Below are 70,069 nucleotides of genomic sequence, written 5' to 3'. Positions count from 1 at the left end.
ATGGCAGCAGGAGAGGCTCAGCCTTCCTGTGCCCAGCTGTGCATGATCCTGCCATGGATCAGATGGGCTGGGTGGAGGGAAAGCTAAAGAGAGCACGGAGATAATCCTGTCAGACAGAGCAGTTCCTGCTTAGCCACTGGTGTGAGGAAGTGTTTTGGATTTCAGAGCAAAGTCACCTTTGCTTTGTCTCATGCAGAGACCCTCAGCTGGATCAGGGGTGTAAATTTTGGGTGTCAATAGACACTCCTCAAACACCTTCTTAGAAAAACCAGACCCAGGAGAGCTCCCAGAAGTGCTGTCAGAGCCCAGCTGTGTCTCCTATCCTGAATGTGAGATTCAGAAAAGTGAATGTCAGCTCCAGTGTTTCCCCTGCAAGGTGTCAGGTGTGGGATTTGTTTCCTTTCTGGGACTTCCCAGGAGCTGCCACAGACACTGAGGCTTCCTGAGGTGCCCTGTTTGCACTGGGACACTCTGGGCTCTTGGCACCTGATCTTCTGAAGCTGTCCTCTAATTAAATTCAAGATCCAATTATTTAGAAGGTCTGTGCCTGCCAAAGGTTTGATATCAATGTGACTTGGGAGCCTGCAATTCAGCACTTCAGCACAGCCAAAGGCCCAGGAGTTCCTGCCCAAGAGTCCTGTGGCTGCAGGCAAGTGGCTGCCTCTAAAAATGTGTCTGCAGCTGACATCCCTGAGCTCACTCATCTTCCTCTCATGGAAGGTGGAACCGGGTGTCTCTCCCCAAATCCCATCTAATGTCCCCACCACCAGACTGTTCTCACCTCCAGCTCAGCAGCAATGCTGCTTTTTAGCAGTCAGATTTGCTGTTTGCAAGCATGGAGCCAGAAGGAAGCTGGATAGTGCAGTTAATTTAAATGGACTAGTTCACTTAGAAAATCCTCTGCTAATTCCTGATGTTTTCCAAGCTGCTAAAAAATTTAAGAAGACAATAATGTATGTCACTGTAGACAAGTAAAATAGCACAATTACTTGTGCTTTAATTTTTTTTAACCTCCTTTGTCTTGCAAACTTGCTAGAAGTTTGAAAACTAGGATGTTAAAGAGAATAATTAAGAATAATAAGAGGTAGGGTTTGTACCAGAATGGTTTTAGAGTGGGATAACCCAAATATCTGCATGTAGGAACATGCAGACCATTTAATTTTTGCTTGTCTAGGAGCAGCCTGAGCCTTCACCTCCAGGTACAGCACTGTGGCAGTACCTGTCTTTTGTACAAGCCAGCTCCAGCTGGGATGTGGAGGCAAAAGGAAAATATTGTTTCATCTGGCTTGTCCAGTAAATCTGTCTCCTCAATGTGACTGGAAATCTGATGATGCACTTCAATTATTCAGCTAATTGGAAGATGAGTTAATTTTTGTGTCAAGCTGTGCAAATAAGTCAATGGGTTTAAAATCCTCCCAGCCCAATACAAGTCTTTTTGACATGCCTCCGAAAGCCTTTCCTTTTTATGCTTTCCTCTACACTGAAAGAGAGGTTAATATTATTTAGTTTTTCCATAAAGAAAAAAACAATATCAAGTGTTTTGAAAGCTGTGACCTGGAGGCTTTCATTGTGCTGTGCAGTCAAGGGCAAGACTTGTATTCAGAAATTGCAGAGAGACAGACAACAACATGGATCAACATTATTAAAGTTATTCAGCTGAAAGAGAAAAAAACAAAACTACACCAATACCCCAGACATCAAATATTTACTGGTAAGTGCAGTGAAACAGGTATAAAGAGGTGGCTGTGTTCAGAGTTTTAAAGACCAAATTACCTTCCCAGCAAAAGGGCTGCTGAGTGAGGTTTCCATCCCACCAGCAGCTGTGGCTTTTCTGTGAAATAATGGGGCAGTTTTGCCTTGTTGACCTCAGGAGGATTGTAGGGAGCAAGAGGAGAAGCAGGAGTTGGTCAGGGCACACTGGCACAGAAGGAGAGCATCCCCCATCAGCAGCAGCTCCAGACTGTCTCTGGGACAGGAAAGATGAATTTTAGTTTGTTTTCTTTTTTTCCTGCAAATAATGCCCCAGGCTGCTCTGACTCTGTTGAAACACGTTCAGTCCCACACGAGAGCTCTGACAATAACTCGTGCCAGAAGGGTGAGTGGGTGCTCAGGCTGAGCAGGGGAGATGGAGGCAGTGCAGTCCCTGTGCTGAGGAGCTGGGTGCTGCCAAGTCTCCCTTTCCCAGCTCAAAGGGCAGCCCAAAGTGGGAGCAGCGCAGATGGGCTGAGCTGCAGAAGGTAACAGAGCACTTCCCCAAATTTCCCCTCCAGTGCCTGAGCTTCTGAGGCTAATGAAGCTTTAAGGGATAATGTGAATTGCTGCATAAATTGATATCCTTTGCTAATTGCATCAGCATTTTGCTTTGATGAAATTCTAGTATAAGGTGCCAAGAAACTAATAACATAGAACAGCAATAGCTATTTTACAAAAAACAAAAGTCGATGATTGACTGATTGATTGACTGATTGATTGATTGAACATCTGATGATTCACGGAGCTGTGAGTCAGGTCACCAGGAAAGGTTTTTAAAAGTTCAGTGGAAAAGTATTTCAACATGGTAAAGGATAATCTCTTAAAAAAAAATAAAAAAAAAAAAATCAACCCCTAAACATTGCCAGAACATGATTCAGGCTGCTCAGAGGAAGGTCACCTTGTTCTGCTTGCTGAGATGAGACTTATCACCACCCACAAGTTGCTTCAATCCTCTCTTGCTTTTCCCCTCTTTGACTGCCAGCCAGTCATCCTGGCCCAGCTGCAGGAAATCAGGTGCCAGGGACACTGCTGAAGGTCTTCAGGGCCAAATGGCTCTCAGGCCAGGGCTGCTGTGAGTGCCTCACCATCACTGTCATGGCCAAGTTGGATGGAGGCACGCTGACTCCAGCTCGGGTCTGACAGAAGGAAAAGCCCTGGTATTGCACACTGCTGCCTCTGCCTCAGATGGTTGATAGCAAACAAATTGTTATTACCTGGCAGTGGGTTGGAAAGAGAAACTCATTCACTCCAGCTTTTTAAGGACATTAAAAAGCTCATTGAAGTGGGGCCGTTCCCTGAGAGCCAGGGGCTGTGTCCTGCATGACTGTGACCTCATTGCTGCTCCTGGCCAGCCTGTTTATCCTGATTTTGGACACTTCTCCCTTGACCTTCTGGCAACCTCCTCTTACTGCTGTGGTGTTGACAAATGCATTTCATGTCTTCAACTCCAGGGAGGCTCCTCCCCATCTCCACTGTGTGAAGCAGAGGTGTTTGCAGGGGCAGCAGGGTCACAACAGTGACACCAAAGCCAAGAGCTGAGTTTGATGTCCTGCTGGAGGCAAGGATTCCATGCCCTTATTCTCTTGGGTGTAATTTGTGATGGAAACTGTTTATGATGGCTGTGAGGAAGTGTCTGGCTGGATGTCCACTGGTGTGGGAGGTGGGTGCTCAGCCAGCAGAGCAGGAGCAAACCCAAACATCCTGACAGATCCTGGGAACACATAACTCCTGTAAACCATGCACAAAAGCACTGCTGCCTCCTGAAAAGATACACAGTTTGAATGAGAAGACAGTAGAGATGAGCCCAAAGGTGCAGGGCCATGGGATGGTGTTCTGGGGATGTGCACACACCCACCTCCTTGTTATGAGTAAAATCACATCTCAGTGGTCGACAAAAATCACCCAAGTTGCATAAAAGCATTGCTAATTTTGAAAGGAAGGAAGAACTGAAGAATTCTATTGAAACCGCCTGGGTTTCCTCACTTTTCAGCTCCTGGCTCCTCTGCTTCACCTGCATGACTTTTATTCCCATGTATTCCTTTTTTCACTGACACCAATCATGTCACTGGAAAGTCTTATTGAATAATATAGAAATGACTACAGGAAAATACATTGCTAAAGAGATTTCTGCAAGCAAATAATTTCAAGCCAATCTGATTTATTTCTGAGATGGAGCTACATATCTGTGTTTATCCTCACAGGACTTTAGAAGTTGTGCTTGTGACATTCCTTTAAACCAGTGGAGGAAACACAGGCTAACAAAAATTTACAACAAAGTGGATATATTAAAATAGGAAGGATAAGAAGGAACTCTCATGATCTGAGCTCTGCATCCCTTAAATCTATCCAGGGAAAACTTATGCATGTTTTGCCCAGGTGCTCAGGCTGATTGTACTGGAAGAAGTCAGTCCTCACTTGCATAAAGGATAAGATGATTAAACTAAGGATAAAATTATTAAGTGTATTTGAAGTTTCTGTGGTCATGGGCAGCAGCTAAATCACACCAACAATTGCTATTAAGTCCTGCCAACGTGAAGAATTTGCTCTTGTTTAATCTGATTCCACTTTTCACAATAATTTAGCTAAATGAATGCAAGCCACAGTGTACTGAGAGAGTGGCTTATTTTAATTACTTTTAAACCAGTTCCAGGTCAAATGCAATAACTGAGAAGCCACTAAAACTGATATACGTGTGTCTGTATAGGGATTTCCCTGTTTAATTAAATGGGGTTTAAGTCTTGCTTTTATATAAAATTATGCAACTTCCATGTGCAAAGGTTTGGATCAGTTAAGCAAACTTAAAAAATTAACTCTAAAACTTAAAAATTAATAAAATAATCAGAGATGCCAGCAGGAAAAACACATGAGAGAGATCCAGGACATGATTTTCATTATTCTGCTGGTTTAGCCATTGGATTTCCCTGTCCCTGTTGGCCCTGCAAGCTGCATGAGGTAGGTGTGAAGCAGCTGAAATCTGGTCTTCAGCTTTTCCTTTCCTCCAAATTCCTGGAACATAATGAATTTCTCTTGCTCTTTAGCAGTGTGATGAAAGCAGTGGCACTGCAGGCGTTGGATTTGGTCCAGCTGGGGGATGAGGCTGAGGTGAGTGTGGAGCACTGATGGATCATTTGACAATTCAGGATGGGGTCTTTGTGCCACAAGGGTGCAATTCCCAAATGAGTGGATCCCAGACCTTGCTCCCCCACAACCAATTATACAGCTCTTATCAATTTTATGCTTTTTTGGGTATTTTTAGACCAGCCCAAAAGAACTGAGTACGTATGGAAAATAATTGCTAACAGCACCGTTCATAACTCTTCCTCTGCTCCCAGTTTATGCCTCCACACTTGATGTTACCCATTATGCAGAGATCAATGTGTCAAAATGAGGTAGATTTACAGTGAAGATAATTCTGCTTCTGAGTTTGAAAAAAAAAAAAGTGTGATATTTTCGCTGAGTTAATCAAAGGAATTCAAAGGGGGTTTAAATCTTTCAATTTTCCATGGCTCATGGAGGAGATGAAAAGGGTTTGACCTCTAGTAAACCAGCTGAATTCATGTGGTGGCTCTGTAGATAAATAAAATGTCCTCCCAGACAGAATATTGATTACCTGGGTGCCATTTGCTGAATCCCAAATAGGACCATCAAACGCAATGGCAAGGAAGTATCATAAAATACATCAGGGCATCCAAAGTGTTGGGCTTAATGCAAAAAGACAAGTTAAATAAATGTTATTAAACTGTCAGGGCTGAGGAGGGGCAAGATGCATTGTTCCAGTGCATTATTCATGGCAGTGGCAGCCACCACTCACACTGGCACTTGCTTTGGGGACTGGCACTGGGTAAAGGGACTGAGGTTGTCATGGCAAATTTGGCCTCCGAATGCTCTCATCATGCCCCTGGCACTGAGACACCAGGTGAGTTACCAGAGAAAGAATTACCCATCTGTGCCATTTGCAACTGCATTTTTTTAAAGTGCTGGTTGTGGGTCAGAGCTCACAGACTGCTGAGGTGACTCCTGGGGCTTCTGGGGACACTGGAAGTGTCACTGCTTGGGACAGTGGCCACTCTCCACAATGGGGCATCAACACACAGGGAGGATCCATCACCTCTTTAGACATTAGGAATGAAAGAGCTGGGTTTTATTCACCTCTTAAGAGACCATAGCCCTGGATGGATATACTCTCCTGATTTAAACAAACAAACCCCAAACACCCAAAACCAAAACAAGACCAGAAACAAACAAACAAAAACCCTACAAAAAACCCAAAAAAACCCCAAAACAAACAAACAAAAACCCCCCAAAAACAAAAAAAACCAAAAAACCACCAAACAAACAAACAAAAAAAAAAACCAACCCAAAATCCAAAAAATCCAAACAAACCCACAAAACAAAAACCAACCAACCAAACAAAAAAATCTGAGGAGTTTGAGTAGTGTCTGATTTCTGAGCAGAGACCTTGTGGCTCTGATCCTGTGAGGGATTATCACAAGTGGGCAGAGGGTACAGAATCACCTGTCAGGGGGATCTCTTCCATGCTGAGCAGGTTGGTGTGGGAAGCAAGAGAAGAGGATTATGGAAAATGTGGCATGAAAGATACATTTCTCTTTGCTTTCCTTATGGAAGTGAGCCCTGGTCCTTCTGGGAATTGCATAGGTTTTATTATCAGAAAAAATGGAACCAGTAGCAGGGTACAAAGACAATTACAGATATTCTTGCATGAAAGAAATTAAATAAGTAACTTTTGCTCTTTTATATTAGTGCAAGAAGTCACCACAGAATGCATATCCTGTTTCACCTTCTTTCTACAGAAAATACAAAAACTGCAATTAATTCCAAGTGTAGCAGTTCTGGTGGAAGAAGTGGTCATAAGCCAAGCCTCAGACTAACAATCTGGTTAGTAATATTTCTAAATTGAGATAATTTTGGACATGTCATCTTTGGCCAAAGTTCCAAGCCTGGCGTATTTTCTTTTGTATTAAATATTTCATGTGTCATGAGGCAAAAATGAAAATAAACCTGGACTTATTTCATAAAGCTGTCTTCAGATAGAGCTGTAAAGATTATTTGTTTGGCTTTTCTTGCATGACAGTGGACTTCAGATTGAAAGAATATGTGCTGTAGGAGGCCAGAGTGATCCTTTCAGCAGATTGTCTCCAGTAATTCTTGTAGCAGGGAATAAACCTGTGGATCTGAGCAGAGAAATGGGGTGGATCTGGGTCTGATGGGGCCATGGACACTTTCACCCTGACATGGAAATTTTGAAGGGAATGAATTCAGAAAGAGAGCTCTATTCGCAGCAATTTATGCCTTGAGGTCAGTGCCTCAGCTCCTTCTGAAGAGCTTTAGTGTTGCTGGGTTTTGGTGTAAGTGAGGGGATGGACTTGCACAAACATCTTGGACCAAGGAAGCAGAACAACAGGACAAGGATGAGCTGGACTGAGAATCTACCAGCCAAAGAGGAACCTGCAGGAGCTATGGCTTTGCTAGTATTTGGCCATAGGAGGAGGATTATGAAAATATCTGTGGTAAAAAAACCCAGCAGTTGAAGACCAGGGTTTTTGAGAAAAAAAAACCAAAAAAACCAAACAAACAAAAAAAAAACCCCAAAAACCTAAAATAATTCTGATAAATTCAGTATCTAAATATCTTAGAAGTCAGACTGTAAGTTTTATGTCTGATGGGCAGACACCTGAACTAGCACCAGCTCCTTGGTGTCAGTGAGTGGGAGAATCACCAAAAGCAAAGAGGGATTTTTATGCTTTGGGATGGGCTGTGCTGCTGCCGTGGGAGACTTCAGGAGGGACCTGGCAGGGTTTGCACACACCCCTTGCTCTGTGCATCCTGTGTTTGAGCACATATCTGGGGAGGTTTCCTGCATTTTAACTGGCACAGGATTGGAATCTGGGACACGGGAATAGGCTCCAGTGCTCACTGAGCTGGTGCTGGATTGCCAAAATCCCACCTCTGCCTGGGGCTGACTTGATGTGATTTTGTGCCTGTGAGGTGAGAGATAAAGTGGATTTTCCTGGGGTTACAAGCACAATATCTAATCTCTATCCCTTGGATTATGACTGGTGTGATTTCAGGTTAATAATTAACACTGCAGGTTAATGGAAATAAATGTGTCAGCTGCACTGATTGCTGGGGCCCTTTGTTTTCTTATGGCTGCACACATTTTGGAAATGGAGGAATTCCCAGAAGTGGCTTTGCTGATGTGTTTGTACGTGGAGCCATTTTGTCCATCTCATCCCCAAATCTTCCCCTGTTCACTTTAATGCCCAGGTGGTGCTGCTCTCCCTTAGCTGCTTCTTTCCAGGCAGGAATACCAAACAGGGAGGATGTAATTTTACAGATTAAAAGGCTGGATAATTAAACAGAGTTTATATAAGTACATTAAGGTTTAACCTGATGCCTGGTTGGAGAAGCTCGGTTTTTAAGATATCAAACTATCCTCCTGCCATAAAAAGGCAAAAGTCATGTTCATCCCAGAGATGGGAGACACAAAAGCAGGATTCTGGGTCACTCTCCCCCTTCTCTGAACTTGGTGTTCATTGTAACAGGGGGATAATTTTTTATTATTAATGATTTCTTATTTTCCTCTTTTTTTCTTATGGTGCTGGCTGGGCACAGACTACCAAGGAAGTAAAATCCTGGTGACATCTAGTGGCTGCTGGGGCTTCTCTGAGGCATTAGAGGTGAGAGTGCCTCTGCTCTGGGCATTTCAGCAGGCTGTGCACAGAACAGAACAAGGAAATTAACTTTTCAACACCAACAGACTCCCACAAGCTGAATTTAGAGACCTGCCCATCTTGCTCAAGGACAATATTGTTGGGATTGCTTTGATTTGTGCAGCAGTCTAAGCAGTCCTGTCCCACCTTCCTGGTCATACCCAGCACCTGTGATGCTTTGGAGACACCAGAAGTGGGTGATGTCACCAAAGTGGCCTTTTGTACCATAAATCCAGCTTTCCTTTAGAACAGTCCCCGATGTCCCACTGCCTGGCTGTGTGCTCCCATGTATCACAGGAAGGTTGCTTTGCAGATGCCTGGTGAGAGAAATTTGGGCAAATCACAGGAATATTTTGAAAAGCCAATTTGCAAGGAACACAACGTGGCACTATGTGTTAATTAGCAAATCCAAAAGGAAACACTGAGTGAAGCTGGAAGGTTTTGGGTGGGTGGGAGAACACAGGCTGCTTCCACGCCAAGTAAAGCTGCTACTTAGACAAGGAATATTGATGTGATTTGAGCTTGGACACGTAGTTTGGGCAGCCTGCAAGAACAGGCTCCTGCCAGAGTGCATCAGCAGTGGTGGGTAAGTGTGGCTGAGGAGAGGTTTGAAAGAAACCACTGCAGAAGGGAAGCAACACCTGTGTGCTGGAGGGCTGTGGCAGCTGCTTCCCCCAGGGCAGCCTCGGGGAAGGGTTACCCTCATCAAGGCTGAGCACAGATGCCAGCTTGGTCTTTTCCCATTGCTCTCTGCCTGGAATGGGGAAACAGGCTTTGATTTCCTGATGAATGAGTGAAATTGTATTTGGGTTGTGCTCGAGCAAATCAGCAGTAATTTCAGAGTGCCTGAGCCAGGGACAAGGCTGGCACGTGTGGCAGAGCTGTGTTTCTGCTGGTGTGCTCTCTCAGGCAGCCACAGCCTGGCATGAGCTGGGCACCCCTCACCCAGCCAGGACTCCTCAGATCCAGGCACAGAACCAGCACACACACAGAGACCCAGTTTCAATGAAATAAAAAATACCAGAGGTGCATGGCCAGGCAGTTCATCCCTTCCCAAGCACCATGTGCCCCTCAGTCCCACACCTCCCCTGGTCATCCAGCTGGCCTGGCTGGGGGTGCTGGGGGCAGCTGGGAAGAAGCCTGCACGTGTCCTGCACTCATGGCTTGCTGGGGAAGTTTGAAAGAGAGAAATTATAAGGGAAACTGAGGCTGATGATGGTGCAGTTGATAGGTTTCAGCATGGCCAGTCAACACAGCACGTGTCCAGCTAGGAATGGGGGTGGCCCATCATGGATAATTCATCAGGAAATGAGAGCTGCAATTATGATGTGTTTGCACAGCAATATGCCTGTAATTACTGGATATATTTACACCCATTACAGCTCAGTACAGAGAGAAATGAACCCCTTCCCCTTTTGTGCTGCAGTGCTTCCAACCACAGCACGAATCCTCAGAGTAGTCAGGGCTCAGACCATCAGCACCCTTCCAGGAGGAAAAAGCAAGCAGTCTTAACAGGAACACAGGTTAAAAATGATGATTGGGTACCATTCAGGTAAGCTACGTGGGAATACAGGAACTTGTCTCCTCCTCTGCTGCTCCCCAGGTGAGAGCTGCACCCAGTGCAGGTGAGCCTGGGCTGCACAGGGCGCTTCAGTAAGTCAGGTCTGTTAGTAGATCTCTTACTTCACTCAAGGCCACGTGCATAAAGTGCCAGTCAGAGTGAACTATGGAGGCAAGGTCTGACCATGAATGAACATTTAGAGACTGAGGATTCACTTCTGTTTATAAACACCTAATGCTATTTTTGCATTCAAGTCCAATTCTCAAAATGGAGTTGAGAGCAAGGCTCCCTGGAAGTCCTAACCTCGGGGCTTGTCTGCAGGAGGAACTCTACCTGCATTTCTCCTGTAGTCAAAACATAAGTGAATTAAGATAAATCCAATTATGGCCATGTTTTCTCTGATGGAGCACATCCACACAGGCTCACCATCTGCTTTAACTAATCTCTGCTATGAATTCATAGCCCTGTGTTGTTCAAGTTAGTCTTCTGGGGTATTTTTGGGTAAACAAAGATTAAATCTGTTCAAAAATATGATTTACAGCAATGTTTATGTAAGGGTGTTCTACATAACTTCAGTCTTGTTTTGAACTGTTTTCCATGCAATATTAATCTGTTTTCCAACTGATGAAATGAAATGTGTGCTAACTCTTAATATGCAATCCCTCACTTTGGACTGAGAGTGGTTTGTGCTGGCTTTTGTTGAAAGGGTTCCTGATTGAATAGAATTATGTTGAAGTAAGTCAGTGACCTGGAGAGACATTCTATGTTTAGGGAGCTGCCTGTATTTAAATGGGGCTTCAAGTTGTCACACCTGTAATTGAACTGTTTCAATGCATTTTATGTATGCACAATCAGGTTCCAGGTAATCTGGGGTCCTTCAACATGAGTAAGAAAGTGCATGTAATTCCTTAAGAGGAGCCTGCTGTATACATGAAAGATGTTATTTTCATTACTTACTTGCTTTAGACATTTGTTTTCTCTCTCCTTCCTTACATCTTTTACCATTTACCTCCAGGAAAGACCTTCCAGTGCTGCTCCTGGCAGAGGGACCACATGAGAGCTGGCATGATTTCATGTGCCCACCTCAGATATCAACCCTCAGGACCCTGAGTGTGACAAGAGTTGTGTGCAAAGCCCAGATGCTGCATCCAACATCCCCCAAACCCACTCCTCCTGCCCCAGAAAAACCACCAGTGACTCTATACCCACTTTTTCCCAGGGCTAATGAGTCTCCAATTAACAATTTCTTCTGTCAGTTGGGCACTAATCTAACAGAGATGTGATTGTAATGTAAATAACAAGGCTTCAAGTAATATTGGTGAGGTCTGTTTATGGGTACTGTAATTTCATTCAAGGACTCTTGCATAAAGTGCCAGTCAGAGTGAATTAAGCAGCAAAATTGTAATGTTTGCCTAAATTCAGTGGCAAAACTTTTAATAGTCTCTTTACCTTTGAATATGTCTGTTGCTGCTACTCATCAAAATGTGGTTGTGTGCTGTTGGGTGAAGGAGAGTTTGTAAAGAGGGGACTGTGTCACTTCCAACTAAATAACACAATCCAAAGGAAATTTAGGACTCTTTAGGCTGTGGCTGACACAGATGACAAAAGGGGTTTGACAAATCTCCTCTGGTGGCTCCAGAGAAAAATAAAATGCTGGTCCAGAAGCATTATTGCTCGTTTAGGCTTTCTTTAATGAGTCCTGAATGGCTCACCAGGACCGAGGGGGTGTTGGTACCAGGTGTATCAGAGCAGCCAAGGTGCTGGGGTTACTGGAGGTGGGCAGGCCACGGAATTTGGGTGAAAGTAGGAAGCCAGAAGGTGCCTTTATTTGTGGCATTTCCCCCTGCCCAGGCAGCCCACCCTGGCAGCACCTAGGAGCCTTTAAAATCCTGTTGTCACCCTGGCAGCAGGTGACAAAGCCAATGTGGATGAGTTCAAAGGGCAGGAAGTGTTTCAGAAATCTCAGCTGGTTTGTACCCAGCACACATCCCCCCTGCAGCTCTCACACCATCCTGACTCCCTGTAACTTCACAGAAAATTCATTTTCCTGGCTCTGAAGCTCTCCTGGAGGTGTCCAGGCCCTGCCCCTCTGTCCCCTGCACTGCAGGGACATGGACACCCCCTGGCCCTTGGTCCTTTCTCCCTGCTCACCAAAAGATGCCAGCAAAGAGCTTTGGTTCCTCGGGCTCAGCTGCCAGTGCTGCACACCCGGGAGCTGATTTTCCTTGAAAGGTCTGATTTTGGCATATTCCCCAGTGGGACTGGAGTGCAGAGTGAAGCTTCATTCTGCTGATCTGGATAATGTCATCAGATGGGGAAAAATGATTTTTAAGCAGGCATTTTCACTAATTTTAATGGTGGATTTTTTTCCAATTAAAAAAAAAAAAAGACTAAAATCCCATGTGTGCCCGTGCAGGAGTGTGGTCTATAATATTTAAATTGCCACATCCCAAGGGCTGAGTACAATAGAGAAATCAACAATTCAGGAAATAGGGAGTGTGGATTTGCATTGGCCTTGAAGAAATGTATTCTGTAGCATCTTTTAAGACAAGGGAAAGAGGCAAGATGCTTCTATAGAGTTTTCTGAGTTCTAAAAGCTGTGGTTTTAACTGAAGTTACAGTAGGAATGGGATGATAGGATGGAAAGAAAGGAAATGGGAGTGCTTAGATGATGGTGAGAGAACCTGGGCTCTGAGTTTGAGAGAGAAGTGAGGTGATTATTAACAAAAAACAACAAAATTTTAAGGGCATTTTGTCATTAATGCTACAGGGAATCTGCAGAAGAGCCTTACAAATGTCCCAGCCCCAGTGACCCACACACAGCCAGAGCTCTGCAGGGATTCAATAACTCACACAAAATTAACAGGACTTTCAGGTGTTGAGCAGAAAGTGTGAGTGCAGCCATGCATGACACGTGCACACACACATGTGTGAGTGCTTGGCCCCAAAGTTGCCTGGTTTTGTGTTATTCACACACCAGAGCCAACAAAAAACTCAAAAAACTGCCCCAAAAGCTCAGCCAAAGCTGGCTGTCCCCTCCCAGCCCAGGAAACCCTCTGTCAGGTGGCAGCTGGGTAATTTTCTGATCACTAAAAAATTCTCCAGAAGGATTTTAAAGCAAGCTCTCTAGAGCCCAGGGATCACAAAAGTTCACTAGGGCTGGACTGAAGACAGAATAAAATCACAGTGACATCTAGTGATCACTAATGTTTCACAAAGGTGTTACCAGTGGAAACAATAAACATTCATTAAAAAAATCAGCATTTTAAGCACTTAGCACAAAAAATCAGAAGGCAGGGAAAGAGGTGGGCTAGGAGTGAGGGTAGATGATGTGAATTAAAGTGCTGCAGGGCTGACAGAGAGCACAGTGCTGCAGCTGTGGAAGGGCTGGGGGATGATTTCTGCAGGGATCTTTCCTGGCTCTGCATTTCTCCCTGTTTCAGCAGAGTTTGCTGATGGTACTAAATTGCAGCACATTCATATAAAAGAAACTTGACGTTTTTGGAGACTGGGAATAGAACTAATAAAATGATGTGCAGCTTTGAAAGTGTGAGCTAGTCCCCAGGGAGGGGAAAGCAAAATGAACCCTGTTCCGTGGCTGGAATTTGTGGTGTGGCAGCAGCTCTGCCTCAGTGCCAGACAGACACAGGGAAAAGGCAAATAAAGAGGGAATGCCAGCTGGGCAGCAGAGCTACAGTTCAGGTTTGCCTCTTGAACCAAAGAGGGATTTGGGTTTGTGCCTGGCAGCAGAAGGAGCTGACTGGTTTTGTGGTGTTGATTGAGTGTTCTCCTCTCCGGGTTACTGACTGACTGATGGCTGTTCAAACAAAAAGGGTTTTTCTTTTGGTTGTATCAGCCAGGCAGTCTGGCCACAGTCATGCCCACTTGGCCAGGCTGGATTCCAATTCTGCTGTCCTGCTGGGGCTGAACCCCATGAATGGTGCATTAATGGGCAAAGGATTAAGAGGAACTCTTTCTCCAAGGAGGATGGGGCAGGACATTGCCTGTTTATGTCTGCATTGTGCAGAGTGATGAAATCCCAGCAGGTAGGTTAGCTGGAGTTGCAGTGGGCATGGAGAACTGATGCAGTGGGTGAATTGATTTTGCAGCTTTAACCCAGGAATCTTTGTGGCCACATAAATATGCAGGCAAATTTTCATATGATGAAACATTCAGGAGCTGCTTTGACAAAAGTTGAGAAGGAAGCTCTCAGCCAATTTCCAAGCCCTTCCCTTGAGTCCCCAGCAGCCAGGCAGGTTTAGTCTCTCAATTATTAGCTGAAAGCAGAATATACATTCTCACTGTCTGATTCTGGATGCCTCTGGAGTATATCCCTCAGATAGATGCATAAGGGGAGAGACAGATTCAGGCACATCAGGTGCTGTGGCTGCCTCTGACTGTTGTGAGCAATAGCCACAGAATGGGAGTTTATTAAAAATGGTAGCACAAATTAACTACTGGGCTTCTATGATTAGGTATGAGATTTTCTAGGAGGAAGAAATGTGTCATGGGACTTCAGGTGCTGAATTTCAGTAAAGATTTTGATACAATTCTGTCTGGAAAGTCATTAGCTATGCTGACATAGACAGGAATTGGAGGAATAATTGTGTAAGGACCTGGCAAAAGACAGACGATTTGGTGAGGTGGCTTAGTGCTTTCATGGGGATGAAGGGGAAGGGTTTCCCTTGCTGAAGGATTTACAGACCTGCTCACCCCATCTTCCCTGCAGAGCTGGGGAGCACATGGTGCCACTGATGGAAGCTGGAAAATGAGGAAAAAGGACATTGCAGCTGCTTTGCTGGCCCTGCTGGCTGCTGCATCTTGGAAATTTCCCAAAGGGTTTGCACAGCTCGGATATTTCAGCAGAAAGCTATCCTGGGCTGGAGGCTCTTTATTCCACCACCACCCCGGGTTCAGGGTCTCAGCCTCCAGCCCCAGAGACAAAAATGGATTTGTCAACATCATCTTTGAGTGTGTTTGTGTGGCCCAGGGGTGGCAGGGGCTGCACTGCAACACAAGGTGCAGCGCCTGGCGCTGGGCAGGTCCCAGCACAACTGCTGAGAAAGCAATTAAAAACAGCATTAGTGTGAATTGACAAATCTAGTACTTGGTTTGGTCTCAGGGGGACGTGGCTGAACCACAGGCTTTTCTCCATGACAGCTCTATTTATTTTAAATAGAGGAGCAGAAGAGATGTGCCTCCAGATGCTTAAAAAGCAGGTGGTTACTTTTCAAGGACTATTTGACCAGAATTTCACAGCACAGCTCCTTTTAAATAAGGGTTTGGAAGGCAGATGACAATCTTCCATCATGACAGAATCCTCAGCATCTGCCTGTGAGGAGACTCTGCCCTGGGTGTAGCATCAATTAGCAATGGTGTGATGAGGAAAGGAAATGCAAGGAAATTAGCTGGCTTTTACCTTATGGGATGAAAATGCCCAGGGATGATGTCAAATTAATCAGGTTCATCATCTCACAGCAAAGGCCATTTAGCGGTTTTTATGATCAAGGATCAAATTGCTTCTTGCTAGAAAAAAAAAATTAATATTATTATGGGTAATGTGTGGGTCATCACAGCAGGTGTGGAGATTATTTTTGGGGAAGGGGATGATTCTTGGCATAGCTGGATTCCTGGATGCTGGATTTCTGACTAGATTCAGCAACCTGAATATTTTTTTTCCAAGATTCACTCAGCTCCCAGGGCAGAAGTGGATGTGGTTTTAGATCCCAGCAGCTATGAAAATTTACATGGAATTTCTTTCCCCACTCTGCACTCCAGAATATGACTCCCTGCACTGACCACATCTGAAATCTGCTTCCCAGCTTTCAGCCCCTCCCACTTGGAAGTCACACCAGTGTGTCCCCCCGAGCACATTGCAGGGCAGAAAGCCAACAAAATCCCACTAAAGGTAAGTCTGGGAGAGCATTTTTAATCCAGAACATCTCTCCTTTCTTTTCCCTACTTGTACACCAGATTCGGCAGTGGAGTGATGGGAATACTTTGTCATCACAAACATATATTATTTCTGTGATGTGTGTTAGTACATTGTAATGAAAATGTGTTTTCCAAAGGCACAGTTGCTTTTTTCCCCTTTGCTGTCACTATAACACTCTTCACTGAGATAAAAGGTTTCCTTCCCAACTACCTCAAAAAACAAAAAAATAAAGTCTGAGTAATGGGAATGACAGAACTCGTGTAATTGTTCCTGCTTTGCATGCTTCCAGGCTGATTGCCTGAACTATGACTGATCCAGATTCCCACTGAAGCCCAGGAGGGCACTAAAACAGCAGTTTGGTTTTAGAGGACCTTTTTTGAGGAGCAGACCCAAAGCCAGGTGAGTGGAAGCATTGTCACATGGCTGTGGTGGAATGAGGACAATTTAACCCTGCTGAGGATGGGCTTGGTAGTTTCATGGCTTATAAATGGTGACTGCTGCTGCATTTGGGCATATTTATGCACAAAATTAAGGTTTTTTTTCTTTAGAGGTTAAAAAAATTATGTATATCTATCTATACATCTATAGCTATATCTATATCTAGCTATCTATATCATCTATATATATAACTATATCTATATAATCTATATCTATATATACCAATATCTATACAATCTATATAATCTATATCTATCAATATCTTTATCTATCTATATGTTTCTATATATATCTATACATATCTATCTCACCAAAGGAATTTCAGAGGCTGAGCAAACTCTTATCTCCCCCTTGTTTTCATACACATGTAACTCTCCTTTGGTCATTTCACCTTTTCATTATTGGAGAATAATTTCCTCTTAAAAAATACTGAAACAGTATTTTTTCACATGGTGTGCACAGGTTGGAATACCCAGCCATTCCTGGGCCTGGCAGTGACAGACACTGGTGACTTGCAAACTCTCTTTGTCAGGCAGCTTGTACCAAAATGTTTGCAATGATGTGTGCCCAGGTAACAGCTATTTCATGTATTTGCTTAGCAGGAATTTTTGCAGATGATCAGCTAATTCACTGGAACATGATGTCTTATGCTGACTTTTGGACTAGACCAAAACACAACATTTATATTTTCATATGAGGCCTTTCTGTCCCTGCACAGGAGAATGCATGGCCCTGCAATCACCAGCAGCCACCACTCATGAGTGATGGACAATAATGGTGACTCTGCTTTCCAATCTCCAGGACTTTCTCCTCAGCACGTTCAGAATTTGACAACACTGCTGGCATCTCTGGGAGAGGTGGCCCATGAGATGGACACAGGAGCAGCATGTTAGGGGTGTGATTATTGCTTGTGAAATGGAAGAAAATTCTCCATCTTCCTAACTGGCAGATGTATGGGCACATTTTCCATCAAAGCAGTTATTAAAATGTTCTGTTTTCCCTTCAAAACCCGTGAGATAAAGTCGTTCATGTAGAAAAGCCAGTTGTTCCCCTTATAATGGAATTTAACTGAATTATGACCATTTACATGTAAGAGATTCATGCTGAAACCCTCAGAACTGGAAGGATCTGCAGACCAACGTGGTCTCTTCAGTCTTCATTAACACCCTCAGAGTTGGCTTATGTGAAAAAAACTCATCTTGGCAGGATAAAATAAGCAGAGGAGATAACTTTTGACACCCACCAGCCCACAGAAAGATGCATCAGATAGAGGAAACACTAAAAGGTTTGGTCTCTTCTTCACAGAGAAAAATCCAAGAAATATCCAGCACAGCTTCTCCCTTCTGTACTCCCATAGGCAAAAGTTTCTGCTGGAGCTGCAGGCTCATCCTTTGGCCAGTGGGATGGACAACACCCACATGGGGGATGTTGATGATACAAACCCAGAAAGACACGTAGCCACAGCTTTGATAGCTGGAACTACATAAGGAAGACAATGAATGTGCAGCATGAGGGAGTTCTGCCATTATAAATATGTTTATAGGTGTGAATATTATTACCAGCCTTGGATTAGGGCAGCCTGCATCTATGAAATTCCCTTTGGAAATGAAAGGCAAGAGCCAGACACTTGGCTCACGATGTGCAATGTTTCATTTCCTAGGAACTCAGAGCTCAGTAGGATCTGACCTTGTGTAGTTTAAAACGTTAGACTAATTCCATTTAGAAACACCACAATTGTTTTATTATTTTAAGAGTCTGTCTTTATATATTCATAGTTTGTATATTAAGCATCCTTGTAATAATAGAATAAATATAACATGCAATATAATATGTATATAATTGATATATAATATAATATAATATAATATAATATAATATAATATAATATAATATAATATAATATAATATAATATAATTAATATAATACTTTCATTTCTTATATAGTGTGCCAGAGAGCTGAATATAGAAGGGAGCAGACACTTGACTTTTACCTCAAATAGGGCACCCAATGCTTTTATTTCCCCCAGCAAATGTTGCAGCATTGAATGCTCCATTAAAGCAGGGAGGGAGGCATATTTGGTGAGGCCTTTCAAGAGAGTTTGGATGAGAGAAGGATTTCAGTATTAAATTTAATGCTGTCAGCAGTTTAATTTATATAAAAGTGAGTGCAATTAAATTGAGGATCTTCTGGAAAAACCTCAGCCAGCTCCAGCTTCTGCCAGGGTTGGGAAATGGTGTTTCAGTGTCCAGGTGCACAGCAGTGTCCTTTCCAAGGACATTCCTGTGGTCCTGTTCCCCATCCCAGCTGGGCTCTGCCCTTTGTGGCTCTCTGGGGCAGGCGAGGGCACATTGTGGCCATTGCCCACAGCTGTGATTGCAGTTTATTGCCCCACCTGGAATTAGCCCTGCTGCTCTGGCATGGCACTGAGCAGACTCTCAAGAGCAGCCCTGCCTTACCTGCAGCACTCCCTGACTGAGCTTTGCCCTGTGCTGGCCTTGGGCCCACGTGGGGAGGGTGGGAGCTCGTGGTTTCAATGGCTTGGCTGTAAAATGTGCCTGAAGAAAAAGGAGAGTGGTTCTGGAGCTGCAGGCTTATCCTTTGGCCGGTGGGATGGACAACACCCAGCTGCACATGGTGGATGTGGAGGATACAAATGGGAAAATGGGTTTTGCTCCTTGTGGGTCAGAAAACACCTGTATTTAAAAAGGGACCTCAAATTTCCCTGGAACTGACCCTGAGCCAGTTCCCATAAGGGAACGTGGTGAGGGTTCGGTTCTGGCAGCCTTTCTGGTCCCAAAAACTCTGGACCAGGAGCATGGATGGCTCCCCTCACATGCTGTACAGGGACGGGTCCATGGAATTTCAGGCTGGTTTCCATCAGGACTGGGATCTGCCTGCTTGACTCCTGGCTTCTCCCTGTCAAAATGAGGGTCTGTGGAGAGAGAAGATCAGCAAGATCCATTTAGGAATATGAACTTTCTCTTTGGTCTGATTGGGATCTGCCCAGATGAGCCTGATGAGGGCAGGTTCTCCTTTCCCTTCAGCATCTTGTGCCTTGGGCATGGGTTCTCTCTTGTGGGGTCACAGACAGGCCACTGATGGGATGATAAAGAGCCACATTTGGATATGGGAGTGGAGCTGTGTAATGGGTTATCACAGACATCTTAGTTTCATCTGATTTATTAGCTTTGCTAATTATCCCCATAAATCAGGGTTTGAATGGAACTTGGCATTGACACTAAGTGTGAAGGACTGGCACTACTGTTGGGGAGCTAACAGGGAAGATCCAGCTGCAGATGTCAGGGAATGAATGAGACTTGACAAAATGCAATCACAATTGGGAGATAGAAAACTATATGACATGCTCTGAGAGGATGGAGCTCCCTATATGTTAATACTTTGTAGTCATCACCATGCCAAAGAGCATCTTCAACATGAGCAACAACTGCAGGTGATTCCTGTGGGCAAAGAGCAAAGGTGACACACACACACTGCTGGCTCAGTGCTTTTGTACGTTCTGTGAAATTTTCTGGAATAAAAACCATCTGGAAATCACACAGAGCAAAGGAAGCAAAGGCAGCAGTGAAGTTCCTGTGCTGCAGACTGGAGTAAGCCGGTTGCAGGTGCAGGTTACTGTGCTGAAATCCTGATGTTCTTCAGAAACAGTGCAAAATCCTTTTTGGTCTGAATGCATGCAAGCTTTCCTGCCCCACATTTCCAAACAAACAGTAATCTGATGACTGGGAGTAAAAAACATTACCTGAGCATCTCCAGCAAGCTACTGAAAAAAAACCATTTTGGTGACAGCCTGAGCAGGCCCCTGCAGACAGAATCAAACAACTGAAAATGTGAAGCAGCCTGTGCTCTAACAACAGCCAGGTTCACACGGCTGCTGGCTTTGCTGGCTCACTCCAGCTCACATGCTCCACCCTTCTGGGTTTGCCTTTTTTTTTTTTTTTCAGCCTTTGCAATCTGACAGAGGCGGGTGAAAGCAAGTTGAGGGAAAGGACATTCCCCTGAAGAGCAGCTGGAGAGCAGTCCTCCAGCCCTGCCTGCCTGCCTGTGCTAAGCAGAGGACAGCCACGAACCTTGCAGGCTTTAGCCTAGAACCACCCCAAGGCCCGGAGGCACACTGGCACTAGAACTGATTTTCCAGGTAAGCCTTTCTCTTAACCCCCGGATCATGGTAGCTGAGTGCTCTCTAAGCAGGAAGTGAAACCTGTCTGGGGACAAAACACAGCAGAAATGGTGTAAGGGCAGAGCAGGGAGCTCAGCTGCTCGGTGGTGTAGATATGCTGCTTTATTTACTCAGTTGTGAGCCTCAAGCTACTCGGGCATTTGTGCCATCTGCCTCATGTCAGCAACCCCCATGAAAGCAGCCCTGTAAACAGCCTCAAGAGATGGACAGACAGACAAACCCACACCAACATTTTCCCTGTGAGTAAAAAGTTACTGCACATGTGCTGCTTGCTGTGGTGGAGGGAAAGGAAGGGAGAAAAGGGGAAAAACTGTTTTAACTGGGATGCTGGTTTAAAATTCACACAACAAGATCTAAGCTTGTGCCAAGTTTTCAGAAATGAATGGAACTGTAGTTCTGGGAAAGTCCTGGGAACAGCCAAAAGCTGAACAAAGAGGACCTCCTAACTCTGATGCTCTTAACCCCTTCGTGGATCACTCAGGTCTGCTCTGATGTTGAGACACAGTGGTGGCCATGATCAACAATCAGAGTTCTGTAAAGCCTCTGTCCTAAAGGTTATGTGGGTACCCTAACCATGGCAACCCCTGCTTCTGCCAGGATATTACACCAAATGGGAATTTTTCATTGTCTTTGTTTTGTTTATGTACTGAAAGTACCTTTCCAAAATTCCCATACAATTTTGGGTTTACGATTTTTCATCAGATTGGGAATATAATCCTGTTGAACAGTTGGATATTTGTCTTTTAATTTTACTTTGGGAGTTGCATACAGAAACTTGAGAGCATTTTTGGACCCCTTGGGTCAATAATGGGAACAACATTGCTCCATATTTACAGATGTCTGAAATTTAGCAGTGCCTGGGGAGAAATAACAAAAGGACTTGGCTCCATCAAAATCCCACTCCTTCCATCAAGAGCTGGGAGGGCTCGAGCTGCTTTCCACCCCTCTGTTTGTGAAATAGCCTTGCACTGAGCCCTCTGCCATCCCAGAGGAGGTCAATGTCTGCTCCCACACCCTCGGGCAGCCACCCACCCGTGGGAAGACCATGAACAGAAAGATGAACTGCATCAGAAAAAATGGTCACATAAAATGTGAGGCCTCTGAACCTTGTGATTTATGCCCAAGCCTTGCTTTCCAAATCCTGTTGCTGGAGAAGGGCTGTGATTAGCAGGACTGGGGAGCTAAGTTGTGCTCTGGGGAGGCAGCTCACAGCAGATGAGCAAAAATCATCCCACAGCCTTTTTTTGCCCTAAAAAACCCTTCTGCCCTCCAGGTCACATCTTTTACCACGGGCACAGAGAGTAGGAGCAGGTGAGACCAGCTGATGCCTGGCTGCCTAAATAATGGATGAAACACCAAGGCAGGACAGATTTGCTTCAGATTTGGTTGCAGAAGAGACTCTGGATCCCACTGCAAGATGGGAGGGTTTGTTTTCTGCTTCTGCTTTGCTGAAACCACGAGCAAAGCAGTTCAGATCTGGAGAGTCTCAGTTCCTATAATTTCTAGCAAGGAAATATCGGGCAGGAACTCTGCTGAAATATGCTTAGCACAGCTGGAGCCCCTCGTCACAGCTGTAAAAGAGGCAAATAAAAATAACATTTGTGCTCATCAGCAGTGTCCCATTGGCTTCTCTCAGCACTATTACTCAGCTGCCTTTGAGACAGATATTATCAAATCCTGCTCTTCTTCTGAGCACCCCATTAAAAGGGATGGGCAAGAGCATTCCACCACTTCTGACACAGCCTATTATTTTTTCCCACCCTTCTCTCAGAGGCAGCATGGACATCAAGGAGTATTTTGCCAGAATTTCTTACCAGGGCTCCCACAACAAGCCAGACCTGGCTACCATGACAGATATATTCCAGCACCACATCCGAGCTGTTCCTTTTGAAAACCTCAGCATCCACTGTGGAGAAAGAATTGAGCTGGACCTGGAAGCGATCTACAACAAGATAGTGAAGAAGAAACGTGGGGGCTGGTGCATGGAAAACAACAACATACTGTCATGGGTCCTGAAAACTCTTGGCTACAACGTCACCCTGCTGGGAGCAAAAGTTTATGTCCCAGAGTTTGATGCCTACCCAGAAGAAATTGATCATCTGCTGCTACGAGTGGACCTTGATGGCAAATCCTACATTGTGGATGGGGGATTTGGGATGGCCTACCAGCTGTGGCAGCCAATGGAGCTGATTTCAGGGACAGATCAGCCTCAGACTCCCGGGGTCTTTCGTTTTCAGGATGAGAATGGGACCTGGTATCTGGAGAAAGTGAAAAGGAAGCAGTGTGTTCTGAACCCAAGCACCTCGACTTCCCCAAATGTGGAAAATGAAGTTTGCCGTCGGATTTATCTCTTTACTCTTCAGCCACGAGACATTGAGGAGTTCAGGGGCTGCAATTCCCTCCTGCAGACAGCACCTGACTCTCTCTTTGTGACAAAGTCCATCTGCAGCCTGCAGACTGCTGATGGCATCCGGGCACTGGTGGGATGGAAACTCACAGAGATAAAATACAATTATAGGGACAATATGGATCTTGTGGAAATCAGAATCCTTGCAGATGAAGAAATAGAGAAAACATTAAAGGAGAAATTCAATATAACACTAGACAAGAAATTTGTACCTGTCAATACGAGCAGGTTATCTCTGTTCTAACTCAGTGCCTGGATTACAATTCAATTCAGTGGCATTACAGGCAATTCTTCCCTCTCTTTCTGACAAGCATCCAAAGGTTAATCTTTCTCCTTCCAACTACACCAGTGTAAGGCAGAACATACTAGCAAGAATCTGGAAAACAAATGGATTTTCACAACTATTCCTGCATTTCTTTTAGGCTGGGTACAATTAATGTCTGCCAAGCTCAATCAAATCGTTACCCTTCTGTTTGTGCTTAGCAGGAAGCAGACTCAGCCCATTCCCTACTCCTTTCATCTCTTAAAAGCTTTTCTGAACACACCCAGTGGAGTTGGGCAGAATGATGGAGCTGTATGTCTTGGTCTTTAGTACCTGGTGCAGGTAATAAGAGGCAGATATCCAGGCCTTTTCCCACCTTGGGAAAATGATACCTGCCTCTTAAATGAATACTATATTCTTTTGGGAGTGTAATAGCCAAGACCACAAAGACATCCTGTGCTGAGTTCCTCCTGTCGAGCCATAAGCCTGTTCTCCTTGCTCTCACATCCCCAACACCCTCTCACATGGCACTCAGGCCATCCCACACCTGTGCAAAGTCACCGTGTGACCACTTGATGACAGGTTAGTTATGACTCAGAACTGAGGATAAGAAATGTTATTGACAATTCTGTGTTGTTTCAGACTTTGCACAGCTCCTGTTGTCTCAGTGACATAACCAAAGAGCAGCATTTCTTTGAACTGAAAGCATCTCCTGAGCATTTTATTTGCTCCCACTCCACAGCAGACTGTTCCTCTCCTCAGACTCTACTCTGGGTGCTCTTGCACGTTAATTATTACAGCAGAACCCAAACACATGCACAGAATTCTTTTTGTGAAACATATCTGTTCTACTGAGGATGTGTTTGCAGCGATACTAATTATATTGATACAAGGAGAAATTATGAATGTTAATCATGTACCTAAGGGCTAAGATTTCTAGTAGGAGAAACGACTCAAATGTGACCCCTTTGCCCTTTGAGAAGATGCTTGATGTTCCTTTATGTACAAATCTTGGAAGCATTAAAACTATGCACTTATAATTAAACAAATTAATGGCTTACAATTAAATAAAATAATCAAGCACTGTGAACTGGAATTATTTAGATATCCCCCCCCCCCCCCCCAAAATACAGCATGTATTCCCAAAGAAAAAAAAAATCATTAATTACTGAAGTTGTCCTGGTTATTTGTAAGTGCTAAAATTTTCCAGCTAAGGCTTCTAAAAAGACAGTAACTCACGAAACTTGTTATGCAGCAAGTATAGCTTTCTAGAACTAGGAGTTCAGGTTTAATAAAAGCTGCTATTCTGCATCTTCAAAACCTATTTCTTAGAGACACTGCAAGCTCCTGAAGCCCCTGTCTTCCAGAGTCATATTCACTTACATGTGCTGGCTGCAGGAGTGCAAGAGTTCCTTATAGCTCATGAGGCTCTCCCATGCTATGAGAAAAGGAAATGTGGTTGTAAAAGAAGGAGAGGTTTCTTATGGTGTGGACCAGCAGCTTACAACACAAACGATCAGAAGAAATTGTCCCAGGATGTGGCTTGTTCATGACCTGTGTTTTTCTGTGCCTCCAAATTAGTGGGAGAGCTGGAGGAGCTAAACTCAGTGGGACAGCAGGGACAAAGCATTGGGATGGGGAGGAAGTCCAGGCAGGTCTTGTGAAGCTGTGGAGCTGGAGAAGATCCACAGAGAGCCAAGAATCTCCATCCTTTGTGGGAACAAACATAGGAAAGACCTCAAAAGGGCTGTGCCCACTCCTCTCTCCCTGTGTCAGGGTGTTTCCTGCACTTTGTGCTGGGCCATAGGCTCAGGAGAACGAGCCTACAGCTATAAAATCACCTTTAAATTCTGAAATAGGGACTTCTGTCCATTGCCCCCGAGATGCAGCGTGGGGAGGGCAGGAACAGGGAAAGGCTCTTTTCTTTCTGCTGACTCCTCTGGAGCATGTGCCTGGAGCTGCTCCTGCAGGGCACAGCTCAGAGCTCCCCTGCTCACCACAGAGGCACAGTGCACTGCTGAGCAACACCACGGAACTTGCTCTTGGAAGGACAAAAAATAAAAAAGAAATTTCTCTTTTCAGATTGCATTAGTTTGTTTCTTTCCTTATCACTAACTTTGGAGGCAAATACTTAAAGGCACAGCACGTTCAGGGAGCTCAGAGTTCTCTGGGGGCAGCATCCTCCCTTTCAAAGCACAGGGCTTCTCTCTGAACCCAGGGGAATTTAGACAACTGTGTGACTTGGCAAATCTGACCTTGTTGCTTGGCGGGGCTGGTGTCAGCCACGAGGAATAGCTCAGGGTGCTGAGTTCAACAGCTGCCATCCCCACCAATAAATCAGTGACTTCCTGTCCTGGATCACTCTCTGTCTATCAGAAGTCACTTCCCACAGGGATCCAGGCCACATCAGTGTCAACAATGTAAAATCTGCATCATTTTTGCACAAGTTCTTTGCTGCTTTAGCACAGGAGCACCCACCAAGATGCCCCAGACACTGAAGCCCCGGGGTGACCTGCAGGGTTGAGGATGGGTTTGTAGGTTAAAACCACTTACAGGAATTGCTGATGATTCCCATGCTTTGCACTTCTGGAGTGTTCAGCTGCCATTCAGTGATGTGGAAGGTTAAAATCTCCTCAATATTGTAAGCAGTTTGGGGACTGGATCATTTCCAGGTTCTCTGTGCAGCACCTAACACAACAAATTGCTTGACAGGGCTTTCCACACATATGCCAATACAAATAAAGCAATAAAACCATTAGAACATAAACAACTATGAAAGAAGAAACTCTCTGTCCTCTTCGGCTGCTCTGCTGGAGGATAAGGCTGTCCCTGGCAGGCACTAAAGGCTGCCTGGACCTTTAAGAGCTGCAGTTGCCAGTGCAGCTCTTCCTGGGACCTTTGGAACAGCCCAGGGCAGAAAGCCTGAGCTGACAGCCTGCGAGGTGAGCTCTGCACTCCTGATCTTTAACTTCATCCTGCAGCTTTGGGAAAGCCCACCCCTGTGGGTCTGCACACCCTGTGCACAGCACTGCAGGTGTATTACCAAGGAACAAACTACAGGGAAAATGGTTTTTGTTCCTTGTGAGTCAGAAAACACCCGTGTTTAAAAAGGGACTCCAAATTTCCCTGGAACTGACCCTGAGCCAGTTCCCATAAGGGAACGTGGTGAGGGTTCAGTTCTGGCACCCTATATAACAATAAATATTGTTATTTATCCCAGTAACTCTGGACCAGGAGCATGCATGGCTCTCCTCACATGTTATACAGAGACGGGTCCATGGAATTTCAGGCTCGTTTCCATCAGGACTGGGATCTGCCTGCTTGACTCCTGGCTTCTCCCTGTCAAAATGAGGGTCTGTGGGGAAAGATCAGCAAGATCCATTTAGGAATATGAACTTTCTCTTTGGACTGATTGGGATCTGCCCAGATGAGCCTGATGAGGGCAGGTTCTCCTTTCCCTTCAGCATCTTGTGCCTTGGGCATGGGTTGTCTCTTGTGGGGTCACAGACAGGCCACTGATGGGATGATAAAGAGCCACATTTGGATATGGGAGTGGAGCTGTGTAATGGGTTATCACAGACATCTTAGTTTCATCTGATTTATTAGCTCTGCTAATTATCCCAATAAATCAGGGTTTGAATGGAACTTGGCATTGACACTAAGTGTGAAGGACTGGCACTACTGTTGGGGAGCTAACAGGGAAGATCCAGCTGCAGATGTCAGGGAATGAATGAGACTTGACAAAATGCAATCACAATTGGGAGATAGAAAAGCAATATGACATGCTCTGATTGGATGGAGCTCCCTATATGTTAATACTTTGTAGTCATCACTGTGCCAAGAGCATCTTCCGCATGAGCAACAACTGCAGGTGATTCCTGTGGGCAAAGAGCAAAGGTGACACACACACTGCTGGCTCAGTGCTTTTGTACATTCTATGAAATTTGTTGCAATAAAAACCATCTGGAAATCACACAAAGAAAAGGAAGCAAAGGCAGCAGTGAAGTTCCTGTGCTGCAGACTGGGGTAAGCAGGTTGCAGGTGCAGGTTACCATGCTGAAATCTTGGTGTTCTTCAGAAACAGTGCAGAATCCTTACTGGACTGAATGCATGCAGGCTTTCCTTCCCCACATTTCCAAAGAAACAGTTATCTAATGTTAAAAACTACAACACCTGAGAAAAAAACACCTGAGAAAAAAACACCATCACCTGAGAAAAAAATTACATCACCTGAGCACTTCCAGCAAGCTACTGAAACGAAAATATTTTGGTGACAGCCTGAGCAGGCTCCTGAAGAGAGCATCAAACAAGTGAAAATGTGAAGCAGCCTGTGCTCTACCAAGAGTCAGGTTTACCCTTGTGAAAAACAGGATTCACTCCCCTGTAAAAATTTACAAGTTTAATAGTTTAACAATAGTAGACAAAGACCACATAGCAAAGGTTATTATGTGTGCGTGCATCTTGTCACTCAGCCAAGAGCACACATGACATTGGGGAAACACCCTTTATATTCCATTTCTATTGCACTGGCCTGTTACACATTCATAAACAATTATGCAAAGTAAACTTTTCCCTGAACTCGTTCACCTTTTCCAAGAACTGTTTAGCATAGCTCCTCCTTGGTTCCGCCTTTTCAGAGCATGCGCATTCCTTGGCCGTGGTTTTAGTCCCTTCCTATTATTACTCCAGTTTTTGGGCTTTGGCGCACACTGCCTTCAGACTGTGAGTGCTGATAGTTGGCATGTCTGTAGCAGAGTCCTCATCCTGTGTTCATTGGGTATTATCCCATCCAAGCAGGCATTTTAACACAAGCATACTTACATCAGCTGTTTCACTACTCTAAGCTTAATGAACATCAGAAATAAAAACTATATCTTTGTAGCAAAGTTACTTTAACACCGCAAAAATAAAATCCATTTAATATTTGTGAAAAGCCAATATTATAATAAGTGTCTATAGCACACACGGCTGCTGGCTTTGCTGGCTCACGAAAGCTCTCAGGCACCACCCTTCCGGGTCCCTTCTCTGTTTAGGTTTTTTTTTTTTTTCAGCCTTTGCAATCTGACAGAGGCGGGTGAAAGCAAGTTGAGGGAAGGGACATTCCCCGGAAGAGCAGCTGGAGAGCAGTCCTCCTGCTCTGTCTGTGCTAAGTATAGGACAGCCAGCTATGCCACTTGCTTTAGCCTAGAACCACCCCAAGGCCCAGAGGCACACTGGCACTAGAACTGATTTTCCAGGTAAGCCTTTCTCTTAACCCCTGGATCTTGGTAGCTGAGTGCTCTCTAAGCAGGAAGTGAAACCTGTCTGGGGACAAAACAGCAGAAATGGTGTAAGGGCAGAGCAGGGAGCTCAGCTGCTCGGTGGTGTAGATATGCTGCTTTATTTACTCAGTTGTGAGCCTCAAGCTACTCGGGCATTTGTGCCATCTGCCTCATGTCAGCAACCCCCATGAAAGCAGCCCTGTAAACAGCCTCAAGAGATGGACAGACAGACAAACCCACACCAACATTTTCCCTGTGAGTAAAAAGTTACTGCACATGTGCTGCTTGCTGTGGTGGAGGGAAAGGAAGGGAGAAAAGGGGAAAAACTGTTTTAACTGGGATGCTGGTTTAAAATTCACACAACAAGATCTAAGCTTGTGCCAAGTTTTCAGAAATGAATGGAACTGTAGTTCTGGGAAAATCCTGGGAACAGCCAAAAGCTGAACAAAGAGAACCTCCTAACTCTGATGCTCTTAACCCCTTCGTGGAGCACTCAGGTCTGCTCTGATGCTGAGACACAGTGGTGGCCATGATCAACAGTCAGAGTTCTGTAAAGCCTCTGTCCTAAAGGTTATGTGGGTACCCTAACCATGGCAACCCCTGCTTCTGCCAGAATATTACACCAAATGGGAATTTTTCATTGTCTTTGTTTTGTTTATGTACTGAAAGTACCTTTCCAAAATTCCCATACAATTTTGGGTTTACCATTTTTCATCAGATTGGGAATATAATCCTGTTGAACAGTTGGATATTTGTCTTTTAATTTTACTTTGGGAGTTGCATACAGAAACTTGAGAGTATTTTTGGACCCCTTGGGTCAATAATGGGAACAACATTGCTCCATATTTACAGATGTCTGAAATTTAGCAGTGTTTGGCTCTGGATCGCACTGCAAGAGTGGGAGGGTTTGTTTTCTGGTGCTCTTTTGTTGAAACCATGAGCAAAGCAGTTCAGATCTGGAGAGTCTCAGCTCCTATAATTTCTAGCAAGGAAACATTGCTGCAACTGCATTTGCTCTTTCCTACAGAGACTTGTAGCTTTGCTGGGCAGGTACTCTGCTGAAATATGCTTAGCACAGCTGGAGCCTCTTGTCACAGCTGTAAAAGAGGCAAATAAAAATAACATTTTGCTCATCAGCAGTGTCCCATTGGCTTCTCTCAGCACTATTACTCAGCTGCCTTTGAGACAGATATTATCAAATCCTGCTCCTCTTCTGAGCACCCCATTAAAAGGGATGGGCAAGAGCATTCCACCACTTCTGACACAGCCTATTATTTTTTCCCACCCTTCTCTCAGAGGCAGCATGGACATCAAGGAGTATTTTGCCAGAATTTCTTACCAGGGCTCCCACAACAAGCCAGACCTGGCTACCATGACAGATATATTCCAGCACCACATCCGAGCTGTCCCTTATGAAAACCTCAGCATCCACTGTGGAGAAAGAATTGAGCTGGACCTGGAAGCGATCTACAACAAGATAGTGAAGAAGAAACGTGGGGGCTGGTGCATGGAAAACAACTATCTCCTGTCATGGGTCCTGAAAACTCTTGGCTTTGACATCACCCTTCTGGGAGCAAAAGTTTATGTCCCAGAGCGTGACGCCTACCCAGAAGAAATCAATCATCTGCTGATACGAGTGGATCTTGATGGCAAATCCTATATTATGGATGGGGGATTTGGGATGGCCTACCAGATGTGGCAGCCAATGGAGCTGATTTCAGGGACAGATCAGCCTCAGATACCTGGGGTGTTTCGTTTTCAGGAGGAGAATGGGACCTGGTACTTCGAGAAGGTGAGAAGGAAGCAGTGGGTTCTGAACCCAAGCACCTCAACTTCCCCAAATGTGGAAAATGAAGTTTGCCGTCGGGTTTATCTCTTTACCCTTCAGCCACGAGACATTGAGGAGTTCAGGGGCTGCAATTCCCTCCTGCAGACAGCACCTAATTCAAAGTTTGTGTTGAAATCCATGTGCAGCCTGCAGACTGCTGATGGCATCCGGGAACTGGTGGGGTGGAAACTCACAGAGATAAAATACAATTATAGGGACAATATGGATCTTGTGGAAATCAGAATCCTTGCAGATGAGGAATTAGAGAAAACACTGAAGGAGAAATTCACTATTATATTAGACAAGAAATTTGTACCTGTTGATAAAAGGTTGTTCTAACTCAGTGCCTGGATTACAATTCAATTCAGTGGCATTACAGGCAATTCTTCCCTCTCTTTCTGACAAGTATCCAAAGGTTAATCTTTCTCCTTCCAACTACACCAGTGTAAGGCAGAACATACTAGCAAGAATCTGGAGAACAAATGGATTTTCACAACTATTCCTGCATTTCTTTTAGGCTGGGTACAATTAATGTCTGCCAAGCTCAATCAAATCGTTACCCTTCTGTTTGTGCTTAGCAGGAAGCAGACTCAGCCCATTCCCTACTCCTTTCATCTCTTAAAAGCTTTTCTGAACACAGCCAGTGTAGCTGGGCAGAATGATGGAGCTGTATGTCTTGGTCTTTAGTACCTGGTGCAGGTAATAAGTTGCAGATATCCAGGCCTTTTCCCACCTTGGGAAAATGATACCTGCCTCTGAAATGAATACTATATTATTTTGGGAGTGTAATAGCCAAAACCACAAAGACATCCTGTGCTGAGTTCCTCCTGTCGAGCCATAAGCCTGTTCTCTTTGCTCTCACATGCCCAACACCCTCTCACATGGCACTCAGGCCATCCCACACCTGTGCAAAGTCACCGTGTGACCACATGACAACAGGTTGTTTATGACTCAGAACTGAGGATAAGAAATGTTTTTGACAATTCTGTACTGTTTCATACTTTGCACAGCTCCTGTTGTCTCAGTGACATAACCAAAGAGCAGCATTTCTTTGAACTGAAAGCATCTCTTGAGCATTTTGTTTGCTCCCACTCCACAGCAGACTGTTCCTCTCCTCAGACTCTACTCTGGGTGCTCTTGCACGTTAATTATTACAGCAGAACCCAAACACATGTACAGAATTCTTTTGGTGAAACATATCTGTTCTACTGAGGATGTGTTTGCAGTGATACTAATTATATTGATACAAGGAGAAATGATGAATGTTAATCATGTACCTAAGGGCTAAGATTTCTAGTAGGAGAAATTACTCAAATGTGACCCCTTTGCCCTTTGAGAAGATGCTTGATGTTCCTTTATGTACAAATCTTGGAAGCATTAAAACTATGCACTTATAATTAAACAAATTAATGAATTGCAATTAAATAAAATAATCAAGCACTGTGAACTGGAATTATTTAGATATTCCACCCCCCCCCCCCCAAAATACAGCATGTATTCCCAAAGAAAAAAAAATCATTAATTACTGAAGTTGTCCTGGTTATTTGTAAGTGCTAAAATTTTCCAGCTAAGGCTTCTAAAAAGACAGTAACTCACGAAACTTGTTATGCAGCAAGTACAGCTTTATAGAACTAGGAGTTCAGGTTTAATAAAAGCTGCTATTCTGCATCTGCATCTTCAAAACCTATTTCTTAGAGACACAGCAAGCTCTTGAAGCCCCTGTCTTCCAGAGTCATATTCACTTACATGTGCTGGCTGCAGGAGTGCAAGAGTTCCTTATAGCTCATGAGGCTCTCCCATGCTATGAGAAAAGGAAATGTGGTTGTAAAAGAAGGAGAGATTTCTTATGGTTTGGACCAGCAGCTTGCAACACAAACGATCAGAAGAAATTGTCCCAGGATGTGTCTTGTTCATGACCTGTGTTTTTCTGTGCCTCCAAATTAGTGGGAGAGCTGGAGGAGCTGAACTCAGTGGGACAGCAGGGACAAAGCATTGGGATGGGGAGGAAGTCCAGGCAGGTCTTGTGAAGCTGTGGAGCAGGAGAAGATCCACAGAGAGCCAAGAATCTCCATCCTTTGTGGGAACAAACATAGGAAAGACCTCAAATGGGCTGTGCCCACTCCTCTCTCCCTGTGTCAGGGTGTTTCCTGCACCTTGTGCTCCTTGGGGAACAAGTCCAGAGGTATAAAATCACCTTTAAATACTGAAATAGGGAATTCTGTCCAGAGATGCAGCGTGGGGAGGGCAGGAACAGGGAAAGGCTCTTTTCTTTCTGCTGACTCCTCTGGAGCATATGCCTGGAGCTGCTCCTGCAGGGCACAGCTCAGAGCTCCCCTGCTCACCACAGAGGCACAGTGCACTGCTGAGCAACACCATGGAACTTGCTGTTGGAAGGACAAAAAATAAAAAAGAAATGTCTCTTTTCAGATTGCATGAGTTTGTTTCTTTCCTTATCACTAACTTTGGAGGCAAATACTTAAAGGCACAGCACGTTCAGGGAGCTCAGAGTTCTCTGGGGGCAGCATCCTCCCTTTCAAAGCACAGGGCTTCTCTCTGAACCCAGGGGAATTTAGACAACTGTGTGACTTGGCAAATCTGACCTTGTTGCTTGGCAGGGCTGGTGTCAGCCACGAGGAATAGCTCAGGGTGCTGAGTTCAACAGCTGCCATCCCCACCAATAAATCAGTGACTTCCTGTCCTGGATCACTCTCTGTCTATCAGAAGTCACTTCCCACAGGGATCCAGGCCACATCAGTGTCAACAGTGTAAAATCTGCATCATTTTTGCACAAGTTCTTTGCTGCTTTAGCACAGGAGCACCCACCAAGATGCCCCAGACACTGAAGCCCCGGGGTGACCTGCAGGGTTGAGGATGGGTTTGTAGGTTAAAACCACTTACAGGAATTGCTGATGATTCCCATGCTTTGCACTTCTGGAGTGTTCAGCTGCCATTCAGTGATGTGGAAAGTTAAAATCTCCTCAATATTGTAAGCAGTTTGGGGACTGGATCATTTCCAGGTTCTCTGTGCAGCACCTAACACAACAAATTGCTTGACAGGGCTTTCCACACATATGCCAATACAAATAAAGCAATAAAACCATTAGAACATAAACAACTATGAAAGAAGAAACTCTCTGTCCTCTTTGGCTGCTCTGCTGGAGGATAAGGCTGTCCCTGGCAGGCACTAAAGGCTGCCTGGACCTTTAAGAGCTGCAGTTGCCAGTGCAGCTCTTCCTGGGACCTTTGGAACAGCCCAGGGCGGAAAGCCTGAGCTGACAGCCTGCGAGGTGAGCTCTGCACTCCTGATCTTTAACTTCATCCTGCAGCTTTGGGAAAGCCCACCCCTGTGGGTCTGCACACCCTGTGCACAGCACTGCAGGTGTGTTAGCAAAGCACAAACTACAGGAACCCCAGGGCTGATGGTGAGTGAACATTGCAAGGGCATTTTCCAAGTGCAACATCGAGTGTGAGAGTTAGACTAACCCTTTATTTTGAGCCTGAATATATGAAAAATGCAGCTATTGTCTCACATTGTAACTTGGAATCAAACAAACAGTGTAGGCATGTGCAAGAGGATCCAGCCTTGGAAGTCCCTCCTGATTCTCTGCAGAGAACTGATCCTAATATTCAGCCTAATTACAAAAGGACCCAGTGATCCCAAGGGACATGTGCAGACAGGCAGAACTAACATCTGAATCTCACTACCCTCAAGGATGCAGGAATGCTGAGCAAAGCTCAGCTGCTGCAGGGACAGAAGCAAACAGGGCTGAGATCTGGACTGAGGCTCGGGATATTTGGCAACTCAGTTTGGAATGCAAATTGTCCCCTGGGAGAGGGCTTGCTCACTGCTGCAGCCTCATGGCTCACACAGCGGGAATGGCTGTGCCAAGGAAAAATCTGCCTCCAGGAAAGTGAGGGAGTAAACACTGATTTATGTGGATGCTCCCTAATGTCAATGATGTTGTAGTGCAGCTTTATTGTACTTAAACCTCTTTAAGTATTCATTGAGATCAGAGCATGTGTTGTCAGCCACCGCAAGGCTGCCTCTGAAGCTGACTTTAAATTGATGAGGCCAGAGAAGGGGCAGCTGGGGAAACTGTGGCATGGGCAGGGAATTTCCCAAAAGGCTTTCCCAATATATTTTCCCAAAGCCTCACTGGCAGCACTCCAAGGGGAGGATGAAGGGAGCTGGTTTTATCCTGTGCTTTCCCCATTCCCAGGGGACACCCAGACCCAGGAGATGGGTTACAGGGGGGCATCAGGCCTTCTGTTGCTGCCCCAGGGCAGGGACTGACCTGGTTTTGCTTGAAGGCAAATTCCAAGCGTGTCAAACCCACCAGGCTGATGCACTTCTCTGGGCTCCTGCTGGTCACAGAGGTTCAGCTCCACACCCTCATGGGGTAAAGATGTTTCTATCTTCCTATGTAAAATAGCTGAAAGTGGGAGTAGAAAGAAAAATGAGGCAGAGGAACATAGGATGGGCCTGCCAGTGAACATGTGTTCTGTGTGTTGGGAGGGAAATGGCTTTCTACAAGTGTTACCAAGGAGATCCTGCCAGAGATGAGGCCCTTGTCCTAAAAAAGGGATGGAAAAAAAATCATAAAATGCAGTATCAAAGAGACATTACTGTTTTTTCATGTAGACTCTTTGGTTCCTTTTGAAGTGATAATGTTTATTTCTTATTCTCTTACTGGGATGATCTTCTATTCTATCAAATTTTCCTGTGGGTTTGCATTATCTGGTCTGAATGTTGGTACTAGTGCAAATCAGGAACAATACAACCAAGTCATGTGAGCTGTGCTGCTGTCATCAAGATTGGGGTTAAAGTCTAGAGATTAGGCCATTGGATGTGCTCATCTGCTCAGGTATGGGCACTTCCACCCATGAACTTGAGGTAGGATTTTCACAAGCTTGTGGCACGGACATGGGGTCAAACTGCTGGACCAAAGCTGAGAATATTCAGTGGAAGGAAGTTTGTCCCATCTCATCCACATCAAAGGATTTTTGGAAAATCCTCCCAGGAAACATTCAACCAATTAAAGGAAGCAAAAAATCCTCAGACTTTCTGGAAATTAACAGATTGTGAATTGTTCTGAACAACAAATATCCTTGCATGGAAAAAAGCCAAATTAAATCTAAACTAAGGGCAAAAGAAATCCTTGCAGAGAGATGAGTCACTGAATTAGAAGTCTTACAGGGAACCTTTTGTATCTTGGCCACACAACCAGTGCCAATGACAGTGTCTTTCTGCTAATGAAAGAGGATCAGAGATACAGACAGAAAACCACAAAATATTTCCAATAATTTGATCTGAAACTAAAGCCTTCAGTTTGTAAAATATGGTCAAAGAAACAAAAAGAATATGACTTGCTTTTAATGTACTTTTAGATCAATTCCTTTGATCCTTAGGTTAGAAAAATTGAAGTCCCTTTCTTTCACAGTCAAAGCCCTGTCTAAACTCCTCAGGGAAATTTAAGAGATTAAGAAAACAATGATCTACTTCACATGGAAACCTATTTGAAATGGTGACACACTGAGATGTTAATCCCAGTTAACTGAATCCATGAATGCAAAACCTTCCAGTTAAATTACCTGTGGGATAAAGAAAGAATTGCTTACCTGGTACAGTAAAAGAAACAGCAAGATCTTGCTGTGACTTTTATACTGGTATGGTGTGGCAGCTTTTCTGCAAACATGTTGTTTCTCGATTTTTGAAAACTTTTGTTATGTGGGATCCTCCTGTTATGGCATGTGCTGTGTCTTCCCATGGGAAAAACATCCTCCTGGTTTGAAGGCAGCCCCTCAGAGAGGGAAAGCTATATTGCTACCTGCTCCTGTCCCTGTCTCTTTTTAAAGAAATACTTAAAATTCTTTTAAATCCTCAATAGAACAGCCCAGAGTACATTTGCAGGTTGGTTAACCTCTGCTACAGAAACAGGAGTGAACCCCTTGTCAGCTGCACAGCAGTAACTGGCTACTTTTCTGCTCACACAGGCAAAATGAACATTCAGGAGTATTTTGGAAGAATATCTTACAACAAGCCCCATAAGGAGGCAGACTTGCAAACCCTGACAGCCATCTTCCAGCATCACATCCAGACCATTCCTTTTGAGAACCTCAGCATGCACTGCGGGGAGCCCATCGAACTGGATCTGCAGGCTACTTACAATAAGATTGTGAGAAAGAAGCGTGGTGGATGGTGCCTGGAAACCAACCACCTCCTCTTCTGGGCCATGCAAGAATTAGGCTATGACGTCTGTATTCTTGGTGCAAACAGCTATGAACCAGCAGAGAAGGGATACACTGCTCAGCTAAACCATATCCTGCTGAAGGTGGTGATCAAGGGGGAGTCCTACATTGTAGATGCTGGGTTTGGTGGTGCCTACCAGATGTGGCAGCCGCTGATGCTGATTTCTGGGAAGGACCAACCCCAGGCTCCCGGCATTTTCCGCCTCACGGAAGACAACGGCACCTGGTACTTAGAGAAAGTCAAAAGGAAGCATTATATTCCTGAGCACAGCAAGAATGACTTCCCTCATACTCCAGAACTGGGGAATATCCGAAAAATACATAAATTTACTCTCGAGCCACGGCATATAGATGACTTCCAGGAGCTAAATGCATACCTCCAAGTGTCTCCAGATAACATCCTTCAGAAGAAGTCAATGTGCACTCTCCAGACCACCAAGGGGGTCCTTGCCTTGGTTGGATGGACCCTCACTGACATGAAGTACAACTACAAGGAGGACATGGACCTGGTGAACATCACAACCCTTACAGATGAAGAGCTTGAGAAGACACTGAAAGATAAATTCAGTATAGTACTGGAGAACAAACTTGTACCAGTAAATGTTCGTGGCTTGCCACCTAATTTAGTGGATAAGATCTAACTGTAACACTGTGCTAGATGGATCTTTAAATAGCCAAGAGAAAAAATCTAAAATTAACATTAATTACAATAATCTAGTTTTTAACTTGAGCTAGTCACAAAGCTTGGTAAATTCCAGTACACTGCTAATTAACTGCAGATATCAATTGCATATTTTTATTAAACCTCTCCTTCTTTAGAAACCAAGACATCTTACTAGCTCAGTTTTGCTCATATGGAAGTTGGTTTTTAACTCCTTAACTTTTTGTTCACCTTCTCAAGAACTGATTTTATTGCAGATATATTTTGAGGCAAGTGAGACCAAAATTATGCAGAAGGAGAGGTTGTGTTACCATTTTACACAAAAGACATCTAACCTTTTTTGGCATTATATCCAAGCTTCTCAGTGACTTTTACAAATTATTCACTTCCCTTAACAGTCCTAAAGTTGAGCTGAATTAGGCTTTTAAATACTGTAGAAAAAAAGAAAGGTTAAGACTTTCTCAAACAAGCCACCATTAGGTGCTGATTAGCTTATGAAAAAATTGAAAGATGTAAGTCCTGTTCCCTTTTCAGAAATTGACTTAAAGTGAGATATTTATCCAAGGGTACCTAAACATCCCCAAAATCTCTCTAATTTTGAGTACCCACTTTTTCTGAGTCTGATTTATCTGTGTCTCTGAATTCAAAATAAAACTGGTAGAAGATGAGATGACTCAACAGTTCTTAAATATCAGGCTTTTTGTATCAAAACTGGAAAAAAAGTTAGATCAATCTTTGCAAAGTACAATCTAAACTTTCGGGACCACGCCTTCACGTGATGTCAAGAGGAGATGATGGTATTATAGATAAAATCTTCACATTTATTACAAACAGTATTCTGCACAAAAGCTACCTTAAAAAGTGTGGATGCAAAAGAAAGCCCTGGGAAGTGAGGACATGCTACCAGTGTGGTTTCACAGCAAGATATCCGTAACACAGAAGCCTTTTCCCTGATGATACCTGTGGTACTGTACAGGACGTGCCATGAAAAAGTGACAGAAGAACATCAGCCAAGGAAAAGACTTTGATTCTTGTTTTAGTCAACTTTGATTCTTGTTTTAGTCAACCACCCAGACCTACATGGCACCTGATGTGCCTAAAACTCAGGTGCTTGCCCAGGTGCAGTCTAATGAGCTCTTTGCCTTTCCCAGAGGCCTCCTCTGATATTCCACCTCCATCCAGTGAAGGGGAGACAGGCTTGATGGGGGAGAATTAAATAAAGACAGCACTGCAACACTGTGAGGATGCAGGAGGCCAGGTTTTAGAGCAGAAATGCATTACTTCATGCAAATAAATATTTGCCATGGCATTCGTTAGATGTGGCAGCTCCACAATAACTCCTGCTACAGCTGAGGAGTTGAACGGCTTGAAACAGTTCCTGTGTGGGCAAAGAAGGGTCATTTTGCATCCATGGAGCTCAGCCTGCAACACCTTGGCACCTCAGTGCACCCATCATGGCACAGATGAACATCCTCCACTGCAAAATTCTGCTTTGCAAAATAACAATATTGAATTACAAAAAGTTACAACGCCATTTGCAACTGCCTACTGTAATTATTTTACATAGAAAACGAGTTCATTCTGGTCTTGACTAGGGGAAGGCATAAACATCTACTAATAGGAAGAAACAAAGTTTAATTTGCTCACGGATCAGCGAAGTCCAAAAATGTGAATTCTTTTTCGGTGGACTCTGCCCTTTCTTGGAATTTAAGATTCAGGAGCGAGGACCAGCAGAGCTTAGAAAGACAACCCTCACAATCTGTATCCACTCCTGGCTTCACTGACTGCTGCCCCTGTAATAAACCCCCCAGAAACTGAATACCTCAATAAATAAAAAGGGATCTCATAAGAGGTAAGTTTATTTTCTTAAAAAAACCCTCCAAAGAAAGATCCAAAACCCCTGGTTTCTTGATGATGGTAAAGGTCATGGACAATAACGTAAGCAACATTCTCTAGGAAAAATGTTCTAAAAATGTGGGATATAGAGCTAAAATATCACCTGCTAAACAGGGGCTGTTGAAGAGGGCAAAACAGTGATGTGCAATTTCAATTCTTCTACCTTTCACTCTTCAGGAGAAGCTTCAATTCACTATAAAATAGATTCTTTTGTTTGGGTACAATAGTAGATATAAATTTAGAACTACAACTTCTTGTTGGAAGTCATGCTTTTAGATACTTAAATTTATTTAAAAGTATTGCAAGTGCAAAGGAAGCAAAAGTTCAGTCTAATAATCAGTAGATTCTGCTTTAAGGGAATAAAATTACAGCTCTTTAAAAACAACTTAAAAAAAAATTACAGACTCTGGGTTGTGCAACCCAGGAAGTCCATGTGCTGATGTATTAGGATAAAGAAGATAACATATTTTCAACAGTAGAATTGCTGATACTGTGTATAGTTCTGGTAAGAAATAGGTTTGTATGAACACCTTCATTTGCACCTTTAATATTCTTCTGCTGATGTTTTTCTCTACATAAATCATAACCACATTTGTGGGACGACCTTTTCAGTATCTGCCTTTTCATCTGGTCTGCTTACATTTCAAAAGAACAGTGGCTTTCATCTCCTGCAGTCCATATCTAGTGCTGATCAAGCATATTATGGAGCTGCAGAAAGAAATTACAAATAATACAAACTTGAGAACCAGCTTTGTACTGATCACACCTGTTTGTACTGGTGTGATCAATTTAGTATTCACAGTCAGAGTGATAGGATCAGATATTCTCAGATTCTGCAAATCAAAAGTGCCATGACTTTTATGTTACACTTAACAGATATTATTACATTGAACATATCCTCCAACAATTCACTTAGATATCACTGGAAGCTAAATTCCTCTCTCTAGAAGGTAATGTGTATTTTTGCTGGTGCTCTCTGTTCACTTGGGACACTGCTTCCACCCCATGAATATGAATCTGACACTGAGAATCATTTTGAGAAATTCTAGTTTGCAGTAAACATTCAACAGTTCACTGCTGAGTTGAAGGATTGGTGAGTTCTGAGAAAGCTCAGGACCAGAGAGAGTAAAGCAGCCCCTGTTCATTTTCAGGGTGAGACACAAGGCACAGGAGGGAATGGAGATGTGCTCCTTGTCTTTTACATCATTCACTTCCCTCCATTCAGATCCATTATTCCAACACCAAAATTAGTTTCTACAACACTCTGAGCAGACACAAGACTCAGTGGTCTGTGACTCTTTCAAAAGTCAGAGTTTTTTCAGCTATAATTATCTGAATAAAGCTTGTAACTTTACTTTTCATGTTAACTTTTTGTAAGTGGTGGAAGAACAAAGTGTACTGAACGAGCCATTCATTTACTGTCATGTCCATCAGTGGCAGACTCATGAAAAGAACATGTGAATCCTGGCTCAGAATATGCTCCCTCCCACTGGCAGATGACACTGCTTCCCCCAGTGACAGTCCTGTCGCTGAGCAGTGGCTTTAGACCATTTCTCATGAACCCTTGTACACACTCCCAGCAAGATCTTACATTTCTTCTTAACCCCGCTGTTGCAATGCAAATACAGGAAATCCTCATCTTGCAGTCTCCTCGTATAAAACTGAAATGGCATCAACTATTTGCCGGAGGAATGACTCTAAGACAAAAGCAAACCCTCATGTGCACTGCTCTTTGCTCAGGGAACCATTTGATAGGAATGCTTGTTTCCTTTAAATGCTGTTCTGATGAGGTTCAGTAGATTAAAGAATCTTTACTGGCAGAGCCAGGGCAGCTTTTCACAGCATCATAAATCACTGATGTAAAGAAACCAAAACACAATTCCTTCCTTTACAGGTGAGATGAACCTTGAAGAGTATTTTGCAAGAACTGGCTATAAAGGCTCCACTGAAAAACAAGATTTGGAAACCTTAACCGATATATTCCAGCATCACATCCGTGCTGTTCCCTTCGAAAACCTCAGCATCCACTGCGGGGAGAAAATTACTTTGGAGTTGGAGCACGTTTACAACAAGATTGTGCGGAGGAAGCGGGGTGGCTGGTGCATGGAAAACAACCAGCTGCTGGGCTGGGTGCTGAAGGGCCTGGGGTATGAGACCAGCTTCCTGGGAGCGTACGTGTTCAACCCCCACCAGAACGCCTACGCCACCCTCATGACCCACCTCGTGGTGAAGGTCGTCGTCGATGGCAAAGCCTACATCGTTGATGGAGGATTCGGGGTGTCCTACCAGATGTGGCAGCCCATGGAGCTTGTGTCAGGGAAAGACCAGCCCCAGGCTCCCGGCGTGTTCCGCTTCACGGAAAAAAACGGTGTCTGGTACCTGGAGAAAATGAGACGGAAACAATACATCCCCAACAAGAGCTTCTCCAACTCTGATCTGCTGGAGAAGAAGGAGTGTCGCAAAGTTTACATGTTCAGCCTCGAGCCACGGACAGTGGAAGATTTCCGTTTCCAGTGCACATACCTCCAGACCTCTCCAGATTCCCTCTTCACAAAGAAGTCCATCTGCACCCTCCAGACCACCGACGGATTCCGAGCGCTGATTGGGTGGACACTCACTGAAACCACATACAACTACAAGGAAAACATGGATCTGGTGGAATTTGTAACTCTTGAAGATGAAGAGGTGGAAAAAACCCTCAAAGAGAAATTTAACATCACCCTAGAGAGAAAACTTGTCCCCATAAATGTTAAAGGATCTTACACAATCTAGATGGCCAGGAAAACCTACAGTAATGCTATGTGGGTACAGCAGCTTCCACTGTCTGTGCAATCCCTACTGCAAGGTTATGGGATTCTTTTGCAGGTGACTGAAGGATATATACATTAGTATGAGATTAATGTGAATTTCACTTTGGGAAGAATCAGGAATTTAAGACTCTTGAGCCAGTTAGGTAAAATTATTTGCTGGGAGATGACTACTGTTCAATTTTTGGCACAAATGTAGGATTTGATTTGAATCTGGTTATAAGCTTGGGTAAGAAATGTGCCTGGGGAATTTTGGACTGCCTGTAGCACATGAGTATGGATTATTAATTGTGATATGCTGCCAACACATTTTCTAAGGTTATTATAGGGAGACAAGTAATCTGTGAGCATTTAGACAAGAAACCACACATTTAAAACTTCATTTTTCACAAGATCCAGCCACTCACAGCTCATCTAATTCCTCTACCTTTAATAAGAGTAAAACATTGTCATCTTGGAAAGGAGCATTAGGAGGAATAATTTTTTCACCATCATCCTTAGACAAACCATAGTACAAAATGAAAATCGTCATCATGTGCATCCCTCTGGCCATTACTGCAGTAAACTGCCCCAAGTAATTTTTGGTAAGTAGCTATTCTTCTGGTGATGAAAATTCTACATATTGCAGTGTTATTGTGGCTGATGGGCTCTAAGGAGATAACTACTAAGCTTTGTTTCTGAGATATAATCATCCTATATACTGTGACTGGTACTTAAATGTCACAGCTGGCTTAGATTTACTTTTGTCCCAAAAGGGGAAGAAATTCTGTACTTTTAGGACTGCATTATATTTGTACATGAAGCTAAGCCCACTATACCCTTAATTTTGTCCTGCAAACATGAGTGTCTATATGGCTGTCCTCCATGGGTACCACTTAGCACAGGAACTTTAATGCCATTATTGTTTGTTCATCTGTATCAAAGAGAAAAAACAACCCAAGAAGCCAGCCAAATCTAAAGGAAACCTTTTCTTTTTTCACAATCATGTTTCCCCATTTTCCAGAAAATATTGTTCCTCCTACCATGCTTCTCTGCAAAAAGCCCGACCAAGGAAACCACTAAGAAAGGTGAAACATTATTAAATGCATCAAAAAATAGCAGAAGCACTAAAAACACTCTTTCTCCCCAGTCTGTAATAAGCCTGAGCATCGGTCAAATGTTGATTCCTCCCACTGAATAGTCTTTTTGCTGAAAGACATAATCTGATCATTAATCTCACAAATGTTGTAAGTGTACACCTGAAAATAAATAAAAGGAAAATAAAGACATTATGAGTTGTTTTAGGCACAGCTGCCCCCAGCTGCACCGACTCCTGCACACCCCATCTGCCAAGTGAGGGCTGTTCACTCATGCTGATCTGCTGGCCAACCCTTCCCACCTCAAAATTCTTAGGATCACGGGATCACTGAGGTTGGAAAAGCCCTTTAAGATCATAGAGTTCAACAATCAACCCAACATCACAACCATGTTCATTAAACTCTGTCCTTCAGGTGCCACTTCAGCGATGGTGACTCCACCACTGCCCTTGACAGTCCTCCAGTCCTTTCCAAGCCTGTGAAAAAAACTTTCCTAGTATCTAATCAAAACCTTCCCTGGCATAATTGGAGGCCATTTCCTGATATCCAGTCACTTGTTACCTGTTCCTTGGAACCTGTTATCTTCTTGAACTAAACATTGAACAAATGCAGCAGTGGTGTTGGAGATGGTGAATTCCTACAGGTACCTGGAGGAAGAGGTTGTAGGTGAGGAAGATGATCACTGAAGAGGAGGCCCAGGTGTTATCTCTGCTGGGCTTGGCAGATTGTGGTGTGTGCCAGCTCTTTGTGTGACCACCTGTGGTGGCATCTCATGGCCTGGGTGCACAGATAGTTGCACAGGGATGAGGAACTGAGAGCCAAGGGGACAGGGGACACTGAAAGATCTTACTGAGGCCAGAACACAGCTTTTCTGTTAATAATGGAATTATGGAATTTGTTCAGTAATTTGTGTTATTTCCTCATATTAATATACCATTAAAGGTTTTTACCCCCTCCTAAATAATTGATCATGACAAGGTGTTCCCCGAGACCTCAGGGAACATTACAAGCTTCAAAACACTGACCACCTCCACTCTATCTGATGGGATTCTCATTTATCCAGCTCACGAAACCACATTGCTCTGTGCCATCAACCACAGCTGTTTTCTTGTCTTAAAGACAAATATTAACAGGGTGAATATTTTACCTCCCAACTTCCCTAGAGGTTTTTCCTAGGTAATTGCTTGGATTTTGGTATGCAAGGGTTTCTTGGGCAGTCATGGGCTCCTATCAGCATTTAACTGGGCCTGCAGTGATGGGACTCACCCAGCTACCCCTTCTCTGTTTGGTTCTTACCAAAGATCTACAGAGCTGCTGGTGATTGAGGCTCCAACCATCTCCCTGACTCCCATCTGTTAATTTTTCATCTTGATGTGACAATTATAAGCAGGTCCTCACTGAGAAACATGAAATCACACAAAGAAATGTCAACACATACAGCTAAGGAACAGTTTCACAGTTTAACTAAAGCTCCCCAAAAGCTGATGAAAGCAGGTTATTGAGGTGTGAATGCCAGGCCTGAAATCCCTCAGAGGTTTGAGATAAGAATGGTGTAAAACCAAACAAAACCAAACAAACCCTGAAGCCTCATGCTGGGGTTCCATTAGCAAGGCAGTATTGTGGAAGCTGATGTTCTCCCAGCCTGAAAAGAAAACAAACCACCAAGTCCTTAAAGCATCAGCTCTCACAGAAACTTGAATTCCCATGTGGTAGGGAACTGTGGGATGGCTGCCATCCTTCCCTACCACAATGCTTTATTAGCATTCTCAGAGAAGGGTTTAATGAGAGCCTAAGTGATTTTGCAGTTTTAGTTGTGGACTGTTGTTCAAATGAAGCAAAACAAATGCTGAGAAACCGCCCCCCTCCACCCCCAGACTCATCTAATTCCAAATACAATTTAAAAGCATGGTATTCCAATCAAGAAAAAGACAAACAATTTCTTTAAAAGTCTGAATGCTGGATGAAGTCCCAGAATCCCAGCTGCCCATTACACTCACAGGCAATGCCCAATGGCAACGACAGCCACCCGTGGCTGGAGCATTGCATAATGAGATTCTCATTAAGGAACAAGACACAGAGCACAAGAACCATGGTACAAACTCCACAGCACCACTGAACATCCTGCCCCTCCCCAAGAACCAAAGTTTAATCAGCTCAAGCATTACTAAATTCACACTGGATGGCTCACTTCAGTTGGACTCTGGTCCTGGAGTTTTAAGATCCAATACTAAGCAAAATAAAAGCAAAACAGAAACATCAGCAAGAAAGACAAAATTGTTCAACACTTCCATATTTTCAAGCCCAGCAGTTATTACAAAATAAGCACCACCAGCTTGCCAAAGGGAGGGACCAAACTTCACATGAGAAGGGACAGACATTCATGAACTGTCAGCGGGCACCACACTTCAGGGTCACAGGCATGAACACTTCTGGTGTCTGGTAACACTTTACTAGTTTGCAGGCAGCCATTTTCTGTAATAAAACCACTACTTACCCAACTTGCTTCTGTTTTCAAAGAAGAAACACTTTTCATTTAGAAACATGACCACGTGGGAAAGTGCTACAGCTTAGGAGCTTGCACATAAAATGTACTGGAGCCTGTGTCAGAGCCAAGGAAGCCTGAATCGATGCAGGTTTGCTTTAAGAATATTTCACTGCTGTGCTTACACCACTGTCAAGAGTAGTTCAAGCATAGATTTTATACAGCAGAATGTTTCTACCTCAGGTAGGAAGCTTGAGTCGGACTTAAATCCATCCATAAATGTATTTATACCATTGGAAATGCAGACAGGTATTTCAGAACACCCCACCATGTCTGCTTTTAACTCTGTACTTAAAGTACATTTAAAAAGTCACACAGGGCTGAGATTTGGTTTGTCTTGCTCACAATAACACACTACGGATGGTGCTTTTAAAGGCACATTTTGCAAATCCCCCATGAATAAAAGATTGTGCTAAAAATAAGTAGCTGGTTTTACTGTAGCACTGAGCCACCAGCTGAATGTGAACAGCAAAGCTCCCAGATTTAAAGACAATAAACTAAAATCTACCTTTTCTTCATAGTTTGTTCAACACAGTTCTATTGAATCAGAACCACCTTCCTCTGTCCCAATTCCAAAATCGTGGATTTTCTAGGAAGCTGTTTAGCTTCCCATGTGCTTATCCATGCACCATGCCACTCTCATGCCCAAATATCCCTCAGGAAATGACATGAAATTAAGGAGGCAGAATGCCCTTTGATGAGAATTACTCCCCACTGGACTGAAGAGAACCCTGCAATGCAGGAGAGCTCTCTGCAGAACCCTGAAAAAGGAAGACTCCACATAGAATTCATCTCAGCTACTGCTGTTACCAAAATAACCCAAAAGTTTCTTTACATGGCACCACTGGACACTTCCCCAACCCACGGTCTCCCAGGACATGCAACTGCAGTGACATCTCCTGGCTGCTGGTGGTTCACCAGGACACACCTCGCCCCTTGCTTATTCAGCACAGCTATGCAGAAATTCACCCTCCATTTAAGAATCCATTCAAAGGAATCATTTTCCTACTAATAAGCAAGAAGAATAATGGGATGTGTTCCAAGTTTTTCTTGTGATGACCAACAATAAATCATTTCATGGCTCAGGTCACATTTTCCATGGGAAGAAAAATGTCTTGCCATCATTAACTCCTTTTCAGCTAGCAGTAATGTATGATCAGGTTTTAAGTAATTGAACCAGTAGCATTTAATTAGCTCTGAAAAACTACCTCAGATCATGAATCACAGCCTTTCCACCTGCACAAAGTCCCCTTACTAGGTTAGAAGTATATTTCTCTTTCCATGTGTGATCCATCTTGAATATCTAATTAGGTGCTCCTGATATATGGATCATAGTTCATGTATCACAAGCAAAATACAGCAGACACAGTGTGTCCTTCTTTAAATAATTGAGTTTCACATCTTGCTTCACTGAGCTGTTAAAAAAAGACCAGAAAAAAGCCTCATGCCCCCGGCAAAATGGCCACTCCTTGCTTCAGTTAAAAAAATCCTTTCTGCAGAGAGCAAGCATTAAGGATGAGTAGCTTGGACATCCTGAGGAAATGTAGCAATAGCAGTATTTCTTGTTGAAAGGCTGTACACAAAGAACTGCTATGGTTTTAGACAAGAACACACTGATGTTTTTCAAAAGACCCAGAGCACCAACTGACCAAAGAGAATGGTGTTTCCACCCTAATACTACTTCAGATGGCTTCATCACATGCTAAATAAATCAGAGCACTCAGCTAAATGTTGGGGGACATCTGTGGCCAGCACAAAAACAGGATCTCTCCTTGTATCAGACTGTATTAAGCATAATTTTTTTACACTAAATAAACTAATCCACAATCATTAACACAAAACCCCACAGTTTTTATTCTGCTTTCAAGTATGTTTCCGAAACTGTTATTATGCTTTTATGACAAGACTTACATAATTATAAGATTGGATTTTTTTGCTGAAAAAGAGGCAAAATTAGCAAATTTCTTTTGGAAGGCAGAAACTAAGATTCACAATCTGCTCAGATGTCAAACTGTAAACGTTGCCCAATATTTGGCTTGCTGTATAAAAAAAAGTTTCACTACAAAATCCTCTATTTTTAAATAAACTTTATAAAAAATAAAATTCAATAAAGTGGATTTTATCTTTCTGTTCTTCTCCCATCTTATTTTTAGCACAGTAAAAAAGATCACAAACCAAGCATGTTTCTGCTGACTTTTTTCAATTTGAAGAGAGCACAGGTTTCATTTTCATAATAAAGCAAGCAGTGAAAGCTGAACTGCCTTACTGAATTGGACACAGCTCATCTTTACTCCAAATACCTCTTTCAGATGTTATCCTAAATTGTAAATAATGTTGCTTTTGATTGCATGCAACACTCAATTTAACTATGCAGAACATTTAAAGAGACTGATGGGATGAGTGCCCCACTCATGAAAAGCTGCTGAGAGAGGAAAGGATGTACAACATCCATTATATAAACACCCACTTTGGAAAGTGTCAGTGCTGTGGATGGTAGAAATTTCAATGAGAATAGAACAGATTTACAAATCCACCCTTTACATTAAATAGCAAAAACTCCAAACAATCTCCAGCTCTTGGTACTGTTTGGTAGGCATCCGGTAACAAGCTCCACTTGTGCAGCTGACATTAATCCTGAGGTTTTAAGAACATTTTCTTAGCTCTTTTACTAGGTCTTGTGTTGCTATTCCCCTCTTCAACTTCATCATCTTCATCTTCATCATCATCCTTGAGTACACGTTGGTCCCTTTTCCTCAAAAATTTCTTCCCTATTGTTCCCACTAATGTTTCATATCTGTAGAGAGAATAAAAAAAATTACACCTTCAACTAAAATCAGAGGAAAAATCGTGGTGCACATCCTAAATATGATCAACAATTCAAGTGGTGTAAAATACCTGGTCATTAAAAGCTTGGAGAAGCACAAGTACTGCATGACTTATTAATTATTATTCACTCTGATAGTTTCAATTTGTTAGAAGCTGGTAACAAGGAGGGAATTAGCATGGAATACCTGGATATCAAAGGGTACAAAACCCCTACAAGTCACAGAGAATTTACCCCCAAATGTGGTGGATATTCAAGTGAATATACACCAGCATTCCTGGAAAATCAATTTGGTACAGTTCCATATATATTGTGGGCTTTTGTATTTTGTTTGTTTCCTTTTTGGGTTTTATTTCCCCACACATAATACAGTAACATATCATATTCCCAGCTAGTACTGATTATGTCATAAAATGTAACTTACCTTCTGGCCATTTCTTCATCTGACACATCAGCTTCCATTTTATCATCCTCTTCAATTTTTTCTTCCTTGCACTTAGAGTTCATTTGGATCATTAACTTCTGAAAACGAAGTGAGAAACAGCATAAGCACGTAACCATGACACAATGGCAACAGTGCTGAAATTCACTGGTAGAAGAGCATAAGAGGTAAGAATCAAATTTAGTAATTATTTTCTGTTCCTGGTTAGGCTAGAGCCCATCATTATGAAAACTCATGAAGAAAAGGCAACGGAGACAGTGTTTTCAGTGTATTGTACTACTCAAACATCCTAAAGGGCACTCCTCCAAACATCTCCAGGAGACCAGAGAGTAAGATCGTAATTAATTTTTCATCGTGATTTTAGCACACAGGCCTTGAAATGGTTTTGTTAAAAAGAAAGAATATCTTCAAGGATTTACAGTAAAAGCCACGAAGCAATCATATGCTCAGTCACAGGGACAGCAAGTTCAAAGTAACTAAAAGAATCTCCTAGTAAATTACCTTACATAGCCTTCTGCAAATCTCTTAGTCTTTACACCTCCATCCTCCTGCTTCAGGTTCGGTGCTAACCTTTTCATTACTGTCCCTGTGTACTTCTGTCAGCATGAATCATGCCAGAAAGAAATTAAAGACTCTTGCCCAGCATTTTTACTTTGGAACTCTTAAGTGTTGAATAAATAGTGTTTGTAGACTGGACTCTGCATTCCATGTCAGGAGGAAAAGTGAGCTTTTGTTTTGGTGAGCAGCATGTGGGATGGTTTCCTCACTTCAGGGAGGGAAAATCTGCAGGAGTCATGCAATTACTGACCAACAACACAGGGAGCTAAAAAGATTCTATTTACCAGATGCTGCATTGATCAACATTTAGGGTTGAATGATGGAGTTTCTGAACACAGAAGGATTTATGGAAAGTGCTGCAAAGGCAAATAAGGCTGCAGTGTGAACACTCAAATCCCCATCCCCAAGGGCTTCAATCCTAATGTGAGACAACCTCAAAGCAGGACACTGAAATGGTACCTCAACTTCAGGATTGAATCCTTTGAAGGACATTCTGCCATAAACGAGATCCTCACATCGTAGAAAGCTTCTCTCTTCTATTATACAGCTCCTGCACAAAACCCCAAACCCAGCATTTTGTTAAACCATGCACTTCAAAATACTCAAATTAAACAAATGCAAAAAGGATGTGCTGTCTTCCCCCCACACAAATAAACAAAACCACAGTGTATTTTAAACCATCAACTACTTTCTGCTCAATTGCCCTGATAAATCTTTCAGTAGGAGGATCTTGGAATGCAAAGGAATCCTTTTTGCCAGTAAGCTGTGCCAGTTCCACAAGCAAAATTAACTCTTCTGACAAAAAGCACTCTTTGCTGGTATGGTTCTCCCTACCTTAATACTTTTGCCAGAATAAAAATACCACATAAATATCACTCCCCAGGTGGCACTAATATACCAGCAAAAGCTTCTAATTAATTTTTCATTGTGCTGTTAAACCTGGCATTAGTTGAGTCTGTCAGGGTATAAAACACTCTGTTACTCTCTGTTCAGCAGACAGATTTCCCCCTTCTTCAACCTTTTTTCCCTCATTTAATGAGCATGGAGTGAGAAAAGAAACATGACCCTGAGGCATTCATAATACACGTGTCAGATAAAAGTACTTCTGTGGATTGTTCCATCCTTTTCCTCACACATATGTACCTGTTCCCTCATCCTCTTCATCTCCCATGTAAATCAAACTCTCAGGATCACAGAACTTAGGCTGAAGAGCTTGAGCTCATTGTCCTGCCTCAAGGCAGTATCAGTCACACATGTGCCATGAACAGCAGAGGTCCAGCTAACCTGTCCTCAAAAGACTTCCCAAGATGAAGAATCCAGTGTCTCCTCAGGCAATCTACTCCAGAGCTTCAATAGCCTTATTGTTACAAAAGTTCTCCCAATGTCCAGCTTGAACACTCCTTGCTCCAAATGAAGCTCAAATACCTCTTTGTCATATCCACCAAGAGTAATGGAAAAGTTTATCAATGGCCTTATTCAGCTATAGTTAATTCCTTAAGTCCCAGCTTTTTCAAAATTTTGTGTGTTCTCCCTCAGTGGAATTTTTTTTCACTTCTGAAAGGATGAAACCCAAGCAATTTCAAAAGTAGTTCTCCTGCTATTTAAGGCACTTTTCTAAAGAGCAGGACACTTTTTTTTCCTTATTAGCTAAGCCTTCCTTTATTTTTGCCATTATCCCTCCTATTTCAAAACCAGGATTTGAAGTGAGCTGGACACAAGAGGACAGAAGTGTCCTGAATCGACTTAACCATGTGTCTGGAGCTGAATTTACTCACACAATGTTTCAAACTTTGTTTCTAATGAAGGGAAAAATCAGCAATGAATGAATTGGACCCTGAGTGAAAGAAACTAATTGCATGCATCTAGAAGAATGTGTGAGCGAAAGAAAACAACACACACAAGAATTGAAAGTAGGTCAAACTACACAAGGCAACCTCAAGAACAGCCCTAAAAATAAGTAATAAAAAAAAAGTTGTAATGCCAGTCTGTCACTATTTTTGCTTCTGTAAACTGGTTATTTATAATACTTATCTTACAGGAAAAAATATGAATATGCTATTTCCATTTCAAAACAATCCAATGACAATAAGAAGTACAAAAGATTACAAGCTTACTCTTTTTCCTTTAGATCTGGTACATCAAGATACCAGTGTTCTTCACTAATTATCTTCTTTTCTTCTTCTTCTAGTTGTTTTTTAGTTTGTGAATCCAAACCCCTTTGCATAAACTACAAAGAAAGACACAAACACACAGCTTCAGTTTTCTGCATCATGAGAATCTTCTGAACACGCAGTAATTACATGATAGCAATTATCCATTACATAATGTTTAGCAGTTGATACAAAGTAAATTTGTTTGTGTTTTTTTTTTTTAATTTTTTTTTTTTTCTTTGAGTTTGGTCAAAGTTTGTGCAAACAGACAATAGAAAATTAAAACAGTTGCTGATCACAGCTATTTACTGAAAGTCAACAGTCAGTCACACCTGCACTTACATATAAACAAACTATCCTGGCTAGTTTTGATGGATTGGAGTTGTCACAATTCCCTGATTTTACTGAGGTTTTTCAAATGTTTCAGTAGAGGCCAGAAAGAAGATAATGGTGTTGAAGTTACTGCTGCACATCAGGACCAACTCCACCCACACAAACAGCACTGGAGCTCAGAGCTGGAGGTGGATCATACCAGGCTGGTCATTTTTTGAAACACCTGTACTTTCAAATATCCTCTTCTTTTCTCAGATTTAATGAACTGGATTGCGTTTGTAGCTCTGAAGGCACAAACCTGCCTTTGGAAGTGGAAAAATGTCAGACTTTGAAACCAGACAATGAAGAAAACGCCTCTGTATCCAGCTGAGCTAAAGGAAGATGTTCCCAGCTCTTCAGTTCTCACTGACCCACCATAGTACTGGTCCAGCACTGGATTTAAGGACCTGTTAACCCACTGCAGGAACAGGCTGCCAAAACAGCTGAGGCCAAGAATGAAGTTTAGGGCAAGACTGCTATTTTTTCCTAATACAAGGACACTCCTGTCACTTGCTTCCTTGGTGATAACCTCTGTCAGAGGATGGGAACAGGCAGGTAGGAACTGTAAACTCTCAACAGCTGGGAGTAGAAGAAGACATCTGTCACAGCCTATAAAAAACTGCTGAGAGCACACAACTACAGACCTGAGGCCTGTGAAACAGCAGTTTAATTTCCATTTGTCTTAAGTCAGGTGCCTGAACTGAGTGACAATTAAGTCTAAACAATGTCAATGAAACAGGTTGGGAAAAACCAGAACTCTTCAAAATTTCATGGTGATAATCCACACAGTCCCACCCTCCTAAAAGTTGGGACCTCCCTGAGGATCTACAGAAAGTGTTTGGATAATTTTACCTGTCAGAGGTCTACATTTATACCAACCTAACTCCCAGATAGAGAGGCAAGTCTAACAGTACAGTTCACACACAGTCCTGTAAAAATATATAGGTGATATAGGGGTGCAGTGTATGTATTATAAACAACCCACACATCTTTTCACTCTTTACAAAATGCCCAACCAAGCCAAACTCAGAAGTACAAGCCAACAGAGCTAGTGTTTAATTTTCTATTTGCATCCACTGTACAAGATCTTTAATGAAAGAAAAATTGACTTCTGTTTTCTGAGTCGATTCAGAATATGTCAAAGCTTTCCAATTAAAATTACAGTATCTTCTTGAGGAAAATAAGTGAATCTATCATGTGGAAAAACATATTGCTCAAGGAAATTGGTTAGCCAGTCGAAAATCTCAACACAAGAAATTCTGCTACAAGAACCCAATTAAATAATCATTTCACACTCCATTTTAAAGATTATGTTCCTGAAGATTACTACAGGAAAAACCTAGATAAAAATTATGCGATCAGGTTTCTCTCGAATGTAAACACACACTGATGAATTAAAAATATACCAATGGTTGTAGGCACAGAATATGTAAGTCAGTAACTGAGGAGTTGTTTGGGTGAGTTTCCCCAAGCTATGAGACCTGGATCAAATGGTGCAAGACCTAAAAGGGTGTCTCCATGTGGCCAATTTACTGCAAATGGTCCTCCCAACACCACCAACCACACGTCACCTCTGGGTGCACTGCACCCACCTGCTGAATCCTGGTAATACATTGGATCACTACCTGCAGAGGCAGCTGCTAAAAGCTTAATTAAAACATTTGTAAACAGGAGGATCTGCAGAAACAAAGGGCTAAATGCAAGATCTGTGTATGACCTTTTCAAAACCTGCTGATCTCTTCAAAGCTGGTTATTACTGCCTGGACTGTGAACCTGCAAATGTCATGGCAGCATATTCACATGGCTGGTTCTCCATGGCCTTCCAGAGAAAAACAAGCCAAAAACCTGCTTTTGAAATCTCCAGGGGGTTAGTATACTGGCAAACAACAAAAAGAAAAATTTCATTTTAAAAGTGTATTATATAAAAATAAGAAAAAGTAATGATGCTGCCATCCAGGTTATGGGAGTCTGTATCACACATTGCTGGCTGACTCAGTTCAACACCTACTCCCTTTTGAGAGCGAGGCAAGATGTATTTTGTTCCTTCTGTGTACAAGTTTTAGATTTAGAAGCATCTGCTAATTAGGGTAAATATTCCATCATCCAACTGTAGCAAAGTGCACTTTATGTGAAAAATTGAACTGAAGTCAGCTAACTCTTTTCAGCCAGAATGTGAAATATAGGCACATATACACAGGGAAAAACTGGCTAAATAAAACACCACAAGCAAGAAGCCACAAAGGCCCCATCATGTTCAGTTAAAAAATTGAATATTAACATAAAAAAAAAGAAAAGAAGGCACTCAACTTTTTCTGGTTGTTTTCCAGCAATAAAGGACCATCAATCAGAGAACGTACTCTACTGAATTAGGAGTTGTAGTACATGGTGTGAAGCAGAATCCATTAGCCAGTGAGCAGAGACTAATTTCACACTGGTGACATGAGATTCACAATTCCAAGGGTAATAAGCACATCGGGATGTTACTAAGATCCCTGGCTTTGATGAGTTGGGAAAGCTGGTTAATACTGGATGTTAATCCCCATTCAGGCTGGGATTTCCTTAGCCAGCCATGTAAACAGGGGTAAAAATGGACACACCAAACCTTTTTTTTTCTCAATACTAAAACCCCCGTCCCCAAGCAAAGCAAACAGCATTGATATTTTCACTTCAATGTGCTGTTGGAATCTTTTTATTTAAATTCACAACAAACAACCCCACTACAGAGGAGCGAGCTGGAACGAAAGCACTCCCAAAAGCAGCGCTGGGGCCGGCCCTTGAGGCCAGACTTTCGCTGGAATCATGAGGCTGCTCCCCAGCACCGAACCCTGCAGTTGTAACCCCGCAGCTCGGTGCCGGCCTCGGTGATTCCTTGCCGGGGGAACAGCTCAGCAAGCCCGAGAGCGGCCCATGGATAACCACATCTGTTCATGCAGAGCGTGGCCGGCGATGGGCTCGGCCATGCCCCACCAGGGCTCCGGGACGGCCGCGTGTGGCCGGGGACACGCACCCGGCCGCGCCCGCAGCGCCGGGCCCCGCTCGCCATCGCTGCCGGCCCGGCCCTGCCGCCCCCGCTTCCAGCCCCCCCGCAGGCCTCAGGCTCGCCCTCCCCTCCTTCCCCGTCACCTTCATGCGCAGCAGGTTCTTGGACAGCTTGGTTTTCACCTCCCCGGCCATGGCGGCCCGCAGGCCGCGGCGGATCCCCGCGCTCGCGTAGCGCCGAGGCCGCGCACGCCGCGGGAGGAGCGGGGCGAGGCGGCGGCGGCGCGGCTCCACCCTCCGGCCGGGGGCGGCCGCGGGCACGGCTCCCTGCCCACGGCTCCCTGCCCACGCCCCGGGAGCCGCCGGGCTGGGGGGTGAGCTGGTGGTGCAAAAGCAGCGATGGAAATGAACTTTACGGCTGTGCGGGGTGAGGGAGGTCGGGGGTGTGAGCAGGGCGTAAATCCGCTTCGGTGTGAAATGGTAAATCAGTACGTGAACCTGGCATGCCTTACACGTGCTTGTGTGTTGTGTAGTGCTGCCGGTTTGCAGCTTCATCCATAATTTTCTGGTATTTCGAAAAGAATAAAAAATACTTCTCACACTGGCATTTGGAGACTTCTTCACTTTACAATATTTTATTTTTTTACAATCAGCACTGACTTTTATTTAAAAAAAATATCAAAAAATGGTCAGATGTGATTAAAACTGGAAAGTACACAAATTCAAAGATATTACAAAAAGCTTCAAAGCTTGGTTAGTCCTGAATTGTGATTTGTGAATTCAGTGTTGTCAGCACTGGTGTTGGACTGCCCTGCTGGGCACTGGGAGCTGAGGAAGAAATCCTGATAGGGAATTGCCAACTGACTCCCAGTCAGAAGCACATACCACAATTTCTCTATATATCCTCATAAATCAGATTTCTGATGCCTGTTTTGACATTTGGCACATAAACTGGGTGATAAAGCAATAAGAGTGAGGGTTCAGTGTTCAAAACTTTAATGAACTGGTGTGCTCCAAAAGACAATTTAGGGAGAAAAGTTCCCATATATGCAAGATGTAGGTCAAAGCTTGAAGAACTCTGTAAAGATTTATGCTCTAATAGACTCCACAGAAAGGTATAATGAAGGACAAATCCTGATTGCAGTGGGAAAGGAGGCAGAATTGCCCACATCCAGGCACCCTTATTACACATTTACGCTCAGTGGACTAAAATGACCACAAATGCCAATGAAACATGGAGCCACAAACGCTTCAAGGCAAAGTCATAACACTGCGTGAAAATATTTAATTTTCATATAGGGAAGGCACCTTCATTCCCAGGCTCTGTAAATGAGTTGAAGCTGCTCTCAAGTTCAAGGCCCCAGTGAGAAAGTCACATTGAGAGTGTGGCAGCTAGGCTGTTTTGCTCCTTCTCTGTTCCCTTTCTCATTAATAGCTATCATCCCTTCCCAACAAAAGAAGGCTGGGAAGAAATTTGCCATTTTCTGAATACAAATGTTCATCAAAGAATGAATATGTTTGAATCTTGGTGAGCAAGCCAATAGGGGAAAGCTGTTAATTAATGTAATGGCACAGTACAGTCAGAATCTGTCCATTTTTGGTGTTATGTTCTATTTGCCGTGCATTTTAATAATGCACTTACTTTTTGTTGATCATTGCAAATCAGAGCCCTGTGTTTAATTGCATGACCTTCAACGTCAGGGCTTTTCTGAGCAGTTTCGGTTCATTTGCAGTCCAGGAATGTACTTTGAATGATTTCTGCTAAATACTGTGCTCTCCTCAGCACTTCTGCAGCCACTGAGCTGTGGTAGTGCCTGGCTTTGCTTGGTGGCCTTTTCAAGAGCTGTTTCTGTCCCTCCATCCTGCAGAACGTCCCAGCTCAACAATTCCTCAGCAGACTCTGCTCACAGCCTGTTTGGGATTTGGGCACTGCACATAACAGCTCCTCCCTATGTTTGTTGAGAAGGAGCATCCTGCCCCAAAATTCTCTGGGAGCTGCATTCTGATAATTTACATCACCATGCAGTGTCTAACTGGGATGGGGAGAGTTCAAAGGGTTTTCACCTTATCTAACCATGAAGATTATTCCTGGTGCTCCTGGTCCCCACTGCACCCCATGTCTTTGTGCTGCACCCCAGACTTGCACAGAGTTTCTGTCACTGTTGGCACGTCAGCTAAAAACCTGCCTTGATACAGGCAGGCAGAAGCATTTTGCAGTAAAAGCAGTACAGGTTCTGTGATGTTTATTTAGAAAAGTGGAGATTGTAAAAAGGCTGCCAAAGAATGTGATCTATTCTGGCAGTAAAAAAGCCCAAAGGAAATTTTTGGGTTGCATCTCCCATCACTTGAATTGGATAGGGAGGTTATAGATAACAATCAGCTGCCTTGTGGACCAGATTATACTGTCTGGTAAATGTGAAGACACTCCATTGATTGCAGGAGAAATTTTTATGATTTACTGGTGGTGGTGGAGGTAACTCAGAGAAGAATCCAGCCCTGTAAATACGCCTGCTTGTGAAGTGGAGTGAGGGTGAGGAGAGTTAGGAGACAAAAAGAATCTCTCTATGTTTAGAGAAGAATTGAGGGTCATTGTAAATGACAATTAGACGCTCTCCCACAGCTGAGTGCTTCACAGCAACTCCATTTTGAACCTGGAAATCAATTTCTTTTTCAAAACAAAAATACTCAAGAAATAACTTGGGGGAAAGGAGTTCCATCTCATCAAAGATTGTACATTAAACAAGCAGATAAAAGATTTTTCTTCCTAGGAAATGTGGTCCCTGCTCCCTCTAGTAATTACAGAAGTCAAATCAAAGTTGTCATTAACATTATTTAAAGAGTAATCTCACTTGGAGCTACACATGTGGCAGCTGTGAAGTAATTTCACGCCAATGGGATCTAATTTGAGGGAACTCATGGCTTACTTTTTCCATAACCTTTTATTTATTCATATTATCGTAGTAGTGTGATTTTGGTGCAAAAGGGTATCTCAAACCTTATAGCAGCCCATCAGTTGATTTTATTTCTTATGATCTCTCTTTGAATTCCGAGGGAGTTTTTACAGCTCTCCAAATACCTGAAGCCTTTCCCCCTTCTTTGCAAATATCAAAATTCTTATAGTATGACGGGCGAATCATTAATTTGTATCAAACTTAAAACTTATGTGTTTTAAGTAAGGACATTATGTGTTTTTCTCTATGAATGAGGAAAAGAAAGTGAGAAGTGGAGCTGTTTGCAAACCTGAAAGGAAGGTGTGAGGTGCTGCATGCACTGGGACTGGGTGTGATCAGGTAAGCAATTTTATCCCCTGTGCTCCCCAGGGAGAGAGTGTGAAATCCTCCTCGTGGCAGAGGAGATTCCACATGTGGAGAACTCGTTTTTCATCTCTGCTGCTCCCACCCTGCTCTGAGCCGCTAATGCATGCGGTGCATTGACGGCTGCTGAGGTGCTGGGTGCCCGGGGATTTGTTACAATATTCATCACCTTTGATGTGCTCCTGTACAACCCGCTCTGCTCATCCTCACCTCATCCACGGAGGATACAGGGTGGCTCCAGCTCTCCTTCACACCGCGCTGATTTACCCTCTTCGCTTTTGAAGATTCACTGATTCACCCTGTCTTTTTTTTTTTTTCCCCCCTTTTTTTTTCTTTTTTTTTTTCTTTTTTTCTTTTCTGGCATTGACACTGGTTTAGGTGGCAGCTTGTAGCAGTATATCTGAACAACTTAAGCCCACTGTGCACCAGCCATACCTTTGTAGCTATTCCTATCAGAGTTCTCTCAGAGCCCTCTGGAATGCATCGAGGCTACTAAGACATAAACTGTGCGAAATTAAGAAAGAAGAAGAGGCTGAGAAACAGAATACCAAGACCACAAGAACTAGATAGCAGAGAGCTGTGAACCACCTGGACTATTACTGAGCACATACTCTGAGGAGAGCATGCAGGAGTTGTGGACAGGATAGAGGCACCAATGAAGAAGAGCACGATCAGCGTGTGCAGTAGAGCTAGAATGTGTAAATAAGTGTGTAATGTAAACAATAAATGGCTTCTGCTGAATCATATTGGTTAATTGTACAGGAGTCCTGTTTCCTGCAGCAGCTGACACACAGAGGGTGTTTTAAATCCCTGCCCCACGTTCCTCAGCTGACCATGGGTTTTCCTGGGGATGGGAATGATGTGGAAAGAATGCAGCAGGAGCCAGATTCCTGTAATTTGGGTAACACAGATCTGTGAGTGCCATTCACGTTGCTGACTCTTTTAATAGCCTTCAGTAGTTCGCAATTTGTGCAGCATGGAAAGGTGTTTTAAAAATGTGCTTGTGGCAAAACAGAGTTACAAAATCTCCAGAACAACTAAGATGTGTCTTTGGAGAAAATGCCTGGTGTCAGTTTGGGAGAGGACAGTTCATTCTGAGTGCTTTTGGCTGGTCCAGTGGCAGGGTGACCTTTGTATGAATAAATAGAGTAATTCCTTTTTGATTACAGAAAGAACCAGCCTCATAATGGCAGCTCCCTATATTCTGCCATCAGCTGAAGTGGTGGAGAGAACTCATGCTGGTCTGTCATTCTGCTGGCATGTGGAGAAGCCTAAATATTTGAAATTATTTGATATCTGCCCATGTTAGGAGCCAGAGCAAAGAGAATGACTGCAGAACAGTGTGGAATATCTTTCTCTTTGCTTTCCTTTAAAAATCAGGAGGCTTTTAACTTTTTGGATTTGAAGGAATCACAATTAAAAGAGAAAAAGAAAATATCACCCTCCGTTTGTTAACCATAAAAATGCAATCCAGCAGTGCTGCTGGTGCTTTGCTGTTTCCCAGGTCAATAAATGGCTCCCCTGACTTTAATAAACATTGATGCTGCAGGCTTGTTCTACAGTGATTGAACATTTTTATAGTTTCAACCACTCGCATTGCATGAAAGCTTTAAGATTTTTTTTCCTTTTTTTTCCACCCCTCTTTTTCAGGAAGGTTGGTTCTGATTGATTAAATTGTCATTTTCAGAGTTAGTTGCTGAATTATAACTTGGCATTTTTAACCATGCGATTTGTTTAAAGAGGCAGCATTTTGATATAGCAAAGCAGCTGAGAATTTTTAAGCAGTAAAAGGAAATTTTGTTCACTTTGTTCTCAGCCTTTCATCACTGCCTGACAAAAATGCTCCTGAAAACAACATGAAGGCTATGATATGAAGAGAAGGTGCTTAGATCCGTGCTCACTTCTTCATTCCATCACGGAGCTGATCTGTGCAGAGCTATATTGCTTTCGATTAGTAGTTGGATACCTCATTGTTGTTCAAACGTTTATCTTTCCAAGGAGGGAGGAAGGGAAGAAGGGGGAATTAGAAACATAAAATGAGTGCCACCCAATGTGATATTAAGTGGCAGCACTGTACTTTGGATCAACCTCTTAATACGCACGATGGATTTCTTTGCACCAAAATGATGGGTTCTGAGTCAAAAACCTGCAGGGGTTTCTCCTAAATCCAGACTGAGCCTGGTTCAAAGGGGACAAAGACCTTGTAATTCGTTATAAACTGGGAAAATCACATTCACGTGATGATGCATTCATTTTTTTATTTAACCAGCTGCCACCTTCCTTCTCTGTGGATAACTGCTGGGTTTCAAGGTCTGCTTTTTTTACTTTCCTTCACTCCCCCCAATTTGAATCTGTATTCAAGACAGTAAAGCTGAAGTAAATGAGACTCACATAAAAAACATGTGTGTTCAGATTGTGTTTGAAAAGAAAGGCCAACAAAACTGTCCTCTAGAACATAACAGGATATCTTTTGCTTTTGATTTACAGTGCCTGCAGGGGAAATGGGATAATCTAGTGGCCTGAATATGGGAGATCTTACACTGCAGTATTACCCTGGTCGGACTCTGAAACAGTGCTTAGCAGTGGAAATCTCAGGGTATCAATATGAAATACTGAAGTCCAATTATACTTCTGCTTGTACACTTTCCCCTTTCTGGCCATTTCAGCTTCTGCTCTGAAATAATAACTTACGATGGCGCAAAGCTGAATTTCAGCAGTGAATTATATCCCTGGCCTCTAAATTTAATTGCATGGTACTGCAACTAACCCACTATCCATCTTGGTCCCTGGAATTCTTTCTGCCTCTTTTCTTCTGCTTCGATACCATTCATTTGAGACCTTTAGAAAGCACAAAATAAGTGCCCAGAAAGAAGGTGGATTGTGAAGGGAATATTTTAACTTCTTACCTGCCACCAATTCTTGATGTTTTTAACTAAAAAGGGAGGTAGAGTTCACCAGTAGTGGGGTCAGGATGAGGTCCTGCAGGCTCTGGATGTTTTCCTGCAGTGCTGGGTACCTGGGGTCAGGAGGACAATTTACAAGCACCAGTTTGGATTCCATCCAGCCAGCCGGGTGCTGTACAGGATGTCCTTTTCCCATCATGTGGTGCCTGGAAATGGAACCAGGGCAGGTGTCACATCAGGGCTCTGATTCAGCACAGCAAACCTGGTGTTCCCGACACCATTGTTCTGATCAGCTGAATGTTTCATAGCAAGATGTTGATGCCTGAGCAAACCATTTATAGCAAAAGCAAAAAAGATACTCTGCAGTTAACATAAATACAATATGATTACATTTTTAGGACAGTTACTCATGTTTGTTTCAAAGTCATCTAAAGGCTATTTTATAGGTTGGGGAAATAAGCTGTAACATGAAAAAGAGTAAAATATTCATTAATGCCGTAATGATTTATATCAAAACATTATGGGGTAGCACACTTTGCCTCGGACCAGTTCCTCAATGAATGTTTTTCTCATTTCCATAAGTAATTGACCTCTCATTAACGACTCATTAGAAATATTGAGGTGATGTGACAAAAGCAAACCCACTGCACAGAGGCTCTGCACATGCATAAATCATTGAAAACTCTAATGGATTCAGAATGAAGGACCACAAGAACCTTGCTTTCTCTGACTTAAAAAGGATTTTGTTTATGTCTGTGAAGTGAAACACTTTTCTCTTAATATATCTATATCTATCTATATCTATCTATATCTATCTATCTATATCTATATCTATATCTATATCTATATCTATATCTATATCATCTATATCTATATCTATATCTAATCTATATCTATCTATCTATCTATCTATCTATATCTATATCTATCTATATCTATCTATATCTTTATCTATCTATATCTATATCTATATCTATATATATCTATATATCTATATCTATATCTATATATCTATCTATATCTATATCTATATCTATATCTATATCTATATCTATATCTATATCTATATCTAATCTATTTGGCTCATGGCTGATTTTCAAACACTGAACATTCACTTCTTCTCCTTGCATGTAACTTCATAGGAAAAAGGAATTAGCCAAATAATTCAGACACGTGTCTAAGGTCCTGGTACAACTGTAGACCCTGAGGTTGGGAAAATGGAGTACAAATTTTGGAACATGGACTAAATACTAAACTTAATTTTGGAAGCAAATAAACCTCAACTGATGCTTCTCACTGACTCCATCCTAGAAGCAGATGCCTTGCAGAAAAGGCATCGTGCTGAATCCTTGCCTGTGAGCAGTTGTTTCAGAGGGGAGGGGTCTGCCTTGTCCTTTTTATATCCACTGTTAACCAACATAGGAATGTTAGCAAGCCCAACTAATAGATTTTTCGCATATTGACATATTAACTTAATAACCTTATATATCTGCCTTTTTAGAGATCAATAAATCAATTCTGAGCTAGTTCTTCATCACTGCAATATAGTGAAAAGTGAAGCTGATATTTAATGTAGTTTTATGAGGCCTGGATGCTACTGGACAAACCTAGAAAAAATCTATTTCTTTTTAATATGTCCTTTAAAGTCCTGATGCCCATCTGAAACTTATTTGAAAGTAACTGGATTTATGGGTTCCAAGTTAGTTTTTCATTACGAAGTTACCTGAGTATGAGAGAGGAAAAAAAAATCACTGTCTGGAAGTTTTGTACAGCAGAGAAGAGCTGAGCTGATGAACCTCCCCTGACTTTATGCAATACTGGCTAAGAAACTGCAGGGTCTAAAAGGTGAATAAAAGCAGTGAAGTAATGTAAAAGAATGGGAAAAGCTACTGGCTTAGGCCTGCCCTGGGTTCTCATTTGGGAAATGTATCTGTTGTCTGGCTACCCTTCTTACAGGTTGGTTTTTTTTTCCTTCCTGAATTCTCTTGCAACAGACCATTGCATAGCACTGCTTTAATATGGGTGAATATCACATTTGTTTTGCCAAAGGAAGCACAGGAGTAATCATGAGAAATTTCCTACTAAGGAAGAAAAATGCAGTTTTGAAGGCTCACTCAGAAAAATCAGACTGCTTAGCTTTCCACGACAGTTAAAAGGAAAATGTTGAAAAGAGATGGTAGACAAGCAGTGAAGTTTTGTGGTGTATTGATTGTTTAATGCCAAGTGACTAGTTTTGTGATGATCCTCATTTTTGATGTGTTGTTGCAGGAACTGTGGTTGCATAATTCAGTCCTAATGATTTCAGCCCAAATTTACAGAAAAATCTGATTTCCAATGCCTTTTAGCACCAGAGAGCACCTCTTCCTAGATCCATAACTGGACTGATAGGAAACCAAACATGGTACAACAGCAGAAAGATGAGACTCAAATACCCAAAGATCTGAATTATGTCCAACAACTGCTCTAGGACTTCCAGAGCTGCTACAGAGCTGGAGCTTTTAAACTCCTGGACAGCCTTTCTGCTGGAGTAAAGCATCCTCAGCAAGTTATCCCTGCATCTCTGGCTGCTCCTTGGAGTCCCCCCTTTTCCCCACAGTTACATGCTCCTACACTGCCAGGATGTCAGATGGGCAGGATTGCTTTGGGATTTAGGAGCACATTTGGATTTTAGCCAGGTGTGGAAGATATACATACTTCCTCTTATACCCACGCACACACTCAATATATTCCTTTACATATGGAATCTGAATCAGTAATACTAAGAGCCTGAAGTTGAAGGAAGGACAAATGCATTTATAGCCATGGTTCTTGATAAGGTTTTTATTTTTTTTAAAAACTCATTTATTCAATCATTTTGTGGGAGTGACATACTTGATCCATTGCAAGGTGGAAATAACACACACCGAGGAAATTCTCCTTATATAGATTGACTTTAAAGAAGTCCTAGTGCTAGGCTTAAAATTTAACTGAACTAATTAAAAACACTTCATTTCCTTCCCTTGAAATGTAAGGAAAAAGCTCACTCGTGGCAAATGTATCTTATTTGCAGTATTTTGGGTGTGCCCCTGCACTGCCTGTTAGTGGGCCCTGAGGTTACCTAGGACTGGCTGTGTCTTGCTGCCTTGTGCTGAAAGCTGCTAATGGGAAAAGAGAGTGTTATGATTAGGGGCCCAAACAGAATTTCCAAACCTGCAATCAATACTGATATCATATCAGTATTCCCTGGGGCAAGGAAAGCTGTAGATATTCAGGAACCCACCAGATTAGGTAGGAAGGGCATCCTTAATGACACCAGCAGAAGAAAATAGCAAGTTTTTTTTTGGTTTTTTTTTTTTGTTTTTTTCAGCATGTTTTTGGTTGTTGTATGCAAAGTGGTTTAATATCACCTTAATCTCAGCTTGCCATGTGAAAAATGACCCTGTCAACTTGACACAGAAGTCGAATATTGAGAAGCGGAACATTTTGTCTAATGGGGAAGAGCTGACAAAGACAGACTGAATAATATTTAAATGGATAAAACTGACTTGGTTTTGAATTCCAAATGAAATTAAAAATATTACACTAAGATTTATAAGGTTTGTTTTCTGTCTTCTCTTTTCTGTCTGTGTTTGCTGGGCTTTGCTCATGTTGCCAATATTTCAGTTTAGCAGCACCATTCCATTCTTTATTGATAAAAGCCAAAGGCTAAATATTGCAAGACATTTGGCAATGTCAGTATAAATGGGAATTCTCAGTTGTGTACAGCCCAGTTATTGATGTTTTTATCAGCAATCTTTGTAAGGGCACATTCTGCTTTCCTCCCCAGCACTGCAACGTGGAAATGAGGGAAATGCCTGTTGGAATTAGCTGAGCATGAGCCAGTTTTGATTGAACACATCTCTGTCCTGTGCCCAGCCACAGGGCCAGGGTGTCTCAGCAATGCCTTTGGCCCCTTTGCCCATCCATGACTCTTCTGCTGTCCAGGATAAAACAAAAAGCAGACAAATAATCTGATTCAGGAACCACCATCCCTTATTTCTCCACTGCTTTAAAGAGCTCTCCACAGCCCACTGAACTCCTGCCAAATGCATTAACATATCTATTCAGGGCCAGGCTTTGGTCTGAGGACACTATAGGGAAATTCTTTGAGAAAATGAATTTCTGAGAATTTTCACTAGCCACTATAAAAAGTTTTATCTGTGTTATTTTTTTCTCCCGCTCTGCTGTATAAACAAACATGACACTTTATTCTACAAAGTGATTTCTTTCTGAATTATAGAACCATGGAAAAAGCATATAAAACCCACAAACCTTATTATTTTTGTATTCTTGAAACTCAAAATTGATTTAAACCAAGTTCAGCCAGCAATATTTCCTCCCCATCTGAGAACCTATATCCTGAGCTTCAGACTAAAGTAAATTTTTATAGGCATGTCATAATTATAAACCCTCGAGAAACAGATTTTGTAACAGGGACATGGGCACAAAGCTCCCCTGTAGTTACTCTGCTGAGCACTGATGTGAGGAGGCTGAACATCCATCCTCCCAAGAAGGAGCTTATTAAAAGACTGCAGTGGTTTTAATGACATTTCTTGTGACATCAAAATTATTTCACTCAGAATCACAGAGCATCTCTGATTCTGAATTTTTGAAGGTCCAGCGGGGAAAATACAGCTGCAGCCTCATAGTGGCTGAGGGAAGCAGTCCAGAGGGATAAATCTGCTCTGGTGCTCATATCCTCTCACGATGGGAGATGTAAATTAAGCTGTTTAATTAGAACAGCATATAATGGTCATCACCAGGAAGGCAGGAGGAGTGTTTGGAAGATACTCTGTGTTCAGCTTTTCCCCTTAAATTGATGAATAATGGCTGAAAGGTCAGCAATAACTGAGCTCAGAATGAGGGGGTTTGGCTCACATCAGGTGTGTGTGGTAGCTTGTGTTCTTATTAAAGAGAAATCCTGGACTGATTTTCTTGCAATATTTCAAGCCTAGTGGGTATTTTCAAGCAATATACATTTCTGATTGGACTGATCATTGTATTATTTGTCTCATGTTGTTTGTGCACATGAATTCATATCAAATGATGGCAGGGTGCTTGGCCCAGATATATCACACTATAAGAGATTAAATCCTCTCACTTGTTCAAACTGAAATTACACTTCTCAGCTATACAGGCATGCAGATACTGTGCAAAGGTGGATAAATAGCTTTATTGCCATTTTAGAGGTGTTCAAAGATAAGAATTGTCCCCAAAACATGCACTAGCTCGGGGGCAGAAGTCTGAATGCATCATCCCTCATCCTACATCCACTGAAGCCTAACAGCAACCTTTTCACCTGGAATATCCAGCCCCTGGCCCTAAGTTTGCTTGGCTTTCTTCTGATCTCCCAGAGTTTTCTCACAGGAGGAAGGGGCTAAAGTCTGAGTTGTTCTCAAAGGAGAGGTGTAAAACAAGTGGTGGCAACAGCATTCAGGGGAGGAGGAGGGTTTGGGGTTTGGTCAAGCTGATGGACTGCTGCAGGCTGGTGAATGTGAAATGGCACAGGCTGTGCTACAGCCCTTGAATTTCAGGGACTTTTGGAGTTGGCTCTTTGATCAGTCAGACAGTGAAGTGGGAAATAGAAAACCACAGAGAACTCAACTTCATCCACAGTGCATGGGAGTAGCCAAAAATAGCTGATTGAATTGAATAGCAGGGCTGGGGAAGTTTTCCAAAGTTTTTCAGGATCTCCAAGGAATTTTTGGCCCATATTCTGAGAGAAAAATCGTGTTAGACTTCCTTTCCCTGAGCCAGTTCTCTCATCCATGCACAGCTAGCCCAGACACATGGGACTGAACCCAGCTCCTTCTGAAGCCAGGGGAAAGCTCCTACAGGCTTTGGTGGAGGCAGGATTCATCCCTTTGCGAGACAATCATATTTATATTCAATACCCTGCAACTTAAACTGAGGATTAGCAGAATTAAACTCTCCTAATTTGTATATCTCAGACTGCCAAGCCGCAATTAACTTTTGTATGTTTGAATTAATACGGAAAATTATTAACCACCCTTTCCTCATGCAATTATCATTATACACTTCTGGAAAAAAAATTTCTTCAAAATATGAAAAGTAGCCTGCACCCCTGTGACCTTATCCCTTTTAATATACTTTAGTCAGTAGAGTAGAAAACAATTTTTCACCCCACTGCTTCCATGTGCAGGCGATGCTTTCCCAGTGCCACTGCCAGGCTGGGCACTCTGTGGATCCAGTGGCTTTGTGTGGGACACTCCTCTCAGGGGGACAGGGCTCAGAGCTTTAAACTCACCCAAGGGCAACACCTCCGTGTGCAGCCCTTGGCAAAGTCTACATCCAGCTGCTTTTTTGGTGCTGTTTTTAATTGTGCAATGTGCAGGATCAACATTGTCCTTTTCTCCCATTCAAATCCAAGCAGGACATTCTTTTTTTTTTCCCTGGACACAGAGATACAGGTTGGCAGGGCAGGGTAGAGGCAGCCTGGTGCAGAGAGAGATTTCTGCCTCATTTTCTGCCCTTCTCTTGCATGGGCTGCCTGGGCTCTGCCCTTGCACAGCACTGGGAGGGCCCAGGTGGTTCCCAAAGCTGGCAGAGCATCTGTTTTCCCATGGGTTTCCTGCTGCTGCACCACCCCTCTTTCAGGTGCTCATTTCCTTAAATTTAGTTTTCTTAGGAAAGTTCAGTTTTAAGCTATTTTTTATTAAAGGTAGGGGGGGATTTGCATATTTTTTGTATATTTTAATTGATGTATCCCAATTTTATAATAAATACGTTTGTGACAACATAATGAAATTGTTGAGCAAAAGTTCTTTTCCAGAAGAATAATCTTTAACTGGTGCAAAATGTCTCGCTGGGATTTTCTCAGGTTTTAATTTCAGTTTGAATAAATAGTGTGAGACACCAGGCTGCAGAAGATAAAGGTGAATTTCATCTGCTTCCAGCTTGTCATAATGGAAATAATAACTACTTTAGCTAAAAACAAGTTTCCAATTAGTTTCTCTAAAATAATATTATCCCCCTTTTTAATAGATACTGCAGCTCATTTTGGAACCTAATTTTGATAATATATAAACAGTTCTAAAATAGCTATTTCCACCAAAAAAGTGACAAGCACAGATTTTGGCAGCACATGTTGGGAGCCTGTCTATACTGAAAAGCAGTCTTTGCTTTTTTTGTGGCGAATCTTAATGAAAAATAGAAAAATCAATTTGAAATACTCTTTAGGAGGAAGACATCTTTCCTGAAAGGCTTTATTTTAAATGGCTGGATAATGGTCATTAAACAAGACATTCTGAAATTATAAAAAACATTTGTTTCAGAAAATATGTAGGCTATTAATTTTGTTATTGTTGCTATTTTAAGAATAATTAGTGTGCTTTATGGGGGTTTCAAGACACAGGAAAAGTGAAATAGCACTTGCTCTTAAATGCAGCTGAAATTGGCTGATTTATGTATAACTGTAAATTCAGAAAGCAACAATAACATGGCTCAGAAAAAAGTGATCTCAGGTTAATTTGAGGATTCTTTGCAGGGATGTGACAGGTCTATATTCTGTCCAGTCCCACCCTGGGATCAGTGGGGCAATTGTCGTCTTAAATGCAAGTGAGGTGTAAATAAATGGACTTTTACTATTTAGGAGTGTGCTTTTTAGCAAGAAGAAACCAAAACTCAAGCTCTGGCATCCAATGCCATGTCCAGCACTTACAGAGAATATGTGACCCTGTCAAAGAAGCCAAGATGTGTGGCCCTGTTGATTTATCCACCCCTACCTAAGCAAAGAAAATAAGTTTCACCAAAAAAAATTCCCAGAATGGCACATAATTTCAAAGACTTTGTACGACAAGACAGCATGAATTAAAACAGCTATGCTAAAAACCCCCACATCTAATTTAAAAACTGAATTTCATAATGCATAAACCTCTCATCATCACATGTACATATGTGTGCAAAACTGTGGGGGAACAGATCCAGGAGACACTGATAGTTCCAGGGATGTTCTTCTAAATGCTGAAGAAGTTATGGAGTTGTCTCCTCATGCAGCTCCATAACTACAGCTGAAATACATTTTGCAGTGTATTTTAGCTGTAGTTATGGAGCTGCATGAGGAGACAACTGGAGAATTATCTCCTGATGAAAGAAGGAAAGACCAGACAAACAACCAGGATCTATTTTTGATGAATGTGGCTGTCAAACTGGCTTGGATGAGGGTCCTTCTAACCCACTGTGCTGCCTCTGCCAGCAGCTGACAGGAAATGCTGTGCATGAAAGAGTGAAGGGTGAGGAGGAAACAACTGCAAAATAATTCACCCTTCACACCATCTTTCAGTCTTTCTGTTTTTGTAAATTCTTGCTACTCATGTTTAATATCACTAAATGATTTCAACAAGTAAACCTCAGGCTTCTGCTATGACATGGTGCTAACAGGAGACTCTTTCAACTTTTGTGATGATACAAGAAAAGTCTGTCATAACCTGCCATCAAAGAGCTGCTTGTTAACACTGGGGCTGGTGCCTGCCCGGAAAATCGTTCAAACAATTCTGAAATAAAACCTTTGCAAACATCGTGTGCTGTTTGCAGATCTCTGACAATACCTCACAAATTGTAATAAATAATTAGGTCAGCATAGGTAATTTTCTGTGAAAACAGGTTAAGAAAACAGTAGCAAAGCAGGGCAGAAGCTGGAGGTAGCAACATGCAAAATATCCCAGTTCACCTGGAGAAGAAAACCTCATTTGCATTTGCTTCCTGTTCTGTTGTAAAAGGAAAAGACATTATCTCTGTGATTTACAGAAGATTTACAGAAGCATGGTTTACATAAATGAAAATATGACGCTGATTTGGCCAAGCTGAGCATGGTAATTTTTGCAGTGAAATGTGGAAGATTTTGTGAAACCTCTGAGATGCCCAGTCACTCATAGCTCATAGCCA

At 42.8% G+C, this 70,069-nt stretch overlaps 5 protein-coding genes and 2 long non-coding RNA genes across 13 annotated transcripts; 4 read left to right on the top strand and 3 right to left on the bottom strand.

Annotated features, from left to right (window-relative positions):
* The first annotated feature begins 20,433 nt into the window (after window positions 1–20,433).
* LOC135279666 (arylamine N-acetyltransferase, pineal gland isozyme NAT-3-like) lies at window positions 20,434–24,375 on the top strand. 3 transcript variants are annotated; one of them, XM_064387123.1, is made up of 3 exons: window positions 20,441–20,574; window positions 20,738–20,855; window positions 22,388–24,375. In XM_064387123.1, exon 3 carries the CDS (start codon window positions 22,395–22,397, stop codon window positions 23,265–23,267), a length of 873 nt encoding a protein of 290 aa, XP_064243193.1. In that variant the 5' UTR covers window positions 20,441–20,574; window positions 20,738–20,855; window positions 22,388–22,394; the 3' UTR covers window positions 23,268–24,375. The 3 variants fall into 3 exon arrangements, with proteins under 3 accessions (XP_064243192.1, XP_064243191.1, XP_064243193.1); XM_064387122.1 differs by lacking the exon at window positions 20,738–20,855 and having other exon boundaries at window positions 20,434–20,574; XM_064387121.1 differs by lacking the exon at window positions 20,738–20,855 and having other exon boundaries at window positions 20,435–20,574; window positions 21,890–24,375.
* LOC135279669 (arylamine N-acetyltransferase, liver isozyme-like) lies at window positions 20,435–37,265 on the top strand. 4 transcript variants are annotated; one of them, XM_064387126.1, is made up of 2 exons: window positions 20,435–20,574; window positions 36,369–37,265. In XM_064387126.1, exon 2 carries the CDS (start codon window positions 36,374–36,376, stop codon window positions 37,262–37,264), a length of 891 nt encoding a protein of 296 aa, XP_064243196.1. In that variant the 5' UTR covers window positions 20,435–20,574; window positions 36,369–36,373; the 3' UTR covers window position 37,265. The 4 variants fall into 4 exon arrangements, with proteins under 4 accessions (XP_064243196.1, XP_064243197.1, XP_064243199.1 ...); XM_064387127.1 differs by lacking the exon at window positions 20,435–20,574 and adding an exon at window positions 28,385–28,522; XM_064387129.1 differs by lacking the exon at window positions 20,435–20,574 and adding an exon at window positions 33,393–33,661.
* Window positions 25,163–32,749, bottom strand: LOC135279674 (uncharacterized). The gene is made up of 4 exons (XR_010346891.1): window positions 32,121–32,749; window positions 26,542–26,640; window positions 25,839–25,973; window positions 25,163–25,324 (listed from the first exon to the last, which is right to left on the bottom strand). It is a non-coding gene; the product is annotated as an uncharacterized LOC135279674 (long non-coding RNA).
* LOC135279668 (arylamine N-acetyltransferase, pineal gland isozyme NAT-3-like) lies at window positions 28,382–32,803 on the top strand. Of its 2 annotated transcripts, XM_064387125.1 has the most exons (3): window positions 28,384–28,522; window positions 28,684–28,801; window positions 29,843–32,803. In XM_064387125.1, exon 3 carries the CDS (start codon window positions 29,850–29,852, stop codon window positions 30,711–30,713), a length of 864 nt encoding a protein of 287 aa, XP_064243195.1. In that variant the 5' UTR covers window positions 28,384–28,522; window positions 28,684–28,801; window positions 29,843–29,849; the 3' UTR covers window positions 30,714–32,803. The 2 variants fall into 2 exon arrangements, with proteins under 2 accessions (XP_064243194.1, XP_064243195.1); XM_064387124.1 differs by lacking the exon at window positions 28,684–28,801 and having other exon boundaries at window positions 28,382–28,522.
* Window positions 33,277–36,353, bottom strand: LOC135279673 (uncharacterized). Its single transcript, XR_010346890.1, has 3 exons — window positions 35,994–36,353; window positions 34,670–34,807; window positions 33,277–33,407 (listed from the first exon to the last, which is right to left on the bottom strand). It is a non-coding gene; the product is annotated as an uncharacterized LOC135279673 (long non-coding RNA).
* A 1,733-nt stretch (window positions 37,266–38,998) lies between the features above and the next one.
* LOC135279670 (arylamine N-acetyltransferase, pineal gland isozyme NAT-10) lies at window positions 38,999–47,644 on the top strand. The gene is made up of 2 exons (XM_064387130.1): window positions 38,999–39,136; window positions 41,075–47,644. Exon 2 carries the CDS (start codon window positions 41,080–41,082, stop codon window positions 41,950–41,952), a length of 873 nt encoding a protein of 290 aa, XP_064243200.1. The 5' UTR covers window positions 38,999–39,136; window positions 41,075–41,079; the 3' UTR covers window positions 41,953–47,644.
* On the bottom strand, window positions 47,436–55,233 carry MPHOSPH6 (M-phase phosphoprotein 6). The gene is made up of 5 exons (XM_064387132.1): window positions 55,075–55,233; window positions 51,544–51,656; window positions 49,889–49,979; window positions 48,854–48,951; window positions 47,436–48,399 (listed from the first exon to the last, which is right to left on the bottom strand). The coding sequence occupies exons 1-5, from the start codon at window positions 55,123–55,125 to the stop codon at window positions 48,234–48,236; spliced, it is 519 nt and encodes a 172-aa protein (XP_064243202.1). The 5' UTR covers window positions 55,126–55,233; the 3' UTR covers window positions 47,436–48,233.
* Window positions 55,234–70,069: the final 14,836 nt, after the last annotated feature.

This window comes from Passer domesticus, chromosome 12 (assembly GCF_036417665.1).
Source record: "Passer domesticus isolate bPasDom1 chromosome 12, bPasDom1.hap1, whole genome shotgun sequence".
Lineage (NCBI taxonomy): Eukaryota > Metazoa > Chordata > Aves > Passeriformes > Passeridae > Passer > Passer domesticus.
Note: the sequence above shows the minus strand (reverse complement) of the source record. Positions and strands in the feature narration are given on the sequence as shown.

What these genes read in the sequence shown, in the direction of transcription:
- LOC135279666 (XM_064387121.1), top strand. Translation starts at nt 22,326, where the DNA reads ATGGGCAAGAGCATTCCACCACTTCTGACACAGCCTATTATTTTTTCC.
- LOC135279668 (XM_064387124.1), top strand. Translation starts at nt 29,850, where the DNA reads ATGGACATCAAGGAGTATTTTGCCAGAATTTCTTACCAGGGCTCCCAC.
- LOC135279669 (XM_064387126.1), top strand. Translation starts at nt 36,374, where the DNA reads ATGAACATTCAGGAGTATTTTGGAAGAATATCTTACAACAAGCCCCAT.
- LOC135279670 (XM_064387130.1), top strand. Translation starts at nt 41,080, where the DNA reads ATGAACCTTGAAGAGTATTTTGCAAGAACTGGCTATAAAGGCTCCACT.
- MPHOSPH6 (XM_064387132.1), bottom strand. Translation starts at nt 55,125, where the DNA reads ATGGCCGGGGAGGTGAAAACCAAGCTGTCCAAGAACCTGCTGCGCATG. An exon ending in GATTCAATCCTGAAGTTGAG is followed by an intron (nt 48,952 to 49,888) that starts GTACCATTTCAG and finishes CTTCGTTTTCAG; the next exon opens with AAGTTAATGATCCAAATGAA. An exon ending in GATGAAGAAATGGCCAGAAG is followed by an intron (nt 48,400 to 48,853) that starts GTAAGTTACATT and finishes TTCTCTCTACAG; the next exon opens with ATATGAAACATTAGTGGGAA.